The sequence below is a fragment of the Cynocephalus volans genome, chromosome X, assembly GCF_027409185.1.
Source record: "Cynocephalus volans isolate mCynVol1 chromosome X, mCynVol1.pri, whole genome shotgun sequence".
Taxonomy (NCBI): Eukaryota; Metazoa; Chordata; class Mammalia; order Dermoptera; family Cynocephalidae; genus Cynocephalus; species Cynocephalus volans.
Window position 1 is genome coordinate 180,814,531 of NC_084478.1, and position 71,789 is coordinate 180,886,319.

At 50.1% G+C, this 71,789-nt stretch overlaps 1 protein-coding gene and 1 pseudogene across 1 annotated transcript; one reads left to right on the plus strand and one right to left on the minus strand.

Annotated features, from left to right (window-relative positions):
• Positions 1–9,561: 9,561 nt before the first annotated feature.
• On the minus strand, positions 9,562–12,281 carry LOC134368684 (testis-specific Y-encoded protein 9-like; the record flags this gene model as incomplete). The annotated part of the gene is made up of 6 exons (XM_063085098.1): positions 12,042–12,281; positions 11,053–11,208; positions 10,231–10,308; positions 9,990–10,101; positions 9,747–9,895; positions 9,562–9,642 (listed from the first exon to the last, which is right to left on the minus strand). Coding segments are annotated over exons 1-6 (816 nt in total), but the record flags the coding sequence as incomplete, so codon positions are not given.
• Positions 12,282–18,631: 6,350 nt separating this feature from the next.
• Positions 18,632–51,286, plus strand: LOC134368685 (F-box-like/WD repeat-containing protein TBL1X; annotated as a pseudogene).
• The last annotated feature ends 20,503 nt before the right edge of the window (positions 51,287–71,789 follow it).

The following is a 71,789-nucleotide window of genomic DNA, read 5'->3' on the forward strand; positions in this document are numbered from 1 at the left end:
AGTCTGAGTGGCTCCTTCCTGAAACCCAGGACGTGACACGAAGGAGCCTAGGACACAGGGAAATGGACCTGTCTCAGGAGCTCGGTGTCGGGCACCAGGTTGCTATCCCATCAACACTGTCCCGGAAACATAGTTGCATGTCCCATCAGGATAAATCCTGAGCGCTGGCGCGTGAGAGGTGGCATACTCCCCGAAGTTAGGGCCTGTAGGCTATGAAGGCCTGTCTCTGTACTGGCTGTGGCGTGTCTGGGGGGACAGCAGGCAGAACAGGTCAACACTTCCTCTCTCCAGATTCACTTGCCTGCCAGCACAGGTTTGCACCAGAGGGGCCATCGGTCTGCAGTCCGATGCTGAGAAACAGCAAGTGAGTTCGAGGGCCTGAAGGAGGGGTGGGCAAGGGGATTCAGAAACCCGCTTGCTCAAGCTACCGGTGCCACTGGGATACCTATGCCGCCATCACATGTGAAGAGGAGTCCTTAGAGCTTAGTGAGAATGTCAGCATGACATGTCCCGTGATGGTCAGAATTGTCACATACGCAGAGTTGGTGGAAGACCTGAAGAGCACATTGAGACCTGCCACCCCCAGCTGTGGCAGGATACACCCTTTACCGTGAGTGCCAGTTTCAAGTATTCCCGGGGAGCGGCAGCCCAATCGGGATGGAGCCATACTCAGGAAGTGCTTGCCACCAAGCACGTGAGGCTTTTGACCTTTGCTGTGCCTGCCCTGTTGTCTGTCACTTCCATTGTCCTACAGCACAGAAGCTGCGATGGCCTAAGAACACAGAAGGGCTCAGGGTTCTTAATACGTGTGTGGGTGGCCAATCTACCCAGAGGAAGACAGAGCTTCAGTGGACTGTCTCCTGAGCAGAAAGTATTTATAGCGGGCACTTGTGTTTCTGAGTCGTGCGGCTTGGGTCCAAGGCCTAAGCCTTCTTATCGGAAACGCACGTGGGACAACCGTCCTTCCCACCTCTACCATCGTTGGGGGATGATGCACACGTGGAGGTTTAGCTCGGACGTGGCTTTTACCCCATCCCTCTTCTGACCTTGGCCTCTCACCATTCGCCTGCAGTGGACGCCAGCCCCGAGTAACACAGAAATCCACAGGGGCCCACGCAGTCAAGAGGGGTGGTGCTTCTTCGGCACTGCCCTATTTCCCGTAATCTATATTGTCAGAATCCCAGCATCACTTACACCACGCCCTTTGGTGGATTTACAGTTCACTTAAGGTTTAGTTAAATTGCCCACTAATTAATTAACAATGTTTAGCAAAACCAGTCTTTTTTCATGACTTTAAAGAATGGTAAACTTTAAACATATAGAAAAGTACAGAGAATAATGCTGGAAAACATAAATCCACCACCATGCAGTCCCATTTCAACATTCTGCCACAGCTGCTTGAGATGTTTTTATTTCTACTTTTTATTTCAAAATTCAAAAGTAAAAATAAAAATAAAACAAACAAAAAAGCTAACTATGACATAGTGAATCCACCTGCCAGCCCTTCCTCCTTCTCTTGTGATGATAACTTCTGAGTTTGGTATTTCTTACTCACATTCAGGTTTTTATACTTTTAGCACTTATTACTGTATCTGTAAATAAAATATGTAATTATTTTACACGTTTAAAACCTTTATATGAACAGCCTCTTACTGTATATACTGTTTCGCATCTTGCTTGTTTGTTGAACATTTGTTTTTGAGAGAACATGGTCTCCTTTGTTAACTCCTAAGATAAAGCCGAGACATCAACCCAGGCTGGTTTCAGGAGGTCACTTCTAATTCCTCCTGGCCCCTCATCTTTCTGCCTAGGTATCCATTCTTCATTGGAATCCTCAGTGTCATCCACATGGAGTTTGGCCTGCCTTCATTGACACATGAAAGCTGTTCGAGGGGCTCTGAGACCTAGAAAGAAGCCAAATCTTTGTCCTAAAAGGGAAGAGGTGGGAGGAGGAACAAAGGGTGGTGGCAATGGAAAGCACCACAAAGCCAGTGTGGCTCAGCATGGGCTGGGAGAGTCTTGAACAAGGTCAAGATGTGAGCTCTGCATGACTAGTGCCGACACTCAGCCATGCACTGACTAACAAAAAGAACAAAATTTCCCCTCCAGATTTGTCTCCATACAGAGGGGAACTGTGGGCAGATGCAGCCACCAAGAGAGAGCCAAAATAATACAGGGACAGAAGACCTGTTTTGTATTTCCCAGGCTGGTCTGCAGCCAGCACTTGCAGTAACCTATATTAATCAGTTCATTATAGTTCTTTTTCACATTCCTATAGCAAATTTTCTTCAATTCTCCCATCTCTGCCCATTCTTCCTTGGAGAACTATATAGAAATGCCTTTGAAAGCATCTTTAGCCTAGAGAAAATAACATAGTTCATCACTGATTTACTGTATACATCACAACACCGAGTGGGGCCTTTTCTTCTACCTTGTAATCAGAACAAGCAGAACACAGCCTGGGGCCTTGGGGGGGTCTCTGTGAAACAACGATAAAGACATTTGTTCCCGCCCTCCCCATATTGTGTCCTGTTGGAGAGGACACAGCAGTTTCCTAGCTCTCCCCAACCCAGAGAGTGTGATTCCAGTGTCCTTTTCTCTTCCATGTCCCAGACGGGACAAATTGTCCCCACTCCACGCACATTCACAGCCAGGGTCACACAGAGCTGCAGGCCATGGGTCTGTGGCCCTCCAGACACCAGCTCCTGTCACTAGGTCCCCCTCTCCATCCTTCTTACAGATCCTGCTTGGAGCCCAGCTTCACTTCCCCCACCTCTCACCTTGGGCTTCTGCCCTGTACTCCCTGCATCTCCCTCAGGGGTCTCCTCCGGGGACCTGTTGGGGCTCTTGGTGCTGGGACAGGCTGGCAACTCCCTGCTCCAACTCCAAGGTTGGGAAGAACCCTTGAGTCTCCCAGCTACAAGGCCAACGTTCCTGTGGAAAGAGATGGTGCTGAGAGGAGGCCACAGCCCAGACCATTATGCACAGCCAGGCTCTGTCTTCTCCACTTGGCCAGGTTGTCCAGACCAGGAAGATGTGGAGACCTTGCAAGGACTGGAGGATGTTGGGGAGGTCTGAGGGCTATTGATGGGATAGGGGGAGGGTCTCTGCTGGCCACGACAGACCACCTAATGTAAGCTGTTTTGTTTCAGTTCCCCTGCATCTTGACGCGTCTGAGGAAGGGTGGCAAAGGTGCCTGAGGGTCAAAGCTTAGGTGTCTTCGAGGAGAGTCCTGAGATGTGAGGGCCGGGGGAGGCCCATGGAGACTTTGAGGCCCCCTGACTGATGGGACTCGGGTCAGACTCACCAGCTCCACCGAGAGGAAATGAACATTTCTCATAGGAAGCTTCTGGGATCTTCAACTGGAGATTCTGGAAAACTGTGGGAGTAAAGCAGTCTGGATCTCTAAGGAGCAGCAATCCCACAGGCTGAGGAGATTTGGTGTCTCCAAGGCCAATGAGATTTGGGGTCTCTCAGGCTGAGGTTCTGGGGGTTTTGGGGTCGAGGGGATTTGGGGTATCTCAGGCTGATAGTATTTGGGGTTTTTCAGGACAAGATTTTGGGTCTTTCATGCTGAAGAGGTTTGGGATACTCAGGTCGAGAGGCTTTGGGATTCATCAGGTAAAGGGAGTTTGGGGTCCCTCAGGATGAGAGGATTTCGCATTTTTGAGGATGAGGAAACTCGGGGTCTCTCAGACTAAGGAGATTTGGGGTCTCTCATTAGGGGGCCTTAGGCTCTCTGACACTGACGTTATTTGGGGGTCTTTGAAGCAGAAGGACGTTTCCAGGCTGAGTAGGATCTCTGAGCTCGGGGAAATTCGGTCTCTCTGTGGCTGTGGTATTTAGCGTTTCCCAGGCTGAGGGGAATGGTGATTCCTCAGGCTTAGGGTGTTTGGACTCTAAGCATTAGAGGATTTGGCGTTCCTGTGGGTGAACGGTAGATTCGAGGTGTCTGAAGCTGAGGTGCGTCGGGGTCTCAGGCCGAGGGGGTTTGAGGTCGGTCCAGGTTAGCGGATTCGAGGTCTCTTGGGGATCAGGGGATCTGGGGTTTCCCAGGCTGAAATTTGAAGGTCTCGGGCTAAAGGTTTACAAGGGTTTCTTACTGCACGGCAAAGACTTCCCGAGTTCCTGTCAGTCTCCCTGGCTTTCTCCTGCCCCGCTGCCCACCCTGGCTGGCGCCCGCTGGGATCCTCTCCGGTTGAAACGGCCACGCAGCCACCGGTACCACCAAACCACCTATCAGAGTTGTGACCCAAACGCTCCCACCAATGAGCGATCAGAAGGGCATAAAGGGGCGGAGAGTAGGGAAGAGCCAAGCCTGTCAGTCACAGGCTCCCCTCAGTCCTAGGCTCGGGTGGTAAGTCGGGATCTGGTCTTTCCTGCCTTGTGGACAATCCGCCCAAAACCTCAGGGATTGGCCGCTCTGGGTGGATCCCTGAAGGGGTGATTGGATTATAGCACCATGCAGTAGTGAATGGTTTAAAAATGGTGGTGAGGGACGTTGTTCTGAGGACTTTAAAAGAAGAGGAGAGTCTGTCTCTCTGCTCTCTCTCTCTCTCAGCTTCCACCATCTTGCAGCGTGAGACCCCTGGTTCACTGTTGCCACCACCAGATGGACTTTGGACTTCCCAGCCTCAGAAACTTTTGCAATAAATTTCATTTTCTTTATAAATCACCCAGTTCAGGTATTTTTTTATAAGCAACAAAAACAGACTAATACAGCAAGCTTTTCTCTCAGGCTCATCTTTAGGCTTCAGGTAATCCACAAGAGAAGACTTGAGCAGATGTAAACTGCTCGTATAGTTTTGACGGTGTACCAAAATTCTGAGCCAATCTGAAAAGAACAAGACAGCATTTTTTTATTTGTCCTGTCTTACATTTTGTTCTGGGCACATAAAGAAATGTCTCCCAAATTACTGCTTAATGGAACAGAGACATCAGTGATTGCACACGACAAATATGGTCTACTCAAAACAGTTTTGAAAAGTAAGTTTAAAAAAATCGACTATAATGATCAGAAATAAACCATGGTAAGGGAGAATAACGTGTTCTCCAAAATTACTACATTACAATAATCATAAATTCCAGTTTTCAAAAACAAAACAAAACAAAACCCTAACAAACGGGAAAACTTTTCAAAGCATGCAAAGAAACATGAAAGCACTTCCCATTCACGGGAAAATAGTAATGATGATGATGATGATGATAATTTTAAAAATGGTGGGTGGGGAATCCCAGCCAATGAACTTATTAGACAGTCTTTAAATCACCCAAAACAAATGTCATACATATGTCCAAGAGGTAAAGGGAATGATGCACAAAGAAATAAAAGAAACCAAGGGAACAATGTCTAACCAAATAGAGGTTCTCAATAAGGAGATAGAAATCAACAGCTCGAAAACCATAACATGTGAATTGACAGCTTCACTAGAGGTTTCAAAGGAAGGTTTGAGCCTGCAGAAGAAAAAATCAGAAAACTTAGTTAGGTCACTTGAAATGATCCTGTATGACGAGCAGAAAGAGAGAAGAAAGAAAAAATTAAACACAGCCTAGGAGACTGTGTGATCCCCATAAAGCAAGCCAATTGTATTAATCCACTTCTGTTGCCGATAACAGAAAACCTGAAACTGAGTGATTTATAAAGAAACAAAACATGTTTCTTACAGTTCTGGAGGCTGGGAAGTCCAAGGTCCAGGAAACACATCCGGTGAGGGCCTTCTTCTTGGTGGCGACTCCACAGCAATGCAGGGAGAGAATGGGTGAGCAAGAGAGCTAACCTGCTCACTTGCTTTCCTTCTAAAGCTGTCAGAACCACACCCATGATAACTCATTACTTCATGGACAAGGGCATAGTACTCACAATCCAATCCCTCCTCAAAGGCCCTATCTTGCAAATATTATAATAGTACTTCCCACCCTCTTAGCACTGTTACAATGGAGGTCAAGCCCCAGTGAGTTTTGAGGGACAGTCGATCCCCAGAATGACAGTCCCAGAAGAGAGGCTATAGAGAAAAGGGCAGAAAAAAAAAAAAAAAACATTTCGAAGAATAATTGCTCAAACTCCCAAAATTCTTGAGAAGACATGAAAGGTCAGATAGAATGTTCCTTGGCTTAGAAGCCTTTAGACCAAATTATCTCTTTCTGAAGCCCTCACATTTCTTCAACACCCAGACCCTGTAGGCAAAATAGGCTCACACTGTTACCTGCCCTTTCTGAATGCCCTGTTTAGTGTATGTCCCCCTCTCACTTCTCTGCAGGAGGTCAACGAGAATAGAGATTTTTTGACACCTTCTCATGCAATGACAAACCCATACATAAATAGCTTAGAACAAACAAATCATGAAGAAATTGTGCATAGATTATGTTTATTAAAGGAATAATCCAGTTAAAAACTGGAGGGGCTGTGACCATCAACTCCATTCACCACTGCACTGTGTTTACAGAACTCTGACAAGCAAACCTTACAAGTAAACCTAAGATTGCCCCCACCTTGAAAACGACCTGACACATCCCTTCAAAGCATTCATTCTCTTCTGGGGGCGAGGGGTAAAGGGGGCAGAACTAGGGGGCAGAGTTGTTACTGACTTTTCCGAAAGCCTCTCTTATGTGATCCAAGTGGGATTTATGTTCATTGTTAACTTCAGTGAGTGCACAAGCTATCCCTGTTTCTAAATATGTAACAAGGTTAGTTATGCCTATAGTAAAGCATTTCTGTGTCTCACAAAAATAACTCACAGAAAATCTCAGTTAAAGGAGATAGAAAGATTTGATGCAGAAATGGAGAAAACAGCCAAATTCACTTGGAGACAGACTCAGACGCAAACTATATATGAATGAATGAACAAACGGTAACAGAGTGGCAGATAGCAAAGCAAGGAGATGAAAATATTGAAACCATTGTAGAGATGTTCAGTGTACATCAGCAAGGATAAATGATATCAGGTGATAAAAGTATAGGCAGAGTCAGAGGAAGAGACACACACTCACACACAGAATGAGAAAGAAACCTGGGGAAATGTAGACACACAATTTGAATTTTAAACAGAGACACTGACATCAGGAAAAACAGATGTGGTTCAGAGATATCAAGTCAGAATGCTCACAAATTAATCATGTGATTATGATGCCCACATGCACTGATACTCAATGGAAGGAAGCATTAGGGAAAATGTACAATTTCACACTTCTTTTGGTAACCCCCAAAACAGCGGGACCATGGGAAAGCAGTAATATGACTGAATTACGCGGATGAGTCAAGGACGAAACTCAGGAAGCTGCATTCTCTTGGGTGGACATGACCAAGCCACTAGGCAGTAGCAGTTTAGTCAACAGTAGACAGCTACGGTTTTGCTAGACCCTCCATGCAAGTTCTCCTCACATTTCACTCCAAGAGCAGCTACAGTTAAAACTGGCAACCAAGGGCTAGCAGGAGATAAGTATTTGGAGAACGCTTTCCTAACCTTTTCTCCATTCATTAAACGCTAAGTAAGACCCCTAAACTTGCCGCTAAATACTAAGAAAAGGGCACACAGAAATCTGCTGACCTGCTCTCATGCAGGGCTTCTGGAACTGCTTTCTTTTACAAGCACAATGGAAGATAGGTAGCAGCACATGGCACCGGAAAAGGTTCCTGCTGTTTGGATCAAGATGGATCAAGCTGCTTAGAAAGCCTGTCCCGTTCTTTCCTTTTATGTTAACCTTATGCACAACATGCTGAAAACACCACAGAAAATGAAAGGTTTCGGGGTTCCTAATACGGTGTGGGGTATCATTTACTAAGACAGCATTCTCACTGGAGTATACCAAGAAAGGAATGTACTCATAATGGCTTTACCTATTTACATTTTGGGATCTTCACCTGATACACAGGGTCTTGCGTAAAAGCTTAGACTATCTGAAAATAGGAATATTAAGAATAAAGTCTACATCTAGGATCATCTAGGGACAGACAGCACATGGGTGAAAGTCTGGCAGTTGTATATTCAACCACTCCACCTCCCTGCTCTGTTTATATTTTTTGCCCAAACTCAGTCACCTGGAAAAACAACGGCACTCACATACAACTATGAGGAGACCTGCTTTTTCCCAAAAGTTTATCTTTTCACTTAGTCACCTTTGCAAGAAACAAAGCCACACCTTCACTGCCTTCCCTCATCCCTTTGTGTCCTTTCCCACAGTCCCTTCATATACCTTATATTCCCATTTCTTAAAATGTTGCTGGGAAGCCTGGCCCTGACAGGTTGATTGTCCCAGCAAAGCACTGTGCATTCATCTACCTAAGGATGACGTTTGGTTCAGAAGAGAAACGAACTTTAACAGTTGCACCTTGAATTCTCCTAACGCGTCTGACAATATGCACAAAAGAGGATATTTGGAGGAACCCTGTGCAAGAAAATTTCACCCTGATTATTTTACTTCTGTAATCACTAGGTCCTTTCTTTGAACTACCCTCCCATTCCTGGGAAAAACAAGAAGTGTCAAACTAAACTGTTTCTCTTTCCTTTCTTCTTTCTCCACAACCCCTGCTCTGTGGGGAAGGAAAAAAACAAGTCCTCAGACGGAATCCCAAACCTTGGTGTATCTGCTCTCTACAACTTTATAAGCCCAGATCCTCCACAGACTGACAGTCCCTGGACAAAGAATTAAAAAGCCCACATGGATTTGACCTATGTATAATCTCACCCCAATCCAGTACACAAGCACATACACAGAGACACGTACGCTTGATGGTGTTTATTTCTCCTTCACACCAATCCGATTTTATCCAAGTGTCTTGCTGTCTGCATTTTTCATCACCGGATCTGCTTTTCTTTCAATCCTGAGCATGAGAACACTGTATCTGAAGTCACATTTTAGAAGTTCTGCGTTTTTAGGTAAAGTTTGATGCTCCGAGATATTCAACTCAAAAACTTGGAATACTCTAAAACACACAAACACACATAAAAACTCATTTTCTCTGAAAAATGTTAAAAATCGCTTTAATTATGCAAGGTCCTGCCCAGGAAAAACTAGCCCTTCCCCGTTTGTGACCTCTTCAATTTCCCCTTACCATGTGTTAGCAATTGCTCTCCGTCACATCTGCCCCACTGCCAGTGTTCTCTGTATGAGTAGAATAAGCTAAGGAGATAAACAAGAAAATTAAAAGACACCTGATTACCAAAATGGAAAATTGATGAGAGAAAGGAATGAGAGACTGTACAAATATTCATAGCCTTTTGTGGAGAGGGTGAAAGGAGGAACATTTGATGAGCCAAAATTTAAGGGGCTGGAGAAATGACTGAGGGTGGGGTTGGCTGTCATGGAATTAAGTTCAGAGAAGTAAAGGATTGAACTTTGCTTCTGTCCAAACGACTCCGGACACTGACTACAGTGCAGTGGGCTTAAGCTTCCCCAGCTCTAACTTGTTTTGCAGTGCAGTTTCTCCAATGTTCCTGTTTCATCTTGATGCCCTGGGTGACCTGGTTTGTGTCATTCCCTGTCTTTCAATTTCTACACTTGTGAAATGAGTGTCCAGGTACCCAAAAACATGCATTTCAGCCCCTACTTCCCGAGCTGCTCACCTGCCCTCTCGGTTCCCTGTCCAGGCACCTGCATCCTCATGTGGTACCGCAGGGGATTGAGCCATAGGTCTTCACAGATGATCTGTTAGGGGAACCAGGACAGGACCGCTCAGGGTTCAGACACCATTCCCAAGAAGGCTGGGAACCCTCCCTGGTCATTTCTGAATTTTCGCAGTGAGGCCCTACCTCAGCGATCCTGTTAGATCCTGCAAAGTTGTGGTCAGAAAACCAGTTGAAGAAGAAGTTAACACTGCTGTTGTGGTGCCTGCGGCTATAAGCCTCATGTTCATAATCCTGATACCACTGAACTGGAGTGGAATGAGATGCCCTATATCCTGCAGGGAAGAAAAGTATACAGGAAGGGGTTGGAGCATGCTGACGATGATAAACCCAGCACCTTCACTACCCATCCTGGGATCCACCTCCTACCGGTGACATTAATGAGATATTCCTTAATAATCACTTTATTCCGGAAGTACGGGTTGTCCCGAAAGAACATCATGATCTTGCAGCAGTGAATGGGATGCCTGATTTCCTCCACCTGTCATGACAAAGTGGAGAAGGCTAAAATTTCTTTTCAGGTCACCTACCCTTTTCTGTTTGCCTGAAAGAATTGCTTCTCTTATCCTTCCCCGCTCAACCTTCCAGCCTCAGTCTCATTAGTTCTGACCTCCAAGTCGATCACGTAGCTAAGCAAGTCTTCATCTTCATCGCTGATCATGGCCAACATCTCGGGGTGGTTCACAATCTGCCTCAGGTCAAGGAGCCATTCCATGCTACGGAAGTAGGCGCTAGAAGCAACTGAGCATGTATAAACAGCTAGGAGAGTGTGTTGCGCAGGGGTCTCCCACACCTCACACATTGTGTCTCCCACACCTTATGCACTGTGCCCTCCCTGCCTTTCATGAGACACACTCAAGGCAATGGGTGCCTTGCGTGGCCTTAAATGGGAGACTGTCCACGTTGACACAGGGAGGGGCTCCTTTCTGAGGGATGCTGAGCTCTATGTGTCCCCGATGTACTAGGGGCAAAAGTGAATCTGCTTGTATCTAAGTATGCACTTTATCAGCTCTGACTGACTAGGGTGGGAATTCATACACTTTCCTACAGCATTATTGTCAGGAAAGCCTGTCCTTCAAACACCTTTTCTACATGAGAAATCCTTTGTGCTATTCACGACACTGATCCAGAATGACTTCTAATTCTCCGCCCCAGTTAGTGTCTCTGTGCCATAAGTATTTGTATTTGCACGAGTGTGGCTGCAGCTCCGACTTCCCTCAGTCTGTACCTTCCCCCACACCCCCCAAGCAGATGTTTTCCAGTACAGGGACGGAACACTGGTCCTTGGTGCTATCAGTACCATTCTCTAAACAACTGAGCAACCGGCCAGAACAGCCTGTATATTCTCATGCTGAGCTGTCCCATGGATCGATTGCTATTACCCTTGCCCATGCTCCTACCGGTCAGTACAAAGCGAGATTCGAAAGGATACGGCTTTGGCCCAGAAGCCAGGGATGCCCTGGATGATGGACCTTCGGTGACCGAGAAGAGTCCTACGTCTCTGCACCAGGTTATGCCTCAAACAAGCAAAGGCCGTCCTGGCTTGGTTGTTCACGGGCTCCATCTCTAACTGAAGGGCCTCCAGCGACTACAGAGGGGATAAGGACAACATGGGGCTCCACAGAGTCTGTGTCCGGGTCTTCTATTCAAGCTTCTCCTCAGGCTCTACAAGTTGCATCAGAGTTTCCTCCCCCACGTCTTCTTCCTGAACTTTTTCCTCAAATTCCTCCTCCTCCTCTTCCCTGTCAGGCTCCTACACCACCCTCTCACCGTCCATCACGTGCTGCGCCCACTCCCCCTTCCACTGCTCCTGCTCCTCCTTCTCCTCGTCCTGCTCAACTGCCTCCACCTCCTGAATAACATCCACCAACACAAGCACCACATCATCCTGCTCCTCGACTTCTCTCTCCTCTTCTCCCTCTTCGGATTACCCCTTCTCTTCCTGCTCCTCCTGCCACTCAACGACCTCTGCCACCGCCATTCCATCCACAAGGACAGCACCACGTCTTCCAGCTCTTTATCCTACTGGTCCTCGACTTTTCCTTCCTCACACGCCTCTTCCGGTTTCTCCTCTTCCCTCCTCCACAGCGACCTCCACCACCTCCACTGCCTCAAACAAATCTAGCGCCACCTCCCGCCCGGTCGCCGCCGCCTCCCTCTCTGCCAAGGCCTCGCTTTCCTGCACAGCTTCAACCCCGGTCCCGGAGGCCTCCTCGGACGTCCCACCCAACTCTGCCTGGGTCGCACACCCCACGCCATTACTGGCCTCTGGCGGCTGCTCCCCAAGAGGCCTACCGGCCCCTCCCTCCCGAGGGCCCTTTCCCACACCTACCTTCATCCAGGGTTCGGCGGAAGACCCTTCCTCCCGGGAGCCCGCCTCACTCGCCATGCTGCCCTGGTCCTCAGCAGGCTCAGCTGCGCCGGGTACGCAAGGCCGAAAGCCTTGAGCTGCACACCCCAGGCAGCAGCTAGAGAAGCCGAGCCGCAGGCAGCTTCCGGCTCTGGGAACTTCCGGGAGCCTCGCGGTCTGGCTCGGCATCGGGCGCATGCGCATGTCTTGGCGCGCTCTGCCGTCGTCATGGGGCCAAGGCGCCCAGCCACGCCCACACCGCTACTGTTGCTCCACGACCAATGGATGAAGAGGTAGTGGCTGTCACCCATGACGGCCCCGCCTCCCGGACGCAGACATCTGAGGCACAACTGCCCTGCCTGCGAGCCCAGGCCCGTGTCTCCAGGAAGCCCTCCAACTTGCCAGGTGCAGTGCGCACACACAGCCGGTTTGCCCTTTGCAAAGTCCAATGAGTGTTCCACTCCAAGGTCCATGCCTGCGTCTTGTGTGGCACCGAATTCAGACAACATAAAGTACTTAAGGACACGAAGCGGGCGCAGTGGACAGTACTGGGTATTTCAGTTCCAGCCCACAGACAGAGTGAGGTTCTCTGAGGGCCGGGCCCATGTGTTGCTCTATATGATGCTGCGCTGGATTTCACCGGGTCTAGAGGCAAAGAGCACTACTGCATCGTCTCCCTCAGGATTAGGAAAATTAGGGGTCTCAGAAATAGTGCACGATTGTCTCTGCAAGTATCAGACCCTCTCCTCCTCAGTGCCTGGCACAATGGAGGTGATTCAGCAGAATGTCCAGCCGCCTGCATGCACACATTGATGCAGTGCCTTCCCAGAGACTGAGAGAGCAAGCCCTGGCCTCCTTTCTACCAATGGCAGATGGCCACCGCGTGGATGTCACTGGCCGTGTGTACTTTGGAAGAAAGGAAGTCCTTCGAAGGTTTTTAGGTTCCTCTCTTCGGTATGTATAGTGGGTCCGTAGGTCAAGGGTGTCATCCAGATCTCCTACACCCTTCTGCCTCGTGATCGTTCTCTTTTCTCCCCTCCCTGTTGGGTAGACGGTAGCGAGCGTGGTTCCACGCATGCTGTGTTGGGTGACTGATGTCACTGTCTTGTGTTCTAGTGTCGCGATGGAATTGTACACGGGCACCCCCTTGCTTCACAACTGTGTTTTCTGCCCTTCCCTCTTTATTCTGGTAACGTGGTTCTGCACTTTCACGCGCACAAGTAGACTCCCGGGCTACCTCTTGCAAAAGAGGCAAGGTGAAAGGGACCAGGGCAAAGAGGGCGTGAACTACGCAGTAAAAACTGCCTGGGGCCAAGATGTGTGAATTCCTACTTGTCCTTCGACCCTGTTATGTTGACAGATTAGCACCAATTAGTACACCTGCACCACCACATCCTTCTTTCTAGATTCTCCCTGTCCCCAGACACCATGCTTGAGCATCAAGCACGGTCTGGTCAATCAGGCTCTGAGTCCAACTTTCTCTTCACGGCGCACACATGTTCCCATGCTTTTCCCTGAACTTCCCCGGGAGTGTCCTCACACAAGCTGCTGTGTGAGCCCATGTCTTCAGTGGCTTTTATTCTCTCTAACAAACCCAGAGGAGGCCCCTGGGAGCCAGCAAGCTCTGAGATGTTCTCCTTTCCTCCTGCCAGGCACAAATGTAAAGTGTCTAGGTAAATATCAGGAAGGGGATTTTGAGGGAAGTACAGCCATGCAAGCTTGCCGAAGCATTAGGTCATCTGAAAGTAAGGAAAAGAGAAGGCGGCATCCCCTCCTGCCCGATGGAGACTTTGCACAGCACACCCATGGACACTGCATGGGAGAGCTCCCTGCTCTGGGGATCGTCATTACTGGTCTCTTTTCCAGGAGCGAACATTTCTCAGTACGCCTCCTGGTCTGGGATGGAATGTGAACGCCCTCTTTGTATGAGTCACTACTTTTTCTGTCCCAAAGTGTGTGTCTTCCTTGGACATTCCCACACCAAAAGCAATCCCTGTAGCCTAAACATGTGGAATCAACCATCTGTCAGAAACATCCTGGTTCATTGAGATATGAAAGAGTTTCCCTTTATTTCCGTGCAACAAGGTGAGATGTCCAAGTCACTCTCAGATGGGCTGTAGAATAATGGTGACCAAGATGAGAGAAAGAGCAGTAAGGGCATTCGACACAGAGTGCTATGGACATCTTGAAGTGAAAATTTTGACATGCAGGCATAGAAGACGTGAGACTCATAGAACCATACACCTAGTGAGATCAGGTGACAAAGTCTCAAGGACAAAGACAGGGAGACAGAGAGAGAGAGAGGCAGAGATTGAGGATGTGAATGGACGAGTATGGCGACATCCTCACATGCACCGTGCACTGTTAAAGAGTAACAGCAAACACCTGGTCGAAGAGGACATGAGGAAAGGAATTGTTACAGAGGGATTGAGCCAAAAACTCACAAATTGATCAGGTCATAACTCCTGGATTGTGACGGGCTTGGGCCCATTGGAACTGGCATTGAGGAGAGGACAGCAGAGGCAAACCAAACCCATGGAACCTCACTTGGGATACCCCCCTATCATTTGGCGCTGGAAAAATCCCTAGTGAGAATGGGTTCCCCCAGCTGTAGATCTGTGCTGCGAGAATACGCTCAGTTCTGTCGTGTTCTCTGGGATGGCACAAGAGACCAATCGTTGGCACATGAGCCTGCAGACCACTCCATCAGACTTCCCTGTCCGGTGCACGTCATTGCCCTCCACCTGCACGCTTCATTTTAGGTCAGGGCAGAGTTTAATGGTGCCATGTTTTGTCCCTGCTGGGAGATGACCTTGGCTTCGAGACACAACCCAGGCTTTCCCCTGCTCTTCAGAGTCTGAGTGGCTCCTTCCTGAAACCCAGGACGTGACACGAAGGAGCCTAGGACACAGGGAAATGGACCTGTCTCAGGAGCTCGGTGTCGGGCACCAGGTTGCTATCCCATCAACACTGTCCCGGAAACATAGTTGCATGTCCCATCAGGATAAATCCTGAGCGCTGGCGCGTGAGAGGTGGCATACTCCCCGAAGTTAGGGCCTGTAGGCTATGAAGGCCTGTCTCTGTACTGGCTGTGGTGTGTCTGGGGGGACAGCAGGCAGAACAGGTCAACACTTCCTCTCTCCAGATTCACTTGCCTGCCAGCACAGGTTTGCACCAGAGGGGCCATCGGTCTGCAGTCCGATGCTGAGAAACAGCAAGTGAGTTCGAGGGCCTGAAGGAGGGGTGGGCAAGGGGATTCAGAAACCCGCTTGCTCAAGCTACCGGTGCCACCGGGATACCTATGCCGCCATCACATGTGAAGAGGAGTCCTTAGAGCTTAGTGAGAATGTCAGCATGACATGTCCCGTGATGGTCAGAATTGTCACATACGCAGAGTTGGTGGAAGACCTGAAGAACACATTGAGACCTGCCACCCCCAGCTGTGGCAGGATACACCCTTTACCGTGAGTGCCAGTTTCAAGTATTCCCGGGGAGCAGCAGCCCAATCGGGATGGAGCCATACTCAGGAAGTGCTTGCCACCAAGCACGTGAGGCTTTTGACCTTTGCTGTGCCTGCCCTGTTGTCTGTCACTTCCATTGTCCTACAGCACAGAAGCTGCGATGGCCTAAGAACACAGAAGGGCTCAGGGTTCTTAATACGTGTGTGGGTGGCCAATCTACCCAGAGGAAGACAGAGCTTCAGTGGACTGTCTCCTGAGCAGAAAGTATTTATAGCGGGCACTTGTGTTTCTGAGTCGTGCGGCTTGGGTCCAAGGCCTAAGCCTTCTTATCGGAAACGCACGTGGGACAACCGTCCTTCCCACCTCTACCATCGTTGGGGGATGATGCACACGTGGAGGTTTAGCTCGGACGTGGCTTTTACCCCATCCCTCTTCTGACCTTGGCCTCTCACCATTCGCCTGCAGTGGACGCCAGCCCCGAGTAACACAGAAATCCACAGGGGCCCACGCAGTCAAGAGGGGTGGTGCTTCTTCGGCACTGCCCTATTTCCCTTAATCTATATTGTCAGAATCCCAGCATCACTTACACCACGCCCAACACCCTCCTGCTCTCCCTGTAGATGCCTCCCACCTGCATATTCAGCGCCGTGTGAGCACGTTGCTCCAGAGGGCTTGGTTCGTAGTCCTGAAGGGAGTCTGTTTGTATGTGTCTTCTAAACCATGTGGATCGGCGAGTGATCAGAAAGATCCCGAGTGAAGCTCAAGCACGCATACTGCACACTGAACAAGGTGTGACCAACCACTTACACCCGTGCTCACCACACTTGTTCTTTGATGCCTTGGCCTCTCTATGTGGAAGGTCTCCAGATCAGCAGCGTGTCCTGTTCTCTCCCCATACTCCCTGGCTCGCACCCCGTTGCCTAGAATTCTGGCCTTGACAGTGCTCAGCTGGGGCTGTGCCCTCCTTCTCCACTCTCCCAGGTCACTCTCCAGACATGTTCTATACAGGGATTCCCAGGCAGCCAATTCAACAGCCCACTCCGGTTTCATCTATTCACCGTATCCCTTCGCTTCCCCAAACAAGCACACAGAAGACCCATTCAGTCTTTTAGTGTTTTATTTGTCCCTGGGTGCCGTTCCAGACCAACGGCATCTTCTCCATGTACTGTGTCTCTGGGAAGCCGTTCCTTGTTTATCTCTTGGGCTGAGAAAAGTCCACGGCAGCCAAACGTTCTTCCTTAGTCCACTCCTTCAGAAGAGCTGGGGTTCATTAACACGCACACACATGCACACAGGAAGACATGAAAGTGTGTGTCTCTGACCAGTACTGCACGTACTGTCAGTTCACAGGCCCCCTTCAGGGACACACCATCGCTTGCCATTTTAGGATTCCTCCCAATGTCCCTCCCTTAAAAGTCAGTGGGCTCCTTAGAGTCCCTGAACCCTTGCACTGTACACAGACAGCATGGCTTTTGCAATCTGGGGATTGAAATGAAAACTCAGAGCCTGCTCAAATTAACACCACAGTGAAAGGAGGCACAGGAAAGAGCAATTGTACAAGATCCCGTGCACATCTGAGTGAATGGCCCGAGAGTGTCCTAGGCGGGCCCCCAACTCAGTGGACCTCGGCAGGCCTGAGGGTGGGTGGGGGTGAAAGGGAGCCCTGCAATGAAAATGAAAAGGAACATCATTACTGTCTGAGCCTGGCTTCTTCTCCAGGGACAATGGATGTGGCATGCGGCCTTCCTGTATTAAGCCTACCAGCTCCTAAGCTGCCGGCATTACATTTCCCTTGAGCTCCTAACCTCTCCCACTCCCTGGATGACCAGGTGTGGTCACTATGGTCATCCCTGAGCCTCAGGTTCTCCATCTGAATCCGAGGTACCCCACAAGCACACACTCAGCCCCACCTTCAGGCTGCTCACCTGGCCTCCCCTACGTTTCCTCTCAAGTTGTCTTCTCCTGGGGTAGTACTTCAGCGGATTAAGCCACAGGTCCTCGATGATAATCTGGTGGGGGAACCAAGAAAACTCAGATCACCCTTCATACCCCATTCCCAGAACACCGGAATCCCCGCTCCTTACTAGCACATCACGTCATTTCTGATGATGCCCAGAGGGGCCTCACCTCAGCAATCCTGTCTGACCCTGGCCAGTTCTGGTCACACAACCAGTCGAAGAAACTCAGGCTGATGGTGTCCTCCGTGGGGAAAGGGGCTTGAACTTCATCATCCCAGAACCACTTGATTTTACTGGAACAAGTTGCCCTGTACCCTGCAGGAAGTGGAAAATGTAGGGAAGAACCAGGTTTGGCCTTGCCTCCAACCACAACGCCTAGCCCCCCAAGTCCACAGAGACACTTCTGACCAGTGAGGCTCAGGTGATACTCCTTCATGATCACTGCATTGCTGAAGTATGGGTTCTTTCGAAAGCAAAATAGCATTTGACAGCCATCCGTAGAATGATCCAGTTTCTCTACCTGACAATGGAAAGAGGCAAGAAAGGAAGAAATGTTCTCTGGCTTTACTGAGATAGCAATGTGGTTTTCTGGGATAAATCACTTCGAACTTTCCAGCTGTCCCTCTTTCACACTCAGTCTTCACGCTCTGACCTGCAGGTCGGTCATGTAGCTAAGCACGTCTTCATCTTGGGCTCGGATCATGGCTGATATCTGGGGGTGGTTCACAATCTGCCTCAGGTCACGGAGCCTTCCCTTGCTATGCAGGCAGGCGCTAGAAGCAACTGAGCACTGGTAAAGGGCAAGCACAGTGTGCTGTGCGCGGGTCTTCCAGACCTCAGGAATTGCATTCTGCCATCCTGGTCCTGAGCTCCAGCCCTCCATGATGCAGCCTCAGGGCTATGGGCACCTCAGGCCTGTGTAAATGGGAGACTGTCCACGCACACTCAGGGAGGGGCACTTTTCTGGTGTTGCTGCGCTCTATGTGGACCTTTGGTGCTCGGCACTGCACATATAATACTGATGTCCGGAGGGGCTCTGTCCTGATGGTGGCAAGTCAAGGTTTTGGATGCCCTCCTGTCCAGCCACCAAAACATAAAATAAAATGAAATGAAGTAAAGTACTGCATGTTAATACACTGACTAATCACTTTCTGAATCTTCTGGCAGGTCTCTAGAAAGCAACCCTTTCATTGTCGTGTCAAACTTTATAGAAACCCGGTGCTGTCTCTAAAATGGGCGATAATGCAGCCAAAGTTGTATCCCATCGTCCAGCACGTGCTGCAGGCCAGACAAGTGAGTTTGGGAAGTGCATCTAGACCGTGTCCCGCTTTATAGAACACCGAGCAGAAGAGTCGTTGGGAAATTCGCTAATTAGAAACCCTAAACCAGTTTGCCACCTCATGTTATGAACCCTAGGGCAGTCCGAACTCGGGACAGCAGGATAGAGGTGGGAGGGAAGCCACCTCCTACAGACCTAAGTTAGAGCCTTTTCTATGAAAGGCCTGTTCAGCAGGCGGCTGGGCCCTGGAGCTCGCTCGGAAGGGCTCCCCGGCTTTACAGGGATCCCCACATTTTGAAGCATTTCCTGACTCTGGCATCTGCCCTCATCAAGCAAAGGACAGGATCTATACGCGGGGACTTCTCCACAACATCTCTACACCGTTATTTTCTTCCTCACATATGGATTAACAATGAAACAGCGAAGCTCCACTATCTGTCTTTGACCAAACACGGTCACCATCAAAGTCTCCAAATCTACGTCTCAATCTCAAAAGACGTTAAAGGAATCAATTCGCGGGTCTGCCAATTCTCAGATCCCAAAATCTGAGAGTCTCGGTCCTTTGCCCGCCTGCACCAAAGAAGAGATCAACTCGGCCCAGAAAGTCAGCACCAACCGTCTAATAAATGGCCAAATCCGAAAAAAGAAAAAGGAAGCAAGAAAAATGAAAATACAGAAGCCCCCCATAAAGAACGAAAAAAAGAAAATGCACTTTTCTGCTATCCTTCTTTTAAAAGCTTGATATAATCAAACCACATTGTATACATATATCAAAATATCCCATGGTGCCCCTTAAATGTATATAGTGACGATTTGTCAATTAAAATAATATTAATTTTAAAATAAACTTACAAGAAAAGCTCACACTCACAGGGACGTGCTGCCGTCCCAGGACAGGCCTGTGCACCCCGCCGCAGTGCTGCTGGAACTCGAGGCTGCAAAGTGCTAACTCGCTCTTCCCGCAAAGCAGATCTCTGCTCCCAGGAGCGCCCGAGCCCAGAAGCCAAATCGCTTTCCGGCTGTAACACGGCTGTGCTCCAAAAAAGAAAGCACAGAGGGACAATCGTGCCCTGGCGCCAGACGCCAGAGCCTGCCACACCGAAGCTTGAAAAGGCGCCAGAAATAGCTCGTGCTGGCGCGGTCTCCCCCTATGGGCGATGGCACGGACTGTTTTATGGCTCCTCCAGGCTCGTTCTGGAAAATCCCGTGGACCCTGGATGCTGGACACCAAGCCCATTCACTTGACATGTGCTCGTCGATGGCTCTAGTCTCTTCCAGCCCGTGGGACACCACGAGCACTAGGATCACTGCGAGCCCTAGGGTCACCTAGAGCCACGAGACACCACTAGCCCGAGGGTCACCTCCAGCCCTGAGATGCCACAAGCCCTAGGGTCACCTCAAGCCCTGAGACACCACAAGCCCTAGGGTCCCCTCGATTCTCAGTGTCATCGTGAGTCCCTGAGGCGCCCTCGACACGGGGCCATAAGCCGATCGGGGAGCCCGGGTCGCCACGCGCGATCTACACAATGGGGACAGCACCGCTGACCCGTCAGTGGGTGGAGGCCGGCGGCCACCGGCCGAAGCTCAGAGGCACCTCGGCCACGCGCTGTCCCATGACCAGCCGATTGGACTAGCCCGTGAGGCCGTCTAAATGGGCACGGTCCTTTAAATACTTTTCCTTCGCTGGTGGCACAATTTAAGCTTCTGTGGGCAGAAGGTAATGGATGGAGATTGTACGAGCAAAGGGTTTTGTCTCCTGGTGCTTATGAACTCTCTGGTCATGCTGTTGCACAGTGCAGCTTTCCCCTGCACCCTAGAGGGCAAATTTCTGCCAAGTTCTAGAGGACAGGTTTCCAGCAAGCTCCAGCAGTACAGCACCACGGTGACTTTTCTCCTATTCACGGAGGCTTGGGCACTCTATCTCAGCTCAAACTCTTCTTTTTGTTTTTATCATTAGTTATTTATTTATTTCTCTATCAAGAATATTCATGAGATACAAAGGAAATTGTCCCCTAGCTCAATCTCTTCTGTACATTAAACTTTCCCTGTTGACCTTGGTTCTTGTCTCGTATCACACCCAGACTGATGCACTCTCCCTTCCGGATTTCCTTGTAGTACCTAATACTAAATCGGTGTAGAAGGTTTGTTCATAAAATGTGATTGAAGACCCAACAGATACTCAGCAATCCCCTTCAGGTTCATTTCCGGTCAATCCACTCCATTCATTTACTTGACTTGTTTTTCTCCGTGGAGGGAGATGGAATACAGAAGGAAACGCTTTCCATACTGTCACTCCTAGGGCTGGCTTTCCATTTCCTGGTGTCCCTAAGCTGCCTTAACCTGTGTAGGGAAGAATTATAGTGACCAACAGGTGCTGGAGATCTCCCAGCAATGGGATGAATGGGGCAGGTGCTGGAAGTGCTATTGACGTGTTCTCGGGTACAAGCTGGACCATAGAGGTGATGGACAGAGCAGGTATTTCTGTCAACACAGAATGAAGACATGGCAGCCAGGATTTCTGCCGCCGGTAATGGGCACTGGGTAATAACAGCAGCCATTTCCCTTAAAGACCACTAGAAAAGCTCCATGAAGTGTTTTTAAAATGTAAACCACACTGAGATACCATCTCACCCCAGTTAGGATGGCTAATATCCAAAAGACTGTGAATGATAAATGCAGGTGAGGTTGTGGAGAAAAAGGAACTCTCATACATCATTGGTGGGACTGAAAAATGGTGCAGACCCTACGGACAATGGTATGGAGATTCCTCAAACAATTGCAGATAGATCCACGCAGATACGTAGACCATATGACCCAGCTATCTCACTGCTGGGAATATACCCAGAGGAATGGAAATCATCAAGTCGAATGTATGCCTGTTCCCCAACATTCTTTGCAGCCCTACTTACAGTACCTAAGAGCTGAAACCAGCCCAAATGTCCATCATCAGATGAGTGGATATGGAAAATGTGGTAGATCTACACAATGGAATACTACTCTGCTATAAAAAAGAAAGAAATACCGCCATTTGCAACAACATGGATGGCGCTAGGCAGAACTATATTAAGTGAAACGAGTCAGGCACAGAAAGAGAAATATCACAGGTTCTCACTTATCTGTGGGAGCTAAAAATAAAGAAATAAATACATAAATAAACCGGTGGGGGAGGGAAGACGACACAAAAATTACAATACCTTGAATTTGAGATGAGAAGCAAAGAAATATGAAGTGTTTGGGAGGGAGGGGAGACGGGCAGAAGGGAGGGAAGTTTTGGTAATGGGCCACAATAATCAACCACATTGTACATTGCCAAAATAAATTAAGATTTAAAAATAAATAAATAAATGAAATGTTATCGCACTAAACAACATCAAAAAGTTCACAAAACAATGGGCAATTGCTGAGCTAGGAGCTGGGAAGAATCAGAATCCCAGCGCGGTGTGAAATGCTGAGAGGACTGCCTTTACTCCTCCTGGGCGTTTACTGATCTCGAAAAGGCCTAAAGGGCCTGGGCTGCAGTTTTGCTGGCTTCGGGGCACTGAAGGACCAAAGTCAGAATCTGGAACACACCACAGGAGGGGAAGTGGAAAAGCACCTCCTGTCTTGGGCTGGGACCACAAACAGAGGTATCTCCGGAGTAAACGTGATCCAGAATTAACCAACAGTTAACCACACGGACTGTAGTTCAGGCTCACATCACAAGGGGATTCAACAACCCCAGGTGTCTGGAATGAGCAATCAAAAATGCTTTCCTGTGGAGACAATGTCCAGTTCTTTATACAAAGAATTTTTAAATAGAATATGTAGCATGAACTGAAATATAAGCCGATCTCAAAGAAGATAAGACACAGGAAAAAGAAGCAATGAAAACATCTAGGTTTGGGGGGACACAGGCCTCTGCTGCAACCCCCTCCCACCCTCCAACTACCACAGGGAACTTCCCGACATAGTGGCTGTGACACGGGCACCTGGCTAGCCACCTTGGTCCTCTGTGGGAAGCGAGTTTGTGAGCATCTTAGCACATGCGTGGGAAGGGTCCAGACTGAAAATGCTGCGGGGTCCCAGTGTTCAGAAGGGAGCCTCCTCAGCCTTCACGAATGGAAAACCGTGTAACAGCACAGCCTGGGACAGAGGCTCGCAGGCCTACGACTTCGTGGCTTCCGATACAGGCTAGAATAAAAGCTGCAGGACACCGTACACTGCAGTGTGTGGAGCTGAAATGACGGACTCAGTGATGCCGGGGACAAGAGAAACCGAGCGGGGAGAGGTGGCAGGGTATCTTGCAGTTGAATGGAGGGGAAGGGGGGAAAGGTGTGTACCCCTAGGCAGCAGGAGGAGGACAGGTGGCTGGGAGCAAGGCGGTCAGGGGCCACCAGGTCACATGGGACATTGGTGCTCCTCCCTGATCACAGCCTGGGATCACCAGGGACCTGTAAAGACTCCTGACGCCCAGCGCCTGCCCAGTGACTCCCATGTCCCGGGCCAGGGGCGCTGGGGTGGAAACGCTCCGGGCGCCTCTCCCGGGCAGCCAGACTGCGATCCAGCGTCTCTGCACCTCGCGGGTCACTCCAGGGATCATGACATTGAATTCTCACACCAGGAGCAATTCAAGCTCCCCAACCCTTTTACTGAGCCTCAGGCTGTCACTAGCAAATTTCTCCCTCCACAAAGCTATCCTTCTGCCTCTATATCCCCCTCTGGGCATGTTCTCCTTTAAACATCTCCATTCCGGCCGGCTGCTCTGCCTTCTTGTCTCTGTAAAGACTGGGGATCCTGCTGCCTGAAGCCAAGCCATCCGTCTACACACCAGAAACCGCAGACACGCGGCCCTGGCTGGGATCAAGAACAGGGCACAAGTACCCCAAAAGAAAAAAGTACCCCCTGGCCAAGGACTAACTTCACCCCCTTGAGGCTGCGTTTTTTTCCTTCTTTGTCCTCCCAAATCCTCACGCTGCAGGAGAAAAGTCGTGATAGTGTCATTCAGATGTGTCTCTGATCCCTTCTGTACTCCACTCACACCTCGCTAGAGTCACTCTTGGATGATCAAAATTCCCCAAAGAGTCGCTGTCACGTTGCTCTTCCCATTGCAATTCTGTAATTCCCAATTATGCCCAGTGTTAACCTGGTGAGACTTTCACAGAGACGTTCTTTGACCAAAAATACTAGAAAACAAATCCTAACTCCTACTGGACTTTCCGATATCATCGAAAGGGCCACAGATCATCAATTCCTGGTATCTCCTGGGAAATTCCCCGTCCTCTCTAGCTCTCACTACCCCACATAAACCCACAACCTCCACTATCCTGAATCCACCGATCAACCTTGTCCTCGCCACTTTTTCTACCTTACAGATTTCATCCCGTCAGTTTAGCTTCAACCATCTCGTGTAGCTGCATGATAATTAAATAGGAGTGTGACGGAGACTGTGCTTGTCCACGAATTCAGTTCTCCTCTTCTTAGTTTAAGAGTTTTCTCACTAGGTATGTGGCCACTTCATTAAAAGTCCCCTCAGAGGCTAGAAGTGACTGACTGGGGATGTGGATGTTATGGCAGGAGTTGGAGCAACTGTGTTGGGCCACGCGTTGGAAACCACAAGCTGAGGAAAGCAGAAAAAGAGGAAGGGGCATGGATCCCTGCTCTCATGTTTAAGGCAAATGAGAAGCTAGGTAAAATTACATAATTGTTTTTTCAAGTCAATCCTTGTGGTCATTTAATCTATTTACACATACTATCATTAAATTAACTTTGTCTTCTGACATGTACCTTTTTCCTTATGTTTTTGCTGTTTCTCCTGTTTGCCAAATGGCAAATTTTTTTGTTTGTTTGTCTTCCACAGTGATTAGGACATGATATGGCCTGGATTCTTGTAATTAAACAATTATTATAAAAGCAATACACCGCAGAGAAATAAGAAATGAAGATGAGCAAAGTGAAGTGAAACATATCCCGAATCCCACCCACCCCGAGATGCCCATTAAACAGGTTCATGTATATCTTCTAGGCATGTAAACACATCTGTATAGAAACACAAAATATAATCCCCTTATAGAAGTAATGGAATACATCTACATCTGTGACCTGCTTGGATCAGCATATTGTACGAATCCCTTTTCCTGTAAATAAATAACTTTCCCATAAGTAATTTTTAATGCCTCCAATCTATCCTAGTGAAAGGATGAATCATAATTTAAACAGTTCCCCTACTGTGGACTGGTTTATTAACTCTTTGCTATTACTGAGAATATTGTGATGTATAGGCTTGTTAAAACCTTAATCTTTTTAGCAGATGGTTAGATCCACAGGAAACATTTGAAGTCTTGAAATTACTAATTCATCAGGCACGTACATTCCTCAGGCTTTCTATATGTAATGCTAAACTGCGTTCTGGACATGTAACACCAAATTTATGTCCTATTAGAATGGACATTTACTGTTGGTTTTGACCTTTGCTACATTTCTAAAAGGTGAAGAATCACATATATCCTGTTTTCCTTCGTATTTCTTTAATTACTTAAGGTTGACATTTCTCATGTATGCAAGAGTTTTCAGCCTCCAAGATGGTCCCCAATGGTTCCCACCTCCTGCTATCCACACTCTTGTGTAATTCCCACCCACAGTCGATCAGGCCTGATCTGCATGACCGGTAGAATATAGACAAGTGGTCATCTGTCACTTCTGACTGACACTTAGGTTCCAAAAGACATTTTTTATTTTGTATGACTCATATGTTCATTGTAGTTTAACACCTGCTCAGTTTTGTGAAAGTTATGTGAATGCCTCTGCCTCTCTCTTGGATCGCTTCTTACTGTGCTATGCCTCAGTCTTAGATTGCTTGCACGAGAGGGACTTTGTGGCCACATTGTGAGCAGCTCTACGGAGAGGCCCACGTGGAGGAGAACTGAGGCCTCCTGCCAACAGCCAGTGAGGAGCTGAGCGTTGAAGTCAACATGCGTACGAGTACAGTCACCACCCATTCTGAGACAGAAGGGTTACACAGAACAGGAGACTTTCAGTGCCAAAACCAGTGAAGTCCCAGGCAACTGGATGAGTAGGTCACCCTACGCACGAGTGAACAATCCTGGAAGCAGATCCCTCAGACCTATCAAGCCTCCAGGTGACTGCAGTTCTAGCCAACATCTTGAATGTGACTTTCTGTAAGACCCTGAGCCAGAAACACCCACCTAAGCCCCTCCTGGATTTCTGATCATCACACAATGTGAGATTCTAAGTGTTTGTGGTTTTAAGCTGCTAAGTCTTGGGCTAATTGGATTCCACACAAATAACAAATACATGGTCTTTTTAAAATAATTTATAATTGTTTAATATTTAATAAAGTGATCATTTCAGCACCTGGAACAGTTGACTTATTCGGTGTATGATGTAGGAATAATTGGGTAGCCATGTGGGAAAAAGACAGGAGCTATACAGGCAAATGATCACCAGCTGTATTTGACATCGTAAAAAGAAAGTCACACACCTACAAGTTGAGAGACCATTGAGTCTTGAGAGAATCTCACTCTTGCTCAGTGTCCTTGGCCTTCAACGCACACCTCCCTTCACCACGGCCACTGGCATCCTTCTGGTCATGGCAAAAAAGACACTTCATCAAGAGAACCATTCATATCTGCTCCACCATGTAAAGGTCGCCGGGTGTCTCTCTCATGGCTGCTTCACCTTTGCCACAGGGTGTACTCTTATAAATTACCTAGATATTTGTATTTTTTTAATGCTGCCTTTCCATATAGACTGTAGGCCTCCTGAGGACAGGGTTCCTACCTTCTTTATTCACTCTTCTATGCCCAACTCTCTGTCACTATTCAATACCTTTGTGGGGGCATTTTCTCCTATCCCACTTCCAAGTTCATTGGCACTGAGTGTTGAAAAATTACCCTTCTCAGCATTTGCCCCTGTCACAGCTGTTCTCGTCTCGGCTTCCACCTGGGATGCTGCACTTGTGGGGTCCCATGTACGACCCCCACATGCCACCTCCAAGAGCAACATGAGTCTCGTTAGCCCCCGGGCTAGCATTTGCTAAGTGTTTTGGAATCGGCAGATCCTGAAGGAAAAAGCAAGAGGCAAAGCATGTCCGAGATACTAATGACTGTACATCACAGAATCTGAAGATGCCACGGACGGTAAAACCCCTTCAGAAATGACACATACTCATGCATGGGATGGGGGAGTACATCTTAGAGTGATGATGTAGGTATTTCCTCAATCCAACTTCAAGAACCTCAGACGTAGTAGAAATATTTCCCAAACTAGCAAAAGCTTGCCTGTCCATCTTAGTTTTAGGGGTGCCGTGCATTTTCATCATTTTCATTATTTACAGGTATTTATTGAGAAGGCAAGAGGGAGTGGTTCGATGGCTGTCAGAAAGATGTCATGTGAAACCAGACGACTTGCTGGGGACGTTATAGTTCTTAATTGTCTTCAGAGTCATGCTGCTCTCCAGTCAGTCACCTTTTCTTCCTGTACTTTCAAAGCCTGACAAAACAGAAGTAAAACCAACCAGAAAACCGTCCAAAGGCCAAATGGCAAATTGTCATTAACTCTCATACTAGTGGAAAGATACAGGAATGTATTCGGCAATGCAAAACCACGCTTTTTGTACTTCTCCCTTTTAACTACTCCTGCACCTGTTGCTGGGGCAGTCCTGAGTGTTGCATCTGCCAATGACATTCGGATCTTTGTGCCTACCTATGTCTTGTTGGGCAGAATAGATGTGTTGAATGCCGTGGGACAGCTGAGAGGTACAAGGTACAGAAGTCTCACCATGCCAGCAGACTGCAAAATGGATGTGCTCATGAGCCTTGGAGTCCCATTGGGAGGGGTGGGACGCTGGCAGTGGTGGAGGTCGGCTCGCCCTGGAAGAGAAGTGTCCTGCGTGGAAGTACACGTCTTCCAGGACAGCACCTTACACAGCACCTGGCCGTGGCCGCAATCTAGCAACTGTGGCCTAAGAGGAAGTAGTCGAGCAGGCCTCAATTACATAGTCCTTGGGCATTGTCTTAGTCTGTACAGGCTGCTATAACAAAATACGTTAGACTGGGTCATTTATAAACAACAGAAATTTATTGCTCACAGTTCTGGAGGCTGGAAGTCCAAGATCAAGGTGTAGCAGATGCCGTGTCTGGTGAGGACCTGCTTCGTGGTTCACAGACAGTGTCTTCTCACTGTGTCCTCACATGGTGGAACAGGCGAGGCGGCTCTCTGGGGTCTCTTGTATAAGGACACAATCCCATTCATGAGCACAGAGCACACGTGACTTAATCACTTCCCGAAGGCCCCAGCTCTTAATACTGTCACAATGGGTATTAATTCCCAACATGAATTTTGGGGAGACACCATCATTCAGACCATAGCAGACACCTCCCTGATCCAGAATGAATATCAGAACTGGAAAGAGTCCTAGCAGGCGTTTCATCCAATGTCTTCATTGTACCAACAAAGAAATGCAAAAAGTGATGTTTCCTCTAGCTCGTGGTCTTCTGTCCTGACCCATAAGTGTCTGGGGTCTGGCTGCTCTTGCATCTGGCTCTTCTGTCAGCTCCTTGAGGTCCCGTTTATTGCCACAGTACAGAAGAGGAAACAGAGGCCCAGGCACAGTGAGTGACATGGCTCAGATGCTCGATGACAGGGCACACATAGAAGCCAGAAATCGTGACTGTCCCCAATGTCTTCCCCATCGAGCCCCCCTCCGGCCTCGATGACATCAGACTGGCCAGGAGTCAGTGACAAAGTCTTACAAGTTAATGGACTGAAAAACCATTGATATAGAGTTCATATACAGATCCATCCAAGGAGATGCAACTAATATGAATTTAAGCAACTAGGAGAACTTCTTTGAATAGGGATATGGAACGTACAGACTGCGAGTCTTTATGGAGGTGCCTAATTTCCAGTCATGATTACCCGCTCTCTCCAGTAGAAGACCCAGGCTAATCAAAAATGTTCAAGCTAATGGTACCCTGTAGAGCTTTATCCTGCCTTTTCCTCGTCATTCGGCTGCCATGGGGAAACTCGTTCTAGCAGACTGTTTTCAGCTCAGACTCCCAGACCCTCAGCCCATCTTACTGCTTTGTCCCTTTTTCAAGAAGACTCAACTCAGTACTGTCATCAATGCAGTCTAGAGTTGGAATCCCCACCAAACAGCATCATCCCGTAAAGGTAAGAAAGTGATGCAGTCAAACCATATACTCAACACTTAAAACCCCAGAGCAAGAGAGAAATAAGGGGCGTACTCAGGTCTGTGGTTAGAAATAGAAATGGGCTCTGCATCCGTTTGCATGTTATCTGGCCCTGCAGTGATGCTGCTGATCAGAGCTGCCAGCCGTGCAGCCGGGCAGCAGGTGGGAGTGCCATCTGCGTCAGCCTAGAGGCTGCAGGAATTCTGCTTCCTGTGCCTGCGGGTCTTACAATGTAGGGTAAAAGGATGAATCTTGGAATCACAGGGTCTAGGGTTCAAATTCTAGATCAGCCTCTCATCACAGGTGTGAACCTTGGGCAAGTTACCTAATTTCACCAATAGTTTTCCTTCTTATGTGTAAAACAAAGACACTACCGGTTCTGAACAGCTGATGTAAAGATTTAGGTAATGAGTACAAAACTCCCAGATTTGGCTAAAGGTAGCAATGCAGTCAGGATCAGCTGTGCTTCTCGGAGCATGCATCCTTAAACATCAGTTCTGTGGCCCGGTGTTGCTTGAGAGAACGAATGAATGAATGAGTGAGTGAATGAGTGAAATACAGACAGTCCCTGGCTTGCTATGGTTCAATTTATGATTTTTTGAATTTACGGTGTTGCAAATGTGATTCAGTAGAAATCGTACTTTGAGTTCTCATACACCCATTCTGCTTTTACTTTAAATATGATTTTCAGTAAATTACGTGAGATGTTCAACACTATATTATAAAACAAGCTTTCATGAGGTGATTTTGCCCACCTGTAGGCTAATGTAGTTGTTCTGAGCACATTTAAGGCAGGCGAGGCTAAGCTGTGATGTTTGGTGGTTTAGATGTATTAAATGCACTTTGGACTTTCAGTATTTTAACACGCGATGTTTTATCAGGATATGACATCATTGTAAGTCGAGGAGCATCTGCACACCAGAAGCCGGACTTCTCTTGCACAATTGCTCCAGCAGTTACTGAGATTTGTTTGTCAGGAGCCCTCATCAGCAGTGAATGCTGTGCTCTGAAGCGTTTAGTAGATGTTTCTCAACAGTGTTTTACAGTGACTAAGCACAGTGTCCCACTGCCGGTGTGTGGAGCTCAGCCCCACCCCTACCAGCTCAGCGATGTGTGCCCATCAGTCACCCTTGATAGATCTCGGGGACTTATTCTGTGAATGGGGAAGCGGAGGAACAAGGGAAAGATGGCAGAGGGAACGACTGCCAGGAGGCTTGAGTGAATTCGAATAAAGCCCCAGAAGCAGTGCCAGGCTGAGAGTGGGTGCCCTGTGAAGGCTGGCTGTCATTATTATTAGGACTGCAGTGTCATAGCCCTGCATGAGGTCTTTTCAGGATACCAGGAGGGTGAGACATAGCCCTCCATCCATTGATCAGCCTTGCTGGAAACCTGGACGAGGAAAGCCTGGAGCTATAACGCTGCACAGCATGGTGGAGATACAGGGGAGTCACTGGTTGAACGCAGGGGTGGCTTGTTTTGTTTTGCTAGGAGTGGGTCAGGGAAAGGAAGGTGGGTAAAGAGAAAGAAAACAGGGGAGAAGGGAAAGGTAAGGTCTACTGTAAAGGGCCTGTGCTTGTATCCTCTAAAAACGCAGAGGAGAGGAAGCCTTGCAACCTAATTTATGTATGGTTTTGTAAAGAATTACAGGGCTGTATGCAACTGAGTGCAGAATTAATGACATCTACCACGTTTGTTCCGTCCCGTCAATATAAACTACCTATTTTACACATCCGTTATTACCGGGAGATGAGGGAGGGACGGGGTGCGTTGGGGAGGAGCGAGTGGACAGGGAAGTGAGAAGGGAACGGGGCAGGAGAGCACAGACACAGACGCCTCCTTGCATGGAGGTGTGCTCCCATCTAGTGAGACTTTGGTTTATTGCAAAGTCAGTTCGATTTGGGTAACGGGAGGCAGCAGGGCTGATGATATTGCATCTGATGAGAGCCGAGCCCACGCGCTCCCGATCCCGCTGCCTCTGTTCGGGTGACTGAGAGAGGGTGGAAGGGAAGCAATCGCCAGGCCAGGTGGAAAGGCACCCACCTGCTCGGGTAACCAGGGGCTAAGCCTGCAAACCGGCAACTTCGCCGTAAACAGTGGGCAGAACAAAGTCAGGAGGAGTGGTCGCTTTGAGAACCCTTGCTGCCCGATCAGCAGACAATAGAAACGGAGTGAGAGGCCCTGCCCCACCTCTGGCCGGGGAGCCCAGCATGGGGGTCCAGGTTACTCGGATCCCCCCACAGCATTCACCTCCCTGGGATTACGAGCCCTCGAGCACCCCAGGGCCGCCTGTGGTCCACACGGGGCGATCAAGCCCCACCAGACTGGGCTGCCTGTTTTACTTGCAGCTGCGCAGATCCCCCCACTGACAGCAGGGGGCCACTTTCCTGTCCTTGAGGAGGGGCTGTTGCAGCTTCCCCGCTGCCCTCAGACCCCTACGTAGACCCCCAGCACCTCCTTCCATGCCTCATGCCACTGCCTTCTTTTCGCAACGCCGCTGTCATCCACACGCAGTAGCCATCCTGGCTCTTCTGAACTTTTCCTTAAAAACCTTCATCCAAAATTCCTTTGAGTTGCCAAGCAGCTTCCCACACAGGCAGTAACGGAGACACATTGGGGGAGGAAGGGGACACAGAGAGGCTGCGGCACTGAGCTCCTGCAAAGAATATGTGAACCGAGGGGTCGGGGAACGCCCAGAGTGGAATTTCTGCAAGAGACAGCCATCCAGGGCACGTGGGGCTGCCTCCACTCTGTTCCCTTTTGCTTCTTAATAGCACTGAAAGGGTCCTCCCATGAAGGCATCTCATCCCTTCCACAGTCTTCCTTGATCTCACACTCGTCTCTCTCCCCCTGCCCTTTCCTGCCTGCCTGGCTCCACATCGGAAGCCGGGAGTCCTGCAGCAGTGTCCACCCCGTTAATGAAGCGTGGTTCAAATCCGCCCTGCCCCCTTCAGAGCTCGCTGGCTGTGCCCGCTCTTCCAGCTCTGGTCTCACCTGCCTGGCCTCCCTCTCGCTGCAGGTTTTTCCCACTCAGCCTTCACGTTCGGGATCGAGAGCCACATCAGCCAGTCCAAAATCAACGGGACGCTGGTGCCGCCCGCCGCCCTCATCTCCATCCTGCAGAAGGGGCTGCAGTACGTGGAGGCTGAGATCAGCATCAACGAGGTACGTGATGGGTGCGGGGCTGGGCTTCCCAGCAGCGGGGGGCTCGGGACCCCGGTCCAAAGCCCGCGTGTGCTTCCTGCAGGCGTCTGAGAGCAAGCTGGGGTTGCTTGTTTGGTTTTTGTTACAATTTGAGCATCCCAAATCCGAAATCCTAAATGGTCCAAAATCTGAAGTTTTTGAGCATCAATGTGATGCTCAGAGGAAATGCTCACTTGAGCATTTCAGATTTTGGATTTTCAGATTTGGGGTGCATAACCAGTAAGTGTAATGCAAATATTCCAAACCCAGAAATAATTTCACACTGTGAAACGCTTCTGGTCCCAAGCATTCCTGGGAGCCTGACAGAGGGCATAACCAGAGGGACAGTCAGGGACAGAGAGATGATGGCCCTGTGTTAAAGTGACGTCAGGTGCTGGTTTCATGACTGTGCTCCTTGTGGAGCTGATCCGGGGAAAGATGGAACAAAAACCATCAATTAAATTCATACAGATTCTCTTGTATCCCCTCCCACCTTCTAGATTGGGGCTGTGCCGATTTGATAGGAATTTTGAAAGTCAGTTATTTGGGTTTTAAGCAGTTCCCTTCTCCTCCCTGGCCCCTTTATCTGTGCTCTCGGGATTCAGCTGAGTCCCACGGATGAGTCCACGTGTCCCAGCTCTGTCCTGCCTTCCTCAAGTTCAGAGCACACAAAAATGTGTTTGTCCGTCCACCAGGCAGCACCCTGAGCACTGCGGGTTTCATGTGATTCGAGTATTTAGAAAGCACGTCTTACTTTTAAGTGTGTACAGAAATTTTTTTGATAGTACCAGAGAATTGAAGGATGTTCAGACAAAAATGTGAATCAGAGGCCCAGACTGGAGCCTACTCGGGAAAGCGTGGTGCTGACAACCCCAAGTCAAGGGTAATCCCCTTACCGGTCATCTTTTGAAAAAACAAAAAATGTGACTCAGAACTAAACGAGGTCATTGTGGGTTGTATCGTGGCTGTATTCGATCTAAACCCTGAACCAAGGGCATCGTTTCAAGTAGCTGCAAGTGCTTATTTTATTAGATCAGATGGGCACGTGCACCAGGAAGGAAATCCTGAATGCTGCAGGCATCTCTAAATCGGGGCCGATGCTTCCAAAGACTTACTCCTCCCACAAAAGTGGGTACTAAGAGATTCCACACTTGCCATGGCACCAGGCAGGGTTTCTCCTGCTCAGCACAATGTACATTTGTGGCTGGACCCTGCTCTGTGGTGGGGACTGTCCTGTGCACTGGAGGATGTGGACCAGCATCCCTGGTCTCCACCCACCAGCTGCCAGTAGACCCCCCCGCCAAGTGGTGACAATGAAAAATGTCTCCAGTCATTCCCTGATGTCCCCCAAGGAGACAAAATTACTCCCCCCATACACAACCCCTGCCCCTGTTGAGAATCCTTGCATCAGGGATATAGCACTTTTGTCTAGGAATAAAGGAGACACGTTCACATGTCCTTAATGCCCCAGTTCAGGCTGACACTTACCAAATATGTCTCCCTCGGGACAGCCATCATACCTAGTTCTTCATCAACGGTTCCCCTTGTCCACCTCCCTGTCCTTGGCCCACCATGGAGTCCCTCTGCCCTGCCCCTACAGTCCAGGCACCTGCTTGGTTCCGCCGACCCAAGACCCCTGCCCCTGAGCTCCCAGGCATCTCAGTTTCTGGGCCACCTTCCTGCACCTCTCCCACCTGGAAGGCAGAGTCTGGTCCTGGAGGTCCTCTTTTGCGGGTGCTGACGGCTGCCCTTGGCTTACTTTCCCAGGATGGCACGGTGTTTGATGGCCGCCCCATAGAGTCCCTGTCCCTGATAGACGCTGTGATGCCCGACGTGGTACAGACGCGGCAGCAGGCGTTCCGCGAGAAGCTCGCACAGCAGCAGGCCAGTGCGGCGGCCGCAGCGGCAGCAGCAGCAGCTGCAGCAGCATCCACGGCAGCCCCGGCAGCAGTTTCCCAGCAAAATCCACCAAAGAACAGAGAGGCCACGGTCAACGGGGAGGAGAACGAGCACACGCAGTAAGTAAGTGTGGGGCTTCTGGCGCTTTATTGTGCTTCTAAAGCTGGGCGAATGCAACGACTTCTTAGAGATCTGCCCGCTGTCAACTTCTCACCAGATGCTTTCCAGTGCTTGCTTACTGTCTGGCCGGAAGACCTTCACGTTCCCTGTTTCTCACCCAAATCCTTAGACCCGACCTTCTCGACACACATCCTGGATTTTATGAAATCCTGCTGCCCTGCTCCTGAGGGCTCACGTGTAACAGGGACAAGTACCAGATGCTCACTGTCCAACATAAGCAAGTATCTCTCTCAGCCTTCCATGCAGAGGGTTTTCAGCCAAATTATGGTCTAGTAGTCGAGCCCACGGTCAGTGCAAGGGCACCACGCCCCGGACACCAGGCATCATCTTACTTGGTCATTGCAAAACCCCGGGAGGTTAGACCTGTTAGCTAATCGCCCAAGAGTATGCAGCAGATGAGTCAGAGCTCGACAGTCATATCACAAAACTTGCTCAGGCCCGGTGCACCTTCCACCAACTAACTCCCACATCAGAAAATCTATTTAAAACTAGAACAACAGAGACAAAAGAGGTGGCCTGTCCTGGGACCCAAAGTCAGAATGCAAGGCATGCCTGTGCCCCATCCAGGACCTCAGCCATTCTGCCACCCCTCTGGTCTGAGGTCGGCTCCTTACCCGTTCCCCATCACTGGTCTGTTCCTCTGGAGGCTGTTCCCTGCTGTGGCCGTGGGAGTGGGAGTTCTTCTGCCCAGGCTGCGTCTGGGCACTGACCCCTGCCCCAGGGAGCCCAGCCTCCTTCTCTTGCTCGTGCACGTGGCTAATACACCCTGGCTCACTGCTCTTAAGTTCTGCAGCAGCCGCCTCGACCCCCTTCTCAGCACCTCACACCTGGTCTACAGACCAGCCTGTCGGGGCTGGAGCGTGCCACGGCTGCCTGTGGATAAGTGAGCAGGTGACAGCCTCGTCTGCACGCCTCTATAGAGTCCCAGGCCCCCACTGCACGGCTGGCTAGGACACCAGCTGTCCTCTCGCCATCACCAGGGGATGGATCCACCAAACGTAGATCATTTTGCTTTTCTTCATCTTCTCCCAGCCACATGGGAACTTGGGAAGCATAAAAGAAGTAGCGTTTTTACACAGCCTCACTGTTCCTGAGGGTAGGTTGTGAAGATTTTGTGTCATTATTCTCAATCCAAGCAGGGTCACCAGGCATTTTCATATTTTTATGTGTTGATCCAGAAGCAGTGGATCTTAGGTTACTTGCCACAGACAAGGGAGTCCTTCTCTTCCTGGGGTTTTCCACCTAAATACCTGAACAAGCAGATTTAAGAGCAGACTCAGCTCTACACTGCATTACAAAACTCTCAGCTGCTGCTGACTGGGTGCTGGTTAGATCGGACTGCTGCCTTCTCTTTCCCATAAAGCAGGGGCTACTAAACTTTCCCTAAGGGGCCAGACAGTGGCTGTCACAGGCGTTCAGAGCCAGGCAGTCTCTCTCACAGTGACCCAACTCTGTCTTGAAATGCAGAAGCAGCTGTCCTCTTCTGCTCAGGCTGCTGTGACAGAGCACCGCAGATCTGCGGCAGAAACAGCCAACATTTCTCCCCACAGGCCTGGAGGCTGCAAGTCTGAGCTCAAGGCGAGGCAGGCTGGTTCCTCCTGAGTCCTCTCTCCTTGGCTAGTAGACACCATCTTCTCCCTGTGTCCTCACATGGTCGTCCCTCTGTGTGTGTCTGTGTCCTAATCTCCTCTCCTTATAAGGACATCAGTCGTATTGGATTAAAACCCTCTCTAGCAACCTCATTTTACCTTAATCACCTCTTTAAAGACCCTGTCCCCAAATACAGTCACTGTCTGAGGTACTGGGGACACGGTTCATCCCATAACAGTTGCTGCAGGTAATGCATAAATATGTGGGCGTCAGTAAATAACTTAAACGTTGTTTATGAGGAGAGGCTGCAGCAGGCTAGGTTTTGGCCCATGGGTCTTAGTTGACTGGCCTCAGTTTTAAGGAATAAATTAGTATATTCCTCACTCATATTTGAAGACTGGCAAAATACAAAGAGACACAAAATACCCAATCACACAAAGCCATGATTTAGTTATAATCATCAGAGATGGTAACGCCTAGTACATAAAAACAAGGTGTTCCTAAAACAGAAGCCCCCTGAGAATGAGTTTCTTTTGTATTGATAAGCCACGTGCCTTTTTGTGTTTCCTACAACAGATAATCACTCGAAACCCATGGAAATTGACGGGGACGTTGAGATTCCACCCAACAAAGCCACAGTCCTTCGGGGCCATGAGTCCGAGGTGTTCATTTGTGCCTGGAACCCTGTCAGCGATCTGCTGGATTCTGGGTGAGGATGTCAGGTGGGGGACGCTCCAGGGTCAGGGGAACCCCTTCCCGTCTCTGGCATTCAGCCTCAAGGGACACGTGCTGTTGTCTGATCTCCTGTGTCACGTCTTCCTGACATGAGCAGATCCGGAGCATGTCCTGTGCACTCCACAGCTCTGTGTGTCTCGGATTGTGAAGTCGACATTCCTCGCTGTGTTCTCGGATTGTAAAGTCGATATTTCTCACCGTGTTCTGCATGGGATAGGGAGCAAAGACATTTAAAACTGCTAAATGCAGAGATGGGGAGGACAGGAGGGGGGTGCATGGGAGGGGTGGAAAGAGCTGTTCCCACCAAGAGCTGAGGTGCGTGTGTTTTTATTCTGCAGGTCTGGAGACTCGATGGCCAGGATATGGAACCTTAATGAACACAGCAACGGGGACTCCACCCAGCTTGTGTTGAGGCACTGTATACGGGAGGGGGGACACGATGTCCCCAGTAACAAAGGTGTCACCTCACTGGACTGGAATGTAAGCATCTTCCACCCCCAAGGCCCCTTGAAATGTCAGGGTGCGGTGGCCCTGCCCTGAGCTGCGGGCTCACAGGTGCCCTTCATCTCCAAGAGCTCCTGCTGAGGCCATGGCGGGCACAGAACGAGCTGGGTGTTGGGTGGCCGTGCCTTCCCATGGTCAGCACGCATGAGCGAGTCGAGCCTGATGGCGCTGTGAGGTGGACCTCACAGCGTGAAGGTGGGACCCCAGGATGGCTCAGCTGGGGAGCTGTGACAAGCAGCCAGGAATGCAAACTTTCCACCTTGAGAGCTCAGGACCAGCTGCTATGTGCATTTATACATGGGACACACGCCGTTCAACTTCTTTTTGTTTTCTGCAAAGTCCTAGGATGACTTTCTGTAGGTATTTTAAATTCTATCCTTAATTAGACAGCACACAAGGTGAGTGGTTTCAGTGTGGCTTTCTCGCTTACTGGTCCACATGCCTTGCATTTAATTTAACAGCAGTGTGTGCTGAAGTAGTCAGAGATGACCCGTTAGTCTCTTAACGTGGCAGCAGTTATCAGCTTAGGAATATTCTAGACTTGGGATCCTGGCGATTTCTGTGTGCATTTCTGGTGCCACCACTACTAAGCTGCTTCTCTGGGTTTGTGTCTCTTTCTGGCCCGCAGAGCGATGGGACACTTCTGGCCACAGGTTCATATGACGGTTTTGCAAGGATATGAACGGAAGACGGTAAGTCCTGCGTCTGTCGTGTTGGGGTTGGACAGGACCTGCTTCTGTATGTAACCGTGAAGTGAACAGAGCATGACTTTGAAGTCAACATGTTTGTCTGTATTTTTTTTACATAACAGGTAACCTGGCCAGCACCTTAGGCCAACATAGAGACCCCATCTTTGCCTTGAAATGGAACAAAAAGGGGAATTATATTTTGAGTGCTGGTGTAGACAAAGTGAGTATTAACTTAAAACACATACTTTCGATCTATACATGTTTGTTTTCAGTCTCCAGATAACATGGTGTTTTCTTTGAATTCTTAGGCTTTCTCCTTCCCGTTAAGAAATCAAAAGGACCTGTATAGGTTTTGTTTTTGTAATTTTGATCTTAGTGTTAATTTATAGCACGTAATCTCTGTCAGTAAATTCCACTGTTCTACATACCTCTGTGCAAAGTGTCCATTCTTTTGAGGTTCATAGTTCAATGATAAAGAGAAGAAAATCTCCAGACTGTGTTTATCAATGGCTGGACAGAGCAGGTGGTGTGGGTTTGCTCTGTGTAAACTTTCACCCCTAGAGTGATGTTAGTGACACAGACAGTTCTCTTAGCAGACTTCTGCTCTCCTAATTTGATAAGCTCCTGCTTCCCACTGTAGACTACACATTTCCTGAGCAGGAGTAAAACGGACCCAGGGACAGGGCACTGTCCCCTGACAGGCCACGGAGCCGAAGTGGGACTCCCTTACACTGCACTTGGACAGGACTGCCAGAGAGACGTGATGGCATTAGAGCCAGGTGCCTCTCGAAGCCATCATGGGGTGGAAGATCCCAGAACAAAGAGGAAGGTGACATAGAACCATTCCCCCACAGAAACTACACTGGTTTCATGATAGTTTGAAAACTTTACTCTGTTACTGCTTTCTGTTCATTCAAATTGTAAAATTTAATATAAAATAATAAACGAACTCTAAACATCATCACACTCTTGGAGAAGTCATGGGTGCACTTGGCAGGGTACAGCCCACACAGGTGATAACTGGCCCATCACCTGTCCTTTTAATTAAATTTTATTGATACACAGCCACTCCCATTTGCTGAGAATTGTCGGTGGCTGCTTTCATGCCTTAGTGGCCAAGTTGAGCAGTTGCAACAGAAGACCATTGGCCCTCAAAGCTTAAGGTATTTACCAGGTGGCCCGTGACATAAAAATAGTGCCAGCGCCTGTATGTGGATATAACTGTGTAGGTCAATGAATCATTTGTTCCTTTTCTCTATATTTAAGCCAAGAAACTCTTCATTCAGACTTTGGAGCCTAATTTATTATAATATAAGAAAAGATAAGCTGCTGTGGTTGACACACTAAATGTGTCATGTAACTACCATCAAATTTTTCCCAAGATGTTCTAGTTCAAGTAATACACATACACAGCACTCTGTCATGCCTTCAGCAGGCCATCGGTAACTGCCACTTGAATTATGAAAATAATTCATGAAAATGATGGCTAATATTTACAGCAAGCTCTTTACTACTATGTGTGTTAACCCATCCGATACTCTCAAGATCGAGGCAGGCATTAGTATGATCAATCCCATTTTACAGAGGAAGAACTGGAGCCCCAGAGAGGTTTATTAACTTGTCTGGTGACACACAGCTGGTGCAGCGTGGCGGAGGATGAGGCCCCGGCTTACCAGTAACTCTGCCCTCCGACTTGCCGAGCATTCTAAATCGTTTCCTGGCCTCCTTCCCACCTGGTGGATCTTTTATTTTACATTCATTTGTGTGTTTCTCACCGATTATTTATTTTGACTCTACCAGGTGACGGACTACATGATCAGTAAAAATGCGTATTTGGAATCATGTTAGTCTTTTGGTTCATATATGTCCCTCTTTACTCCTTAGTCAACCATGGCAGGAATAATAACAGTGTCCTTGAACATAATACCCATGGAGAAAATGTAATTTATGAGGATGCTGGTGTGACCTTCAGTGTATGCTTAACCCAAAGTGACAAAAATATATTTCACATTCTCAAAGCTTTTGTGAAATGTTTTCTTCGGTTCAATGTATATTTAACATACACGTCAACTAAATGTTCCAGTGACTGGTTGCAGTATGTGAAATTGTATCAGACATTTGTGAGTTTACTTACAGTTTGACCCTTGAACAGCACAGGTCCACTTATACATGGAACATTTTTGGTCTGGTAAATACTGCACAATGCTATAAATGTATTTTTCTCTTCCTTATGATTTTCTTAATAACTTATTCTTTTCTCTAGCTTATTTTATTGTAAGAAAACAGTATATAATATATATATATATATATATATATATATATAACATAGAAAACATGTTTTAATTGAATGTTAATGTTATTGGTAAGGCGCCAGATCAATAGTCGGCTATTAGTAGTTAAGTTTTGGGGAAGGCAAGAGTTACACGTGGATTTTCAACTGTGTCCGGGTCGGTACCCTAAGCCGCACGTTGTTAAAGGACCGATTGTACTCACAATATATAATCCACATTTGTTTGTGCTTGACAAATTAAGAAAACAGTTGCAGACAGTGACATGTGGTCCTGAGCTGACCCCAAATGTAGGAATACCATGTTTAAAAGACACTTGCTGCTCTGAGTGATTCCTCTGAACCTTTCTACAATCAGACCAAAACATATCCTGTTCTTAAAATGAAATCTTTATGAAGTCCCACTGACAGACAGGTGTAAAGTTCCCAATGACGTTGAAAATTCCGGTTAATGAAGACTTAATTCCAATGGTATTTATGCAGCTGCCCCTGACTGCTGCTTTAAGTATGTTCCTAACTTCAGTAAGTTCATCATAATTCACGATTTACTTTGTGTTCCGAGGTGCTGATTACCTTTTTCCTTACTGTAGACCCATAAATCAGCACCTGACCTGGGCGTAATCCGATGGCTTTGCCACATCTCGTGGTCCTGGTTCATGGAGGGTTGGTCAGGGGAATTTCCAGAAATGTCTGTTTGTGCAGCTCTTCATTTGGAAAACTGCTGAAAAGACATTTAGATATGTTTTGATACAGGTTTTTTAGCGTTTTGGGATGAGGGGGAATCACCACTGATTTGGGTAGTTTTCTCAGGTATCAGTTAAGGCTGATGTGTCCGCTGCAGTAGCCACCAGCTCATGTGGCTATAGTTCATCACATGTGGCCGTCCAAACTGCTTTGTGTAAAACACGCTGTGATTCCAAGCTCTAGGATGGGGGGCAAGAAAGAATGTCAGATACCTTATTCATATTTTTCTATACTGATTACGTGTTGAAACAATAGTAATTTGGAAATATTGGAGTGAAATAATATACACTGTTAATGAATTGTACTAGTTTCTTTTTTCTTTTTAATGTGGTGACTGTAAAATTAAAAACTAGTGTAGTGACTCACATGATGCCTCTATGGGACACTGCTAGGCAGTTAGCTTATTTGGGGAGAGCACGGTGTCACACCAAGGTCAAGGTTCACATCCCCTTACCAGCCAGCCACTAAAAACCCCCAAACTACAGAGAAAAGAACACTCCCCTCTACTTCCCCTTCTCCTAATAATATGACCTCTCCTCATCCTGAACTTCCTACAGCTTCCCTGAAAAATTAAAGGAATAGCTCTATTGGACTGTGCTGGTTTAGAAGGAATAAGGGCCCACTGTCTTTTCTTGTATGATGCATTTTTCATGAGAAAACTTTGCAAGAAGAATAATTACTAGCTTTTTCCTTTGTTTGCGGAGCACAGACAACAATCATTTGGGATGCCCACACAGGAGAAGCCAAACAACAGTTTCCTTTCCATTCAGGTGAGGTTTGTTTTGATTTTGTAATTTAAAAGTAATGATTCAGAGTTCTGTGAAATGTCCCTTAAAGTAATTGTGAATGCACAGAGGGAGCTGCCTGGGGAACCTCGCTGGTGGGAAGGAGACCCATTTCATGTTAAGTGTTGTCGTTCAGGTTTGCAAGGTACAGATGCCTCAACACCAACCTGCTCCCGAGTCTGGAAACACAACTGGGAACCAGCCAAAGAGCCAGGGCAGGCTTCTCTGTCCTGCTGCTCCAGAAGGGCTGCTGTTTTGGGGTCCCCGAGACCACTCCATGTTTGGCAGTCTGTTGGGTGGACACACAGGACTCAGCATACACAGCTAAGACTTCTTGTGGGAACGGATACAAAGCAACATCAGCAAAGGGAAAAGGCATGAGGGATGAAGTCCCGAGGAGAACAGACGTGAGCTCCCCGGGGAGTCGCACGGGATCTGCTTCATTCCCCCAGAAGTCAGCTGTCTTCCAGGGAAGCCCATTAGAGACTTGGTGCTGAGGATTTTCATTAGGGGCTGGTCACATGGAGGCACCCGCTGCCTACTCCATGCCCGGATTCCAGACTCCCAGAGTTAAGCAGGTGCTCAGCACAAACTGCACTGTTTGCACGGACAGCACAGGCAGGGGCTATTCCCATCAGTGAAGGAATGGTGAGAGCTCGTATCGTAAGAGGGTGGTCAGACCTTGATGGCTAAGCCTCGAAGAACTGAGCTCCTGGCACTTGAAGACATTACCTGGTTACAATGGCCCGAAACACTATGTAGGCAGCACCCTGTTCTCTGTGTGACGTGTGCTCTAGGGCGGCATTGTTCACAGTCCTCAGGCCATGAGCTTTCCCAGTCAGGGTTCTGTGAACACAGGGCTCAGTTCCAGAGCTTCTCTTTCTCAGAAGCAGCCTGTGATGATCCTGAATAAAAGGGACTCGCTGAGATTCCTAAGGAGAAGGGGCTCATCACATGAGCAGCTCCCTTTCCCCCTTGCTGTTCCTTCCTGAGCCCCCCGACTCCTGCCGTCACCTCTCACTTGATGCGTAAATGCCTCTAGGGAGTGTTCCATTTGGACTGCCTCAGGGGAGCAGAGACTACACAGACATGAGCGGTGCATGGCCACGAGGTCCCCGGAGTGCCAAGTGATCATTTGAGGTAGTGGGTGCCTGAGAGGAGGTGGGAGCAGCTGCCCTCAGCCGCAGACCCGCTCCCTGTAACTGGACAGGCATGAGGCTTGGAGGCCACAGGTACAACAGCCGTGGGGACTAACACATCTGTACCCCTTCTCTGGCTGGTAACTGTTCTGATGGCCTGAGATGTCTTGTCTCACTCCATGCTCAGCATCCCCTGAGGGCTTTTCAGAACATCCCTGTGTGCAGCTGAGACCCCAGGACCTGCCTGAGGGACAGAACAAGGATGGAGTCTGGCTGCTCTGACTTCACCACCCTGGTCTTTACGTGTTCTTCCATCGTCTTGGGGCACCCAGCTCTGAGGACAGAACAAGGGCTGGGCTTTTAACAATGGCCCTGGGCATTTCGGTGCATTGGATAGTGGCCGGATTTCCCGCTGCCTTCTCAGCAAAGAACACAGAAAGTAGAGAATGAGACCCTAACTAAACTGCATCATTAGTTAACCTTTGTATTGTTCCATCGTCGTTACTTCTGAGGTCCCTTCAGGGGCAGGGCTCACACTAGAACAAGGAGTAGGGAAAGCTGGGACATGCATAGATCTAGCGGGGAGTGACCAGAAGGCAGTCACCTCAAAACCCTCAGCAGAGCAGAGGGTCTCTTGGACTCAGGCAGGTTGTTCATCACGAGTCCTGACCTTTCACCCAATTTCGTCCCTAATATGGGATTCTTGTTGACACTAATTATCCCCGAATCCATGGGATGCATTAATGGGTTGCAGGAGGTTTTTTAATTGGGGTGTCTTGAGCACAGGCTATGAAATCTTTTTCCTCTTCTTTTTTCTCCTCTCTCTGTGAAAACAAATCTAACAGGCCCACCATGGTGATACTGCTCAAGCAGGAAGGTGCAGGGGGAGGTAGCTGGCACACCTCACCTGCCCTTTCTCACCTGTGCCGTGGGAGCAAGAGATGCTGCATGCTGTGGGGCACAGAAAGGGCCATGGAGCCTCTTTCCAGAGGCATCTTGTCATCCCGGCAAATGTGGGAGGAGAGGGTCTTTAAGGTCTTTGAAAGTAAGAGTCTGTTCACGCGGGAATATGTTTTATCGTGTTACTAGATATGGCTTCTCCACCATGCTGTTAATTGTTCTAAGTCAGCCGAGCTCTGTGCACAGTTGATAAATGTCAGTGTCCTCCCTGTCTTTCCTGCTCCACAGCCCCTGCTCTTGATGTGGACTGGCAGCACAACACTACCTTTGCCTCCTGTAGCACAGACATGTGTATTCATGTATGCAGACTTGGCTGTGACCGCCCGGTCAAAACCTTCCAAGGACACACAGTAAGTGGGACTTCTGAGTTTCAGACTTGAGTTCATGACAATGTGATGTGGGAGCCTTTTTATATTTTTTACCTAGAATCAAAAGATGCCATGACAGCAGACCATTTCTTCTGCCGACCTTTGCTCTTGCGCTGTCGCAGCTACCCTAGGCAGTTGGATTAACCCAGTGATGGGAAGGCAGTGAGAAAAAGTGACTCTGAGGTGATCTAGATGTTGGACTTTGCGGCAAAGGCTATGAAAAAAATGTACGAGGATATAAAGGAAAAGATGCTTGTAATAAGTGAATAGATGGGGAGTGTCAGCAGAGAATGGAAATACTATGTTTCTAAAAAGAAATGGAAATTGGAGAACTGAGAAGCAAAATGTCTGAAACGAAAATCTTATTAGATGGGTGTAAAAGCAGGCTGGAGATTGCAAAAGCAAGGTTAGTGAACCAGAAGGGAGATCATAGAATGGACAACTTGAAGAACAGAAAAGACTGAAAAAATGAGTGACGGCTTATTGATGTATGGGACAATATTAAACATATATCTGTGTTATATGGGTAGAAAAAAGAGAATGGAACAGGAAAATTACTTGAACCAACAGTGGCCACATTTTACTAAATTTGGTGGAAAACATCAACATTCAATCCAAGAAGCTGGGCAGACCCCAAGCAGAACATCTAGAAAGAGATCTGTACACCTAGGCATGTGGTCAGCAAACACTAAAACCAATGATAAAGAGAAAATCGTAAAAGCAACCAGAGGCTGAAAAAAGAATCTCATCATGTACCAGAAAAGAACAGTATGAGCAGCAGCTGTCTTACCAGATTTTTTAGCTAAGCACATGAGGCTCTTCCCAGTCTTTCCCCAGCAGATCCCTCTAGCGTCCCAAACCCCCCCCATTCCTCAGTTCTCCTGGAAGACACGTCTGGTCCAGCCCCTCACACCTCATCTCAGCCACTCCTGAAATGCTTCCCTGCCTTAAACTGTCACAGCCCCCATCTTACACCCACTCACCATGTCCCTGGTCTGACACAAAATCTTTCCCATCTTCCACGACCCCATTCAGATGTCCTCTGGATTCCTTGCGGACAATTCAGGGCTCCCACCTGGGCTCTCTCATGTGCCTTCTCGTTTATTCTCACCAGCACCCAGAATGTCATTAGATGTTGGGGATCCCCTGTTAAAGCAGAGGGGTCTGATCAAAGCCCCTGGGGAGTTCCCATCATGCCCCCAATTTAAGGGAATTCAATTCCATTGTCCTCAGTGCCTGCGCCTTTCCCTAGTACCCACCAGTCTCAGCTCCCGGCCCAATGCGTCCCTGCTTCCAAAGGAAAGTTTTTTTGGAGCACAAGCATCCATTGTCCCGTGAATATCTGGCTGTGGTTACAAAGGGACACTTGCTTTTTCTGGTCTAAACTTGTTTCTCCTCTAACCCTGGTTGATCTGCAAACTTTTAATAGTACTGCCCGCAGTCTCTGCATGCCGTAGGGTACAAGGTCACATAGCTATGTGATTTCCTGCTGCCGTGCCTGGGACTTTACCACCGTGCCACCACTTGGCTCTTTAAATGGGTCTCCTTGTGGCTAATCGTTTGGAACAAGCCTCAAGCTAAATGTGGCTGAGCTACTTCTTCCTAAGACTTCTGAGCCTCTTCTCAATGCTTCCTAGGAATTGTGACTTGGGCTAAAAGTGGCGGGTGGGTGGGGTGGCGCTCCATTCCCAGGAGGGTTCAGCTGGAGACAGTTCATGGTGACTGGCTCCAAATTCCTGGGCCCCAAGAAACCTGACCATAGATTCTCCTCTCAGCATCTGCAGCCAGAACCAGCTACCCTTGTGCACATTGACACACGCCCACACTCCCACACATGCATGCACACACTCACACCTCCACACTCCAGCACATGCACGCACACACATACATGCATACACACTCACACACAAGCAGGCACAATCATGCATACTTGCATGCACACATACATGCCTGGACACTCATGTATGTGTATGAAAACCCACACACAGCCACATGCTGACACACTTATGCACACTTGTGCACATGCACACAAAGTCAAGCATGCTCATGCACACTCATGTACACTTGTGCGCACGTATGTGCATGCACACATCTGCACACTCACACGTGTACACATTATCCCCTCTCCAGTCTGACCTCTTCATCCTCCCCTGGCTCATAGGAGCCCACTCCTTGGACTCATATGCATGCCCACTCACAGGCCTGGACACTCATGTACGTGTATGAACACCCCCACACAGCACATGCTCACACACACGTGCACACGCATGCACACTCACACTTATACACACTTGTGCACATGCACACAAAGTCATGCACACTCATGTACACTTGCACACACATACGTGCACACACACGTCTGCACAGTCACACACAGGTCCACACGTTACACCCTCTCCAGTCTGACCACTTCATCCTCCCCTGGCTCACAGGAGCCCACTCCTTGGACGCACATGCATGCCCACTCACACTCCTGGACACTCACGTCTACATATGCACACCAGCATACATGGCCACATGCTCAGACACATGCCCATGCATTCATACACATCCATGCACTTACACACGTCTGCACACTCACACACACCTGGGCACTCACATGCACCTCTGCGCACATGCCACTCTCCAATCTGACCTTTTCATCCTCCCCTGGCTCACACAGGAGCCCACTCCCTGGACTCCAGGCTTTCTTCCTCCCTTTTCCCAGGCCATCCATGCCATGTGGAACACTGATGTGGCCCTGTCACTTCTTTGCCTCACACCCTTCAGAACTCAGTTTCCTTAAAATGTAGTGTGACCGTATAATTCATCCTCCGAACCAGAGTTCTTAGGAGTGTGAAATTATTTAGAAAATGAATTATGAGTGTGAAGTTAGTTCATTGTTGGGCTGGACAGCAGGCATAATATTGTGGGATTGTCCTGAGCAGATGGGGCCCTACAGTCACCCTAAGGAAAAGACCCTTGTGGGTGCACCTTCTCCTCGGTCTCCATGTACGGCACAGTGTTCCTCTGCCACAGGCTGTTCCTTTGTAGAGCCGAGTTCCCTGTGTGTGCCCCTCTCCCTTGCCTGCCGGGTACATTTGCCTTTGTCCACCAGGGCTTAGCCTCGGGGTCTCCGTGGCCCTGGTGGCCCTCAGGAACAGTCCTGTTCCTTTGTGCACCCAGCATGCTGAGCTGCCTGGTAGAACTCCCCTGCCCTTTGTATTTCCAGGCTGTTTGCCCTGGAGCGCAAGCCCCTTGGGTGGGCTTTGTTTCTCCTGTGCGTTCTCACCGAGCCACCCTCTGGGCTCTGGCGTGTGCTCGTGCACTTGGGGCACACGGGCCTCCTGTTCCCCGTGGAACCCCACCGTGGCTGAGGGGCTTCGTCTGTCTGCATTGACCCCCGTCCACTGCCACTCGCCAGAAAAATGTAGCAGATTTACATAGAAGGAGTAGCTGTTGCATTAAAAATGCACAGGGAAGTGATTTCCATGTCCAGTTTTAAAAACAGCTGTGGTTTTGGTGTTTTTATTTGCTGCCTACATTGTATGTGAATTCTTCATTTGCTTCCTTCCTAGTATGGAATTTTTTCCCTTCAAGAAATATTGATGAGGGTGGCTGCTCATTTGTGGTATATGGCTGTGCTTTTATAGAAAATGAAAAGGCAAAGTGAGAAAAAGGAAGACGCATGGCCTCCCAGGCTCTGTGCTTTGCTTTTGGGGAAAGTCCCAGGTGGCCGATCAGCAGGATGACAGAATCTTGCTCCCCCTGGAGGATGGCCAGCAGGATGACAGAACACTACTGCCCCCACCAGCAGTCTCTGGTGGATGGTAGGCAGGATGAGAGAGTGCTACTGCCCACTTGTGAACAGCTGCTGGGATGACAGGGTGCTACTACCCCCTTGTGGACCGCCACTGGGATGACAGAACACTATGGCCCCCTGGTGGATGGCAGGATGACAGAGCACTACTGCCCCCTGGTGGATGGTAGGCAGGAAGAGAGGGTGCTACTGCCCCCTTGTGGACAGTCACTGGGATGACAGAGCACTACTGCCCCCTGGTGGACAGTAGGCAGGATGACAGGGTGCTACTGCTCTCTTGAGGACAGCCAGGGGGGTTACAGAGCACTATTGCCCCTGGTGGATGGTCGGCCGGATGATAGAGCACTCTTGCCCCCTGGTGGGCAGCAGCTGGGGTGACAGAGCACTATTGCCCCCTGGTGGATGGTCGGCCGGATGACAGAGAGCTTCTGCCCCCTGCTGGACGGTAAGCAGGATGAGAAAATACTGCTGTCCACTTGTGGACAGCTGCTGGTATTACAGAGCACTATTGCCCCTGGTGGATGGTCGGCCGGATGACAGAGCCCTGTTGCACCCTGGTGGACGGCAGGGTGACAGAGTGCTACTGCCCCCTGGTGGACGGCCACCATGATGACAGAGCGCTACTGTCCCATGGTGGACAGCCACTGGGTCTGATCTCAGGCCTTGATTTCTTTTCCAAACCCGTTCTATCTTTCAGAATGAGGTCAATGCTATCAAATGGGATCCTTCTGGAATGTTGCTAGCATCCCGCCCTGAGGACATGACATTAAAGGTAAAGTTGGCATCTGCAGGGATGAGCTGTTTAACCCTAAACAGCCCCCAGTACTTAACGCAAGTCTCACATTTCCCTGTTCCTTTGGGGGTTATCTGCATTGAGTCCTCTTCCTTCCTCTGTAATTTGTCCCATTACTGACTGTCTGATTAGCTCTCGCCCAGTGAACTCTGATGTACCAGTCGAGGGTCCTGCTAGGAGTCCCAGCCCTTCCTGGGCAATGACCTGCAGTTTTTCCAGTGGGACACTCCAATGGCTTGCGTATGGTTCACAGCCAGCAGTCTCTTGGCTCACTGGAGGGACATAGCTTGCTCATATTGTTACCACTGTGTTTTCTAGATCTGGAGCATGAAGCAGGACACGTGTGTGCACGACCTGAAAGCTCACAACAAAGAGATATACACCATCAACTGGAGTCCCACCGGGCCGGCCACCAGCAACCCCAACTCCAACATCATGCTGGCGAGGTAAGGACACTATCCCTGCACAGCCCAGCCTCGGCTCCTGAACGCAGCCTGGCCCGCTGTCACTGAGTCAGCAGCACAGCAGCAGAACTTCCACATACGCAGAGAGAACAGGACGTTTTGCTGGAGCACTGAACGTCGTAGCTCCCTTTGGAAGGGGCCGAGATAGAACTTTTAAGCGAGGCTGGGAGAAGGCACGTGTTGAGAGGGCTTCAGGCACTTGGCTTTGCTGAAGGTTTTCCTGACAGCAGAGAAAGGAAATGGAAAGAGTTCACGTCGGACCTTGGGCTTGGTTTATTCGTTCAACTCAGGGCTTCCAGGGGCAGGAATTTCAAGCAGGGATAAAGGTTCCCCCAGCCACAGCCAGACTTGACCTGACATTTTATATAGTGAGTCCCCTAAGACACCAGCTTGGGAGCGAGTGGAGTGGCCATCCAGTCACCGCCAGAATTGGGAAGAGGGGTTATAAGCGACAAAGGTGGCCTCCCCCAAACCACGTGGCTTTAGGCTTCATTCAAGAGCATTATCGTGCCCTGATGCTCGCCAGACCCCATTAAGAGCAGAACGTTCCACTCTCGTTGTTTCAGGAAGAACTTTTAGAAGAACAAGCTAAAGAGATTCTGAGACCGAATGCCGAGCTCCTTAGGGGTCTGAAAACCAGGATCTGGACCCATGAAATGTGGATGTCCCCTTAGCCTACAAGAGAGGAGAGTTAAGGGGAATGTTTGGGTACCAGGAGGCAGCAGCGGGTTATTCTGTGTAGCTGCAGAGAGAGGGTAGTGACAGGCGGGCACACACACCTCCTGTAAGGGGAGAACGGCTGCCACCGGCCTCTGCGGCAGCGGGAGCCAGCCGGCCGCGCCAGGAGCGAGCAGCTTGTTGAAAGTGCTCAGCCCAACCAAGCTTGTTTCTTAGAAAAGACTGGAAAGAATCCCTGTAGCAGCCGAGCGGTTGTACAGAACAACACGAAGGCCGTAATTCTCTTATTTCACGTAATTGTCCTAAAAGCCACTTAAATTACTAAGATACAGCACCGCTTGCTATATAATCATGTATTGGTGACTCGGGGGGTTCTTTTGTGTCACGTGTTACCCATTAGGAACATAAATGACCCTGTAGTCAGCACACACGAGAAGGACAGTGTGGTACCAGCCCTGTAGAGAAAAAGAAAGCCAGATAGCAGGTTTGTGATACGTACTTTATTTTAAATTTGAAAATAACTGAAATTTGCAGCTCTCAGCAATGTGGTCGAATGTGTAGATGTGACTGTGTTTTAATTCCTGTTGGATTAAAAATTTTACAAATATTTATTCACTCTATTCTCTGCTTTTCCAAACCTGGCTATCTGCATTTGTTGGTAACAATAGAAGTTTTTCAATGTAAGAGCATCTTAGAAAACTTGATACATATTCCACAAAAGTATTTACCATTTATATCTTTCAACAAATGCAGAAACATAGGAACGCGGGTATCAATTTGCTTTCGTAATAACAGCACCAAAAGTTGTTTGTTTTGTGACGATGGCTTTGTTTTCACCGCATCTGAGTTGCATTTTAGGAGGAGAAGCTCACCGATCTGGACCTAGAAGCGGGGAGAGAGAGACGGCTCCTGTGAGGTGTGGCCCGTGTTGGAGGGACGTGTGCTAAACGCCCGCGTGCTCAGGTGATAACGTGTCCCCTCCATCTCCGCAGTGCTCCGTTTGACTCCACGGTCCGGCTGTGGGATGTGGAGCGTGGGGTGTGTATCCACACGCTGACCAAACACCAGGAACCTGTCTACGGTGTCGCTTTTAGCCCCGACGGGAAGTACTTGGCCAGCGGCTCCTTGGACAAGTGTGTCCATATGGGGTTGAGTCCTTTGCGAAGTAATGCCCGAGTAGCTGTGTTTGCAGTGACCTGGGCTCAGAAGAGTCACCGGGGAACTGGCGCTCAGGAATGAGCTGCCAGCCCCCATGGAGAGCCCAGTCCTGGGCTGTCTGTCCGGCTCCGCCTGGCTGTGCCCTTGCCCAGGACAGACACCGGCCACTCCCTCCCCGGGAAAGGTGTCTGCTTCTGCTGTCCTCAGGGCTCACAGCTCCAAGCAAGACATCTTGGAGACGTCCCTCCTTGGAGGAGCCACCACCTTCTTTTCCCCTTTATGAGCAGCTCCCCGCTGTCCCCGAGACCCGTGCAGCACCTGGGCGGGCAGAAGGGCTGCACCCCGTGTGGTAAGCGCTGGTCACTGTGCTTTCTCCGCAGAGTGGCAGTCTCGTCCACAGCTACTGAGGCACCGGTGGCATCTTCGAGGTGTGCTGGAACGCTCGCGGGGACAAAGTGGGCGCCAGCACCTCCGATGGCTCCGTAAGCAGTGCTCGAGTTGGCAGGGGCAAGCGTGGGGTCGGGACAAGCCGGGGTGGCACTCGGCAGGGCTCAGCTGGAGGGCGGGGACCGCTTTGGGTGGCCTCACCTCTGAGAGTGGCCCTTGCTTCAGCCCTTGCAGAATGTCTTTCTGGTCATCATTTCCTGGATGAAATTGGGGTGCTCTGCCCCTCTGAGGACATTAGGCAATACCTGGAGGCCTGTTGGGCTGTCACTGCTAGGGGTTGGGGGGCTCCTGGCATCTCCTGGGTGGAACCCAGAGATGCAGCGCAACCTCCTCCCATGCACAGCACAGCATTGACCTCGAAGGCCAGGGTCCCCAAATGTTCTTGGAGACCTTGCACTTAGGCCTAAGCTGCCACCTACCTCGCCATGTAGGCATCTGGCTGTGGTTCCTGCTGCTGCCACTGTCACTCTGCCACGTGGACCTCAGTCCTTGCCCTGGTGTTTCCCCCAGTGCTGTTTGCTTGAGTTTGCTTGGTCAGGTGTGCAGGCACTAGCCTGTTCTTGGAGCTTCTCTGACCTTCATGACTGTGTTCCAATGAAACTTTATTCACAAAAATTGGTGGTTGGCCACCATCTACCGACCCCTGCTCCAAAGGCACGTTTGTGTCATCTCTCGAGATAACAGGCGCCTCTGTCTTTCCTTCCAGGGGTGTGTTTTAGGTCTGCGGAAGTAAACACAAAATATTATAGAAAAACTCGAGAGTTCTAGTGGACCAGCAGAGAACGTGTGGGGTCCTGGCCCTCTCCAGACACCATTCTGTCAGCTCCAAAACTGTACAAACTTGACTTGCGTTAGAGTGTACTTGGAAATCAACTCGTCCCTGGCCACAGGAGTCTATATGTTTTCGTCATCTTCATCAAGAAGTTCCAAAACAAACAAGGAAAAACAAAAGCATACACATAGTCATATCAGAGGGGGAAGAGTGGTCTCCACCCAGGACATTCAGCCCAGGAAACAGGAAGCTAGACGTACACGGTGTGGTTTCCATCCGGAAGAGGCTCTGATGGCTGAACGGAAAACAGGAAAAAAGGAACCTGTGCCAAAAACACAAAAACAAAAAACAAAACCAAGAAGCAAAATGCTGTGATAAACCAGAAGGGGAAACGTCCTCTGCTCGCGCTGGTGTTTCCTTTCCCCTGACAATTGGGACACTACAGCTGCTATGGCAAAGGATGTTCAAAGACCAGTTTGTACTCCCTGGACTCCAGGCTTTCTTCCTCCCTTTTCCCAGGCCATCCATGCCATGTGGAACACTGATGTGGCCCTGTCACTTCTTTGCCTCACACCCTTCAGAACTCAGTTTCCTTAAAATGTAGTGTGACCGTATAATTCATCCTCCGAACCAGAGTTCTTAGGAGTGTGAAATTATTTAGAAAATGAATTATGAGTGTGAAGTTAGTTCATTGTTGGGCTGGACAGCAGGCATAATATTGTGGGATTGTCCTGAGCAGATGGGGCCCTACAGTCACCCTAAGGAAAAGGCCCTTGTGGGTGCACCTTCTCCTTGGTCTCCATGTACGGCACAGTGTTCCTCTGCCACAGGCTGTTCCTTTGTAGAGCCGAGTTCCCTGTGTGTGCCCCTCTCCCTTGCCTGCCGGGTACATTTGCCTTTGTCCACCAGGGCTTAGCCTCGGGGTCTCCGTGGCCCTGGTGGCCCTCAGGAACAGTCCTGTTCCTTTGTGCACCCAGCATGCTGAGCTGCCTGGTAGAACTCCCCTGCCCTTTGTATTTCCAGGCTGTTTGCCCTGGAGCGCAAGCCCCTTGGGTGGGCTTTGTTTCTCCTGTGCGTTCTCACCGAGCCACCCTCTGGGCTCTGGCGTGTGCTCGTGCACTTGGGGCACACGGGCCTCCTGTTCCCCGTGGAACCCCACCGTGGCTGAGGGGCTTCGTCTGTCTGCATTGACCCCCGTCCACTGCCACTCGCCAGAAAAATGTAGCAGATTTACATAGAAGGAGTAGCTGTTGCATTAAAAATGCACAGGGAAGTGATTTCCATGTCCAGTTTTAAAAACAGCTGTGGTTTTGGTGTTTTTATTTGCTGCCTACATTGTATGTGAATTCTTCATTTGCTTCCTTCCTAGTATGGAATTTTTTCCCTTCAAGAAATATTGATGAGGGTGGCTGCTCTTTTGTGGTATATGGCTGTGCTTTTATAGAAAATGGAAAGGCAAAGTGAGAAAAAGGAAGACGCATGGCCTCCCAGGCTCTGTGCTTTGCTTTTGGGGAAAGTCCCAGGTGGCCGATCAGCAGGATGACAGAATCTTGCTCCCCCTGGAGGATGGCCAGCAGGATGACAGAACACTACTGCCCCCACCAGCAGTCTCTGGTGGATGGTAGGCAGGATGAGAGAGTGCTACTGCCCACTTGTGAACAGCTGCTGGGATGACAGGGTGCTACTACCCCCTTGTGGACCGCCACTGGGATGACAGAACACTATGGCCCCCTGGTGGATGGCAGGATGACAGAGCACTACTGCCCCCTGGTGGATGGTAGGCAGGAAGAGAGGGTGCTACTGCCCCCTTGTGGACAGTCACTGGGATGACAGAGCACTACTGCCCCCTGGTGGACAGTAGGCAGGATGACAGGGTGCTACTGCTCTCTTGAGGACAGCCAGGGGGGTTACAGAGCACTATTGCCCCTGGTGGATGGTCGGCCGGATGATAGAGCACTCTTGCCCCCTGGTGGGCAGCAGCTGGGGTGACAGAGCACTATTGCCCCCTGGTGGATGGTCGGCCGGATGACAGAGAGCTTCTGCCCCCTGCTGGACGGTAAGCAGGATGAGAAAAAACTGCTGTCCACTTGTGGACAGCTGCTGGTATTACAGAGCACTATTGCCCCTGGTGGATGGTCGGCCGGATGACAGAGCCCTGTTGCACCCTGGTGGACGGCAGGGTGACAGAGTGCTACTGCCCCCTGGTGGACGGCCACCATGATGACAGAGCGCTACTGTCCCATGGTGGACAGCCACTGGGTCTGATCTCAGGCCTTGATTTCTTTTCCAAACCCGTTCTATCTTTCAGAATGAGGTCAATGCTATCAAATGGGATCCTTCTGGAATGTTGCTAGCATCCCGCCCTGAGGACATGACATTAAAGGTAAAGTTGGCATCTGCAGGGATGAGCTGTTTAACCCTAAACAGCCCCCAGTACTTAACGCAAGTCTCACATTTCCCTGTTCCTTTGGGGGTTATCTGCATTGAGTCCTCTTCCTTCCTCTGTAATTTGTCCCATTACTGACTGTCTGATTAGCTCTCGCCCAGTGAACTCTGATGTACCAGTCGAGGGTCCTGCTAGGAGTCCCAGCCCTTCCTGGGCAATGACCTGCAGTTTTTCCAGTGGGACACTCCAATGGCTTGCGTATGGTTCACAGCCAGCAGTCTCTTGGCTCACTGGAGGGACATAGCTTGCTCATATTGTTACCACTGTGTTTTCTAGATCTGGAGCATGAAGCAGGACACGTGTGTGCACGACCTGAAAGCTCACAACAAAGAGATATACACCATCAACTGGAGTCCCACCGGGCCGGCCACCAGCAACCCCAACTCCAACATCATGCTGGCGAGGTAAGGACACTATCCCTGCACAGCCCAGCCTCGGCTCCTGAACGCAGCCTGGCCCGCTGTCACTGAGTCAGCAGCACAGCAGCAGAACTTCCACATACGCAGAGAGAACAGGACGTTTTGCTGGAGCACTGAACGTCGTAGCTCCCTTTGGAAGGGGCCGAGATAGAACTTTTAAGCGAGGCTGGGAGAAGGCACGTGTTGAGAGGGCTTCAGGCGCTTGGCTTTGCTGAAGGTTTTCCTGACAGCAGAGAAAGGAAATGGAAAGAGTTCACGTCGGACCATGGGCTTGGTTTATTCGTTCAACTCAGGGCTTCCAGGGGCAGGAATTTCAAGCAGGGATAAAGGTTCCCCCAGCCACAGCCAGACTTGACCTGACATTTTATATAGTGAGTCCCCTAACACACCAGCTTGGGAGCGAGTGGAGTGGCCAGCCAGTCACCGCCAGAATTGGGAAGAGGGGTTATAAGCGACAAAGGTGGCCTCCCCCAAACCACGTGGCTTTAGGCTTCATTCAAGAGCATTATCGTGCCCTGATGCTCGCCAGACCCCATTAAGAGCAGAACGTTCCACTCTCGTTGTTTCAGGAAGAACTTTTAGAAGAACAAGCTAAAGAGATTCTGAGACCGAATGCCGAGCTCCTTAGGGGTCTGAAAACCAGGATCTGGACCCATGAAATGTGGATGTCCCCTTAGCCTACAAGAGAGGAGAGTTAAGGGGAATGTTTGGGTACCAGGAGGCAGCAGCGGGTTATTCTGTGTAGCTGCAGAGAGAGGGTAGTGACAGGCGGGCACACACACCTCCTGTAAGGGGAGAACGGCTGCCACCGGCCTCTGCGGCAGCGGGAGCCAGCCGGCCGCGCCAGGAGCGAGCAGCTTGTTGAAAGTGCTCAGCCCAACCAAGCTTGTTTCTTAGAAAAGACTGGAAAGAATCCCTGTAGCAGCCGAGCGGTTGTACAGAACAACACGAAGGCCGTAATTCTCTTATTTCACGTAATTGTCCTAAAAGCCACTTAAATTACTAAGATACAGCACCGCTTGCTATATAATCATGTATTGGTGACTCGGGGGGTTCTTTTGTGTCACGTGTTACCCATTAGGAACATAAATGACCCTGTAGTCAGCACACACGAGAAGGACAGTGTGGTACCAGCCCTGTAGAGAAAAAGAAAGCCAGATAGCAGGTTTGTGATACGTACTTTATTTTAAATTTGAAAATAACTGAAATTTGCAGCTCTCAGCAATGTGGTCGAATGTGTAGATGTGACTGTGTTTTAATTCCTGTTGGATTAAAAATTTTACAAATATTTATTCACTCTATTCTCTGCTTTTCCAAACCTGGCTATCTGCATTTGTTGGTAACAATAGAAGTTTTTCAATGTAAGAGCATCTTAGAAAACTTGATACATATTCCACAAAAGTATTTACCATTTATATCTTTCAACAAATGCAGAAACATAGGAACGCGGGTATCAATTTGCTTTCGTAATAACAGCACCAAAAGTTGTTTGTTTTGTGACGATGGCTTTGTTTTCACCGCATCTGAGTTGCATTTTAGGAGGAGAAGCTCACCGATCTGGACCTAGAAGCGGGGAGAGAGAGACGGCTCCTGTGAGGTGTGGCCCGTGTTGGAGGGACGTGTGCTAAACGCCCGCGTGCTCAGGTGATAACGTGTCCCCTCCGTCTCTGCAGTGCTCCGTTTGACTCCACGGTCCGGCTGTGGGATGTGGAGCGTGGGGTGTGTATCCACACGCTGACCAAACACCAGGAACCTGTCTACAGTGTCGCTTTTAGCCCCGACGGGAAGTACTTGGCCAGCGGCTCCATGGACAAGTGTGTCCATATGGGGTTGAGTCCTTTGCGAAGTAATGCCCGAGTAGCTGTGCTTGCAGTGACCTGGGCTCAGAAGAGTCACCGGGGAACTGGCGCTCAGGAATGAGCTGCCAGCCCCCATGGAGAGCCCAGTCCTGGGCTGTCTGTCCGGCTCCGCCTGGCTGTGCCCTTGCCCAGGACAGACACCGGCCACTCCCTCCCCGGGAAAGGTGTCTGCTTCTGCTGTCCTCAGGGCTCACAGCTCCAAGCAAGACATCTTGGAGACGTCCCTCCTTGGAGGAGCCACCACCTTCTTTTCCCCTTTATGAGCAGCTCCCCGCTGTCCCCGAGACCCGTGCAGCACCTGGGCGGGCAGAAGGGCTGCACCCCGTGTGGTAAGCGCTGGTCACTGTGCTTTCTCCGCAGAGTGGCAGTCTCGTCCACAGCTACTGAGGCACCGGTGGCATCTTCGAGGTGTGCTGGAACGCTCGCAGGGACAAAGTGAGCGCCAGCACCTCCGATGGCTCCGTAAGCAGTGCTCGAGTTGGCAGGGGCAAGCGTGGGGTCGGGACAAGCCGGGGTGGCACTCGGCAGGGCTCAGCTGGAGGGCGGTGACCGCTTTGGGTGGCCTCACCTCTGAGAGTGGCCCTTGCTTCAGCCCTTGCAGAATGTCTTTCTGGTCATCATTTCCTGGATGAAATTGGGGTGCTCTGCCCCTCTGAGGACATTAGGCAATACCTGGAGGCCTGTTGGGCTGTCACTGCTAGGGGTTGGGGGGCTCCTGGCATCTCCTGGGTGGAACCCAGAGATGCAGCGCAACCTCCTCCCATGCACAGCACAGCATTGACCTCGAAGGCCAGGGTCCCCAAATGTTCTTGGAGACCTTGCACTTAGGCCTAAGCTGCCACCTACCTCGCCATGTAGGCATCTGGCTGTGGTTCCTGCTGCTGCCACTGTCACTCTGCCACGTGGACCTCAGTCCTTGCCCTGGTGTTTCCCCCAGTGCTGTTTGCTTGAGTTTGCTTGGTCAGGTGTGCAGGCACTAGCCTGTTCTTGGAGCTTCTCTGACCTTCATGACTGTGTTCCAATGAAACTTTATTCACAAAAATTGGTGGTTGGCCACCATCTACCGACCCCTGCTCCAAAGGCACGTTTGTGTCATCTCTCGAGATAACAGGCGCCTCTGTCTTTCCTTCCAGGGGTGTGTTTTAGGTCTGCGGAAGTAAACACAAAATATTATAGAAAAACTCGAGAGTTCTAGTGGACCAGCAGAGAACGTGTGGGGTCCTGGCCCTCTCCAGACACCATTCTGTCAGCTCCAAAACTGTACAAACTTGACTTGCGTTAGAGTGTACTTGGAAATCAACTCGTCCCTGGCCACAGGAGTCTATATGTTTTCGTCATCTTCATCAAGAAGTTCCAAAACAAACAAGGAAAAACAAAAGCATACACATAGTCATATCAGAGGGGGAAGAGTGGTCTCCACCCAGGACATTCAGCCCAGGAAACAGGAAGCTAGACGTACACGGTGTGGTTTCCATCCGGAAGAGGCTCTGATGGCTGAACGGAAAACAGGAAAAAAGGAACCTGTGCCAAAAACACAAAAACAAAAAACAAAACCAAGAAGCAAAATGCTGTGATAAACCAGAAGGGGAAACGTCCTCTGCTCGCGCTGGTGTTTCCTTTCCCCTGACAATTGGGACACTACAGCTGCTATGGCAAAGGATGTTCAAAGACCAGTTTGTACTCCCTGGACTCCAGGCTTTCTTCCTCCCTTTTCCCAGGCCATCCATGCCATGTGGAACACTGATGTGGCCCTGTCACTTCTTTGCCTCACACCCTTCAGAACTCAGTTTCCTTAAAATGTAGTGTGACCGTATAATTCATCCTCCGAACCAGAGTTCTTAGGAGTGTGAAATTATTTAGAAAATGAATTATGAGTGTGAAGTTAGTTCATTGTTGGGCTGGACAGCAGGCATAATATTGTGGGATTGTCCTGAGCAGATGGGGCCCTACAGTCACCCTAAGGAAAAGACCCTTGTGGGTGCACCTTCTCCTCGGTCTCCATGTACGGCACAGTGTTCCTCTGCCACAGGCTGTTCCTTTGTAGAGCCGAGTTCCCTGTGTGTGCCCCTCTCCCTTGCCTGCCGGGTACATTTGCCTTTGTCCACCAGGGCTTAGCCTCGGGGTCTCCGTGGCCCTGGTGGCCCTCAGGAACAGTCCTGTTCCTTTGTGCACCCAGCATGCTGAGCTGCCTGGTAGAACTCCCCTGCCCTTTGTATTTCCAGGCTGTTTGCCCTGGAGCGCAAGCCCCTTGGGTGGGCTTTGTTTCTCCTGTGCGTTCTCACCGAGCCACCCTCTGGGCTCTGGCGTGTGCTCGTGCACTTGGGGCACACGGGCCTCCTGTTCCCCGTGGAACCCCACCGTGGCTGAGGGGCTTCGTCTGTCTGCATTGACCCCCGTCCACTGCCACTCGCCAGAAAAATGTAGCAGATTTACATAGAAGGAGTAGCTGTTGCATTAAAAATGCACAGGGAAGTGATTTCCATGTCCAGTTTTAAAAACAGCTGTGGTTTTGGTGTTTTTATTTGCTGCCTACATTGTATGTGAATTCTTCATTTGCTTCCTTCCTAGTATGGAATTTTTTCCCTTCAAGAAATATTGATGAGGGTGGCTGCTCATTTGTGGTATATGGCTGTGCTTTTATAGAAAATGAAAAGGCAAAGTGAGAAAAAGGAAGACGCATGGCCTCCCAGGCTCTGTGCTTTGCTTTTGGGGAAAGTCCCAGGTGGCCGATCAGCAGGATGACAGAATCTTGCTCCCCCTGGAGGATGGCCAGCAGGATGACAGAACACTACTGCCCCCACCAGCAGTCTCTGGTGGATGGTAGGCAGGATGAGAGAGTGCTACTGCCCACTTGTGAACAGCTGCTGGGATGACAGGGTGCTACTACCCCCTTGTGGACCGCCACTGGGATGACAGAACACTATTGCCCCCTGGTGGATGGCAGGATGACAGAGCACTACTGCCCCCTGGTGGATGGTAGGCAGGAAGAGAGGGTGCTACTGCCCCCTTGTGGACAGTCACTGGGATGACAGAGCACTACTGCCCCCTGGTGGACAGTAGGCAGGATGACAGGGTGCTACTGCTCTCTTGAGGACAGCCAGGGGGGTTACAGAGCACTATTGCCCCTGGTGGATGGTCGGCCGGATGATAGAGCACTCTTGCCCCCTGGTGGGCAGCAGCTGGGGTGACAGAGCACTATTGCCCCCTGGTGGATGGTCGGCCGGATGACAGAGAGCTTCTGCCCCCTGCTGGACGGTAAGCAGGATGAGAAAATACTGCTGTCCACTTGTGGACAGCTGCTGGTATTACAGAGCACTATTGCCCCTGGTGGATGGTCGGCCGGATGACAGAGCCCTGTTGCACCCTGGTGGACGGCAGGGTGACAGAGTGCTACTGCCCCCTGGTGGACGGCCACCATGATGACAGAGCGCTACTGTCCCATGGTGGACAGCCACTGGGTCTGATCTCAGGCCTTGATTTCTTTTCCAAACCCGTTCTATCTTTCAGAATGAGGTCAATGCTATCAAATGGGATCCTTCTGGAATGTTGCTAGCATCCCGCCCTGAGGACATGACATTAAAGGTAAAGTTGGCATCTGCAGGGATGAGCTGTTTAACCCTAAACAGCCCCCAGTACTTAACGCAAGTCTCACATTTCCCTGTTCCTTTGGGGGTTATCTGCATTGAGTCCTCTTCCTTCCTCTGTAATTTGTCCCATTACTGACTGTCTGATTAGCTCTCGCCCAGTGAACTCTGATGTACCAGTCGAGGGTCCTGCTAGGAGTCCCAGCCCTTCCTGGGCAATGACCTGCAGTTTTTCCAGTGGGACACTCCAATGGCTTGCGTATGGTTCACAGCCAGCAGTCTCTTGGCTCACTGGAGGGACATAGCTTGCTCATATTGTTACCACTGTGTTTTCTAGATCTGGAGCATGAAGCAGGACACGTGTGTGCACGACCTGAAAGCTCACAACAAAGAGATATACACCATCAACTGGAGTCCCACCGGGCCGGCCACCAGCAACCCCAACTCCAACATCATGCTGGCGAGGTAAGGACACTATCCCTGCACAGCCCAGCCTCGGCTCCTGAACGCAGCCTGGCCCGCTGTCACTGAGTCAGCAGCACAGCAGCAGAACTTCCACATACGCAGAGAGAACAGGACGTTTTGCTGGAGCACTGAACGTCGTAGCTCCCTTTGGAAGGGGCCGAGATAGAACTTTTAAGCGAGGCTGGGAGAAGGCACGTGTTGAGAGGGCTTCAGGCGCTTGGCTTTGCTGAAGGTTTTCCTGACAGCAGAGAAAGGAAATGGAAAGAGTTCACGTCGGACCTTGGGCTTGGTTTATTCGTTCAACTCAGGGCTTCCAGGGGCAGGAATTTCAAGCAGGGATAAAGGTTCCCCCAGCCACAGCCAGACTTGACCTGACATTTTATATAGTGAGTCCCCTAAGACACCAGCTTGGGAGCGAGTGGAGTGGCCATCCAGTCACCGCCAGAATTGGGAAGAGGGGTTATAAGCGACAAAGGTGGCCTCCCCCAAACCACGTGGCTTTAGGCTTCATTCAAGAGCATTATCGTGCCCTGATGCTCGCCAGACCCCATTAAGAGCAGAACGTTCCACTCTCGTTGTTTCAGGAAGAACTTTTAGAAGAACAAGCTAAAGAGATTCTGAGACCGAATGCCGAGCTCCTTAGGGGTCTGAAAACCAGGATCTGGACCCATGAAATGTGGATGTCCCCTTAGCCTACAAGAGAGGAGAGTTAAGGGGAATGTTTGGGTACCAGGAGGCAGCAGCGGGTTATTCTGTGTAGCTGCAGAGAGAGGGTAGTGACAGGCGGGCACACACACCTCCTGTAAGGGGAGAACGGCTGCCACCGGCCTCTGCGGCAGCGGGAGCCAGCCGGCCGCGCCAGGAGCGAGCAGCTTGTTGAAAGTGCTCAGCCCAACCAAGCTTGTTTCTTAGAAAAGACTGGAAAGAATCCCTGTAGCAGCCGAGCGGTTGTACAGAACAACACGAAGGCCGTAATTCTCTTATTTCACGTAATTGTCCTAAAAGCCACTTAAATTACTAAGATACAGCACCGCTTGCTATATAATCATGTATTGGTGACTCGGGGGGTTCTTTTGTGTCACGTGTTACCCATTAGGAACATAAATGACCCTGTAGTCAGCACACACGAGAAGGACAGTGTGGTACCAGCCCTGTAGAGAAAAAGAAAGCCAGATAGCAGGTTTGTGATACGTACTTTATTTTAAATTTGAAAATAACTGAAATTTGCAGCTCTCAGCAATGTGGTCGAATGTGTAGATGTGACTGTGTTTTAATTCCTGTTGGATTAAAAATTTTACAAATATTTATTCACTCTATTCTCTGCTTTTCCAAACCTGGCTATCTGCATTTGTTGGTAACAATAGAAGTTTTTCAATGTAAGAGCATCTTAGAAAACTTGATACATATTCCACAAAAGTATTTACCATTTATATCTTTCAACAAATGCAGAAACATAGGAACGCGGGTATCAATTTGCTTTCGTAATAACAGCACCAAAAGTTGTTTGTTTTGTGACGATGGCTTTGTTTTCACCGCATCTGAGTTGCATTTTAGGAGGAGAAGCTCACCGATCTGGACCTAGAAGCGGGGAGAGAGAGACGGCTCCTGTGAGGTGTGGCCCGTGTTGGAGGGACGTGTGCTAAACGCCCGCGTGCTCAGGTGATAACGTGTCCCCTCCATCTCCGCAGTGCTCCGTTTGACTCCACGGTCCGGCTGTGGGATGTGGAGCGTGGGGTGTGTATCCACACGCTGACCAAACACCAGGAACCTGTCTACGGTGTCGCTTTTAGCCCCGACGGGAAGTACTTGGCCAGCGGCTCCTTGGACAAGTGTGTCCATATGGGGTTGAGTCCTTTGCGAAGTAATGCCCGAGTAGCTGTGTTTGCAGTGACCTGGGCTCAGAAGAGTCACCGGGGAACTGGCGCTCAGGAATGAGCTGCCAGCCCCCATGGAGAGCCCAGTCCTGGGCTGTCTGTCCGGCTCCGCCTGGCTGTGCCCTTGCCCAGGACAGACACCGGCCACTCCCTCCCCGGGAAAGGTGTCTGCTTCTGCTGTCCTCAGGGCTCACAGCTCCAAGCAAGACATCTTGGAGACGTCCCTCCTTGGAGGAGCCACCACCTTCTTTTCCCCTTTATGAGCAGCTCCCCGCTGTCCCCGAGACCCGTGCAGCACCTGGGCGGGCAGAAGGGCTGCACCCCGTGTGGTAAGCGCTGGTCACTGTGCTTTCTCCGCAGAGTGGCAGTCTCGTCCACAGCTACTGAGGCACCGGTGGCATCTTCGAGGTGTGCTGGAACGCTCGCGGGGACAAAGTGGGCGCCAGCACCTCCGATGGCTCCGTAAGCAGTGCTCGAGTTGGCAGGGGCAAGCGTGGGGTCGGGACAAGCCGGGGTGGCACTCGGCAGGGCTCAGCTGGAGGGCGGGGACCGCTTTGGGTGGCCTCACCTCTGAGAGTGGCCCTTGCTTCAGCCCTTGCAGAATGTCTTTCTGGTCATCATTTCCTGGATGAAATTGGGGTGCTCTGCCCCTCTGAGGACATTAGGCAATACCTGGAGGCCTGTTGGGCTGTCACTGCTAGGGGTTGGGGGGCTCCTGGCATCTCCTGGGTGGAACCCAGAGATGCAGCGCAACCTCCTCCCATGCACAGCACAGCATTGACCTCGAAGGCCAGGGTCCCCAAATGTTCTTGGAGACCTTGCACTTAGGCCTAAGCTGCCACCTACCTCGCCATGTAGGCATCTGGCTGTGGTTCCTGCTGCTGCCACTGTCACTCTGCCACGTGGACCTCAGTCCTTGCCCTGGTGTTTCCCCCAGTGCTGTTTGCTTGAGTTTGCTTGGTCAGGTGTGCAGGCACTAGCCTGTTCTTGGAGCTTCTCTGACCTTCATGACTGTGTTCCAATGAAACTTTATTCACAAAAATTGGTGGTTGGCCACCATCTACCGACCCCTGCTCCAAAGGCACGTTTGTGTCATCTCTCGAGATAACAGGCGCCTCTGTCTTTCCTTCCAGGGGTGTGTTTTAGGTCTGCGGAAGTAAACACAAAATATTATAGAAAAACTCGAGAGTTCTAGTGGACCAGCAGAGAACGTGTGGGGTCCTGGCCCTCTCCAGACACCATTCTGTCAGCTCCAAAACTGTACAAACTTGACTTGCGTTAGAGTGTACTTGGAAATCAACTCGTCCCTGGCCACAGGAGTCTATATGTTTTCGTCATCTTCATCAAGAAGTTCCAAAACAAACAAGGAAAAACAAAAGCATACACATAGTCATATCAGAGGGGGAAGAGTGGTCTCCACCCAGGACATTCAGCCCAGGAAACAGGAAGCTAGACGTACACGGTGTGGTTTCCATCCGGAAGAGGCTCTGATGGCTGAACGGAAAACAGGAAAAAAGGAACCTGTGCCAAAAACACAAAAACAAAAAACAAAACCAAGAAGCAAAATGCTGTGATAAACCAGAAGGGGAAACGTCCTCTGCTCGCGCTGGTGTTTCCTTTCCCCTGACAATTGGGACACTACAGCTGCTATGGCAAAGGATGTTCAAAGACCAGTTTGTACTCCCTGGACTCCAGGCTTTCTTCCTCCCTTTTCCCAGGCCATCCATGCCATGTGGAACACTGATGTGGCCCTGTCACTTCTTTGCCTCACACCCTTCAGAACTCAGTTTCCTTAAAATGTAGTGTGACCGTATAATTCATCCTCCGAACCAGAGTTCTTAGGAGTGTGAAATTATTTAGAAAATGAATTATGAGTGTGAAGTTAGTTCATTGTTGGGCTGGACAGCAGGCATAATATTGTGGGATTGTCCTGAGCAGATGGGGCCCTACAGTCACCCTAAGGAAAAGGCCCTTGTGGGTGCACCTTCTCCTTGGTCTCCATGTACGGCACAGTGTTCCTCTGCCACAGGCTGTTCCTTTGTAGAGCCGAGTTCCCTGTGTGTGCCCCTCTCCCTTGCCTGCCGGGTACATTTGCCTTTGTCCACCAGGGCTTAGCCTCGGGGTCTCCGTGGCCCTGGTGGCCCTCAGGAACAGTCCTGTTCCTTTGTGCACCCAGCATGCTGAGCTGCCTGGTAGAACTCCCCTGCCCTTTGTATTTCCAGGCTGTTTGCCCTGGAGCGCAAGCCCCTTGGGTGGGCTTTGTTTCTCCTGTGCGTTCTCACCGAGCCACCCTCTGGGCTCTGGCGTGTGCTCGTGCACTTGGGGCACACGGGCCTCCTGTTCCCCGTGGAACCCCACCGTGGCTGAGGGGCTTCGTCTGTCTGCATTGACCCCCGTCCACTGCCACTCGCCAGAAAAATGTAGCAGATTTACATAGAAGGAGTAGCTGTTGCATTAAAAATGCACAGGGAAGTGATTTCCATGTCCAGTTTTAAAAACAGCTGTGGTTTTGGTGTTTTTATTTGCTGCCTACATTGTATGTGAATTCTTCATTTGCTTCCTTCCTAGTATGGAATTTTTTCCCTTCAAGAAATATTGATGAGGGTGGCTGCTCTTTTGTGGTATATGGCTGTGCTTTTATAGAAAATGGAAAGGCAAAGTGAGAAAAAGGAAGACGCATGGCCTCCCAGGCTCTGTGCTTTGCTTTTGGGGAAAGTCCCAGGTGGCCGATCAGCAGGATGACAGAATCTTGCTCCCCCTGGAGGATGGCCAGCAGGATGACAGAACACTACTGCCCCCACCAGCAGTCTCTGGTGGATGGTAGGCAGGATGAGAGAGTGCTACTGCCCACTTGTGAACAGCTGCTGGGATGACAGGGTGCTACTACCCCCTTGTGGACCGCCACTGGGATGACAGAACACTATGGCCCCCTGGTGGATGGCAGGATGACAGAGCACTACTGCCCCCTGGTGGATGGTAGGCAGGAAGAGAGGGTGCTACTGCCCCCTTGTGGACAGTCACTGGGATGACAGAGCACTACTGCCCCCTGGTGGACAGTAGGCAGGATGACAGGGTGCTACTGCTCTCTTGAGGACAGCCAGGGGGGTTACAGAGCACTATTGCCCCTGGTGGATGGTCGGCCGGATGATAGAGCACTCTTGCCCCCTGGTGGGCAGCAGCTGGGGTGACAGAGCACTATTGCCCCCTGGTGGATGGTCGGCCGGATGACAGAGAGCTTCTGCCCCCTGCTGGACGGTAAGCAGGATGAGAAAAAACTGCTGTCCACTTGTGGACAGCTGCTGGTATTACAGAGCACTATTGCCCCTGGTGGATGGTCGGCCGGATGACAGAGCCCTGTTGCACCCTGGTGGACGGCAGGGTGACAGAGTGCTACTGCCCCCTGGTGGACGGCCACCATGATGACAGAGCGCTACTGTCCCATGGTGGACAGCCACTGGGTCTGATCTCAGGCCTTGATTTCTTTTCCAAACCCGTTCTATCTTTCAGAATGAGGTCAATGCTATCAAATGGGATCCTTCTGGAATGTTGCTAGCATCCCGCCCTGAGGACATGACATTAAAGGTAAAGTTGGCATCTGCAGGGATGAGCTGTTTAACCCTAAACAGCCCCCAGTACTTAACGCAAGTCTCACATTTCCCTGTTCCTTTGGGGGTTATCTGCATTGAGTCCTCTTCCTTCCTCTGTAATTTGTCCCATTACTGACTGTCTGATTAGCTCTCGCCCAGTGAACTCTGATGTACCAGTCGAGGGTCCTGCTAGGAGTCCCAGCCCTTCCTGGGCAATGACCTGCAGTTTTTCCAGTGGGACACTCCAATGGCTTGCGTATGGTTCACAGCCAGCAGTCTCTTGGCTCACTGGAGGGACATAGCTTGCTCATATTGTTACCACTGTGTTTTCTAGATCTGGAGCATGAAGCAGGACACGTGTGTGCACGACCTGAAAGCTCACAACAAAGAGATATACACCATCAACTGGAGTCCCACCGGGCCGGCCACCAGCAACCCCAACTCCAACATCATGCTGGCGAGGTAAGGACACTATCCCTGCACAGCCCAGCCTCGGCTCCTGAACGCAGCCTGGCCCGCTGTCACTGAGTCAGCAGCACAGCAGCAGAACTTCCACATACGCAGAGAGAACAGGACGTTTTGCTGGAGCACTGAACGTCGTAGCTCCCTTTGGAAGGGGCCGAGATAGAACTTTTAAGCGAGGCTGGGAGAAGGCACGTGTTGAGAGGGCTTCAGGCGCTTGGCTTTGCTGAAGGTTTTCCTGACAGCAGAGAAAGGAAATGGAAAGAGTTCACGTCGGACCATGGGCTTGGTTTATTCGTTCAACTCAGGGCTTCCAGGGGCAGGAATTTCAAGCAGGGATAAAGGTTCCCCCAGCCACAGCCAGACTTGACCTGACATTTTATATAGTGAGTCCCCTAACACACCAGCTTGGGAGCGAGTGGAGTGGCCAGCCAGTCACCGCCAGAATTGGGAAGAGGGGTTATAAGCGACAAAGGTGGCCTCCCCCAAACCACGTGGCTTTAGGCTTCATTCAAGAGCATTATCGTGCCCTGATGCTCGCCAGACCCCATTAAGAGCAGAACGTTCCACTCTCGTTGTTTCAGGAAGAACTTTTAGAAGAACAAGCTAAAGAGATTCTGAGACCGAATGCCGAGCTCCTTAGGGGTCTGAAAACCAGGATCTGGACCCATGAAATGTGGATGTCCCCTTAGCCTACAAGAGAGGAGAGTTAAGGGGAATGTTTGGGTACCAGGAGGCAGCAGCGGGTTATTCTGTGTAGCTGCAGAGAGAGGGTAGTGACAGGCGGGCACACACACCTCCTGTAAGGGGAGAACGGCTGCCACCGGCCTCTGCGGCAGCGGGAGCCAGCCGGCCGCGCCAGGAGCGAGCAGCTTGTTGAAAGTGCTCAGCCCAACCAAGCTTGTTTCTTAGAAAAGACTGGAAAGAATCCCTGTAGCAGCCGAGCGGTTGTACAGAACAACACGAAGGCCGTAATTCTCTTATTTCACGTAATTGTCCTAAAAGCCACTTAAATTACTAAGATACAGCACCGCTTGCTATATAATCATGTATTGGTGACTCGGGGGGTTCTTTTGTGTCACGTGTTACCCATTAGGAACATAAATGACCCTGTAGTCAGCACACACGAGAAGGACAGTGTGGTACCAGCCCTGTAGAGAAAAAGAAAGCCAGATAGCAGGTTTGTGATACGTACTTTATTTTAAATTTGAAAATAACTGAAATTTGCAGCTCTCAGCAATGTGGTCGAATGTGTAGATGTGACTGTGTTTTAATTCCTGTTGGATTAAAAATTTTACAAATATTTATTCACTCTATTCTCTGCTTTTCCAAACCTGGCTATCTGCATTTGTTGGTAACAATAGAAGTTTTTCAATGTAAGAGCATCTTAGAAAACTTGATACATATTCCACAAAAGTATTTACCATTTATATCTTTCAACAAATGCAGAAACATAGGAACGCGGGTATCAATTTGCTTTCGTAATAACAGCACCAAAAGTTGTTTGTTTTGTGACGATGGCTTTGTTTTCACCGCATCTGAGTTGCATTTTAGGAGGAGAAGCTCACCGATCTGGACCTAGAAGCGGGGAGAGAGAGACGGCTCCTGTGAGGTGTGGCCCGTGTTGGAGGGACGTGTGCTAAACGCCCGCGTGCTCAGGTGATAACGTGTCCCCTCCGTCTCTGCAGTGCTCCGTTTGACTCCACGGTCCGGCTGTGGGATGTGGAGCGTGGGGTGTGTATCCACACGCTGACCAAACACCAGGAACCTGTCTACAGTGTCGCTTTTAGCCCCGACGGGAAGTACTTGGCCAGCGGCTCCATGGACAAGTGTGTCCATATGGGGTTGAGTCCTTTGCGAAGTAATGCCCGAGTAGCTGTGCTTGCAGTGACCTGGGCTCAGAAGAGTCACCGGGGAACTGGCGCTCAGGAATGAGCTGCCAGCCCCCATGGAGAGCCCAGTCCTGGGCTGTCTGTCCGGCTCCGCCTGGCTGTGCCCTTGCCCAGGACAGACACCGGCCACTCCCTCCCCGGGAAAGGTGTCTGCTTCTGCTGTCCTCAGGGCTCACAGCTCCAAGCAAGACATCTTGGAGACGTCCCTCCTTGGAGGAGCCACCACCTTCTTTTCCCCTTTATGAGCAGCTCCCCGCTGTCCCCGAGACCCGTGCAGCACCTGGGCGGGCAGAAGGGCTGCACCCCGTGTGGTAAGCGCTGGTCACTGTGCTTTCTCCGCAGAGTGGCAGTCTCGTCCACAGCTACTGAGGCACCGGTGGCATCTTCGAGGTGTGCTGGAACGCTCGCAGGGACAAAGTGAGCGCCAGCACCTCCGATGGCTCCGTAAGCAGTGCTCGAGTTGGCAGGGGCAAGCGTGGGGTCGGGACAAGCCGGGGTGGCACTCGGCAGGGCTCAGCTGGAGGGCGGTGACCGCTTTGGGTGGCCTCACCTCTGAGAGTGGCCCTTGCTTCAGCCCTTGCAGAATGTCTTTCTGGTCATCATTTCCTGGATGAAATTGGGGTGCTCTGCCCCTCTGAGGACATTAGGCAATACCTGGAGGCCTGTTGGGCTGTCACTGCTAGGGGTTGGGGGGCTCCTGGCATCTCCTGGGTGGAACCCAGAGATGCAGCGCAACCTCCTCCCATGCACAGCACAGCATTGACCTCGAAGGCCAGGGTCCCCAAATGTTCTTGGAGACCTTGCACTTAGGCCTAAGCTGCCACCTACCTCGCCATGTAGGCATCTGGCTGTGGTTCCTGCTGCTGCCACTGTCACTCTGCCACGTGGACCTCAGTCCTTGCCCTGGTGTTTCCCCCAGTGCTGTTTGCTTGAGTTTGCTTGGTCAGGTGTGCAGGCACTAGCCTGTTCTTGGAGCTTCTCTGACCTTCATGACTGTGTTCCAATGAAACTTTATTCACAAAAATTGGTGGTTGGCCACCATCTACCGACCCCTGCTCCAAAGGCACGTTTGTGTCATCTCTCGAGATAACAGGCGCCTCTGTCTTTCCTTCCAGGGGTGTGTTTTAGGTCTGCGGAAGTAAACACAAAATATTATAGAAAAACTCGAGAGTTCTAGTGGACCAGCAGAGAACGTGTGGGGTCCTGGCCCTCTCCAGACACCATTCTGTCAGCTCCAAAACTGTACAAACTTGACTTGCGTTAGAGTGTACTTGGAAATCAACTCGTCCCTGGCCACAGGAGTCTATATGTTTTCGTCATCTTCATCAAGAAGTTCCAAAACAAACAAGGAAAAACAAAAGCATACACATAGTCATATCAGAGGGGGAAGAGTGGTCTCCACCCAGGACATTCAGCCCAGGAAACAGGAAGCTAGACGTACACGGTGTGGTTTCCATCCGGAAGAGGCTCTGATGGCTGAACGGAAAACAGGAAAAAAGGAACCTGTGCCAAAAACACAAAAACAAAAAACAAAACCAAGAAGCAAAATGCTGTGATAAACCAGAAGGGGAAACGTCCTCTGCTCGCGCTGGTGTTTCCTTTCCCCTGACAATTGGGACACTACAGCTGCTATGGCAAAGGATGTTCAAAGACCAGTTTGTACTCCCTGGACTCCAGGCTTTCTTCCTCCCTTTTCCCAGGCCATCCATGCCATGTGGAACACTGATGTGGCCCTGTCACTTCTTTGCCTCACACCCTTCAGAACTCAGTTTCCTTAAAATGTAGTGTGACCGTATAATTCATCCTCCGAACCAGAGTTCTTAGGAGTGTGAAATTATTTAGAAAATGAATTATGAGTGTGAAGTTAGTTCATTGTTGGGCTGGACAGCAGGCATAATATTGTGGGATTGTCCTGAGCAGATGGGGCCCTACAGTCACCCTAAGGAAAAGACCCTTGTGGGTGCACCTTCTCCTCGGTCTCCATGTACGGCACAGTGTTCCTCTGCCACAGGCTGTTCCTTTGTAGAGCCGAGTTCCCTGTGTGTGCCCCTCTCCCTTGCCTGCCGGGTACATTTGCCTTTGTCCACCAGGGCTTAGCCTCGGGGTCTCCGTGGCCCTGGTGGCCCTCAGGAACAGTCCTGTTCCTTTGTGCACCCAGCATGCTGAGCTGCCTGGTAGAACTCCCCTGCCCTTTGTATTTCCAGGCTGTTTGCCCTGGAGCGCAAGCCCCTTGGGTGGGCTTTGTTTCTCCTGTGCGTTCTCACCGAGCCACCCTCTGGGCTCTGGCGTGTGCTCGTGCACTTGGGGCACACGGGCCTCCTGTTCCCCGTGGAACCCCACCGTGGCTGAGGGGCTTCGTCTGTCTGCATTGACCCCCGTCCACTGCCACTCGCCAGAAAAATGTAGCAGATTTACATAGAAGGAGTAGCTGTTGCATTAAAAATGCACAGGGAAGTGATTTCCATGTCCAGTTTTAAAAACAGCTGTGGTTTTGGTGTTTTTATTTGCTGCCTACATTGTATGTGAATTCTTCATTTGCTTCCTTCCTAGTATGGAATTTTTTCCCTTCAAGAAATATTGATGAGGGTGGCTGCTCATTTGTGGTATATGGCTGTGCTTTTATAGAAAATGAAAAGGCAAAGTGAGAAAAAGGAAGACGCATGGCCTCCCAGGCTCTGTGCTTTGCTTTTGGGGAAAGTCCCAGGTGGCCGATCAGCAGGATGACAGAATCTTGCTCCCCCTGGAGGATGGCCAGCAGGATGACAGAACACTACTGCCCCCACCAGCAGTCTCTGGTGGATGGTAGGCAGGATGAGAGAGTGCTACTGCCCACTTGTGAACAGCTGCTGGGATGACAGGGTGCTACTACCCCCTTGTGGACCGCCACTGGGATGACAGAACACTATGGCCCCCTGGTGGATGGCAGGATGACAGAGCACTACTGCCCCCTGGTGGATGGTAGGCAGGAAGAGAGGGTGCTACTGCCCCCTTGTGGACAGTCACTGGGATGACAGAGCACTACTGCCCCCTGGTGGACAGTAGGCAGGATGACAGGGTGCTACTGCTCTCTTGAGGACAGCCAGGGGGGTTACAGAGCACTATTGCCCCTGGTGGATGGTCGGCCGGATGATAGAGCACTCTTGCCCCCTGGTGGGCAGCAGCTGGGGTGACA